At 34.9% G+C, this 70,440-nt stretch overlaps 5 protein-coding genes, 2 long non-coding RNA genes and 1 other non-coding gene across 14 annotated transcripts; 3 read left to right on the top strand and 5 right to left on the bottom strand.

Annotated features, from left to right (window-relative positions):
* The first annotated feature begins 10,444 nt into the window (after positions 1–10,444).
* LOC125468394 (protein MAK16 homolog) lies at positions 10,445–13,400 on the top strand. Of its 2 annotated transcripts, none has more exons than XM_048564063.1 (9): positions 10,445–10,626; positions 10,724–10,833; positions 10,976–11,094; positions 11,200–11,297; positions 11,512–11,599; positions 11,692–11,832; positions 11,974–12,082; positions 12,289–12,419; positions 12,934–13,400. In XM_048564063.1, exons 1-9 carry the CDS (start codon positions 10,565–10,567, stop codon positions 12,976–12,978), a joined length of 903 nt encoding a protein of 300 aa, XP_048420020.1. In that variant the 5' UTR covers positions 10,445–10,564; the 3' UTR covers positions 12,979–13,400. The 2 variants fall into 2 exon arrangements, with proteins under 2 accessions (XP_048420020.1, XP_048420019.1); XM_048564062.1 differs by having other exon boundaries at positions 11,971–12,082.
* Positions 13,401–14,678: 1,278 nt separating this feature from the next.
* LOC125468448 (rab3 GTPase-activating protein catalytic subunit-like) lies at positions 14,679–21,316 on the bottom strand. Of its 3 annotated transcripts, none has more exons than XM_048564212.1 (14): positions 21,059–21,316; positions 20,787–20,863; positions 20,305–20,529; positions 19,747–19,841; positions 18,414–18,604; positions 18,109–18,287; positions 17,338–17,679; positions 17,186–17,250; positions 16,953–17,001; positions 16,708–16,864; positions 15,898–15,982; positions 15,727–15,796; positions 15,473–15,613; positions 14,679–15,222 (listed from the first exon to the last, which is right to left on the bottom strand). In XM_048564212.1, exons 1-14 carry the CDS (start codon positions 21,153–21,155, stop codon positions 14,899–14,901), a joined length of 2,097 nt encoding a protein of 698 aa, XP_048420169.1. In that variant the 5' UTR covers positions 21,156–21,316; the 3' UTR covers positions 14,679–14,898. The 3 variants fall into 3 exon arrangements, with proteins under 3 accessions (XP_048420169.1, XP_048420170.1, XP_048420171.1); XM_048564213.1 differs by having other exon boundaries at positions 20,305–20,505; positions 21,059–21,314; XM_048564214.1 differs by lacking the exon at positions 21,059–21,316 and having other exon boundaries at positions 20,305–20,545; positions 20,787–20,851.
* A 6,070-nt stretch (positions 21,317–27,386) lies between these two features.
* Positions 27,387–27,510, bottom strand: LOC125468482. The gene has a single exon (XR_007250868.1). It is a non-coding gene; the product is annotated as a small nucleolar RNA snoR86 (small nucleolar RNA).
* Positions 27,511–29,769: 2,259 nt separating this feature from the next.
* Positions 29,770–40,351, top strand: LOC125468378 (DNA mismatch repair protein MSH5). Its single transcript, XM_048564023.1, has 34 exons — positions 29,770–29,882; positions 30,308–30,339; positions 30,506–30,600; positions 30,792–30,872; positions 30,945–31,017; positions 31,603–31,666; positions 31,928–32,082; positions 32,209–32,310; positions 32,376–32,403; positions 32,490–32,521; positions 32,618–32,675; positions 32,896–32,982; positions 33,403–33,459; positions 34,444–34,545; positions 34,651–34,695; positions 35,269–35,346; positions 35,624–35,674; positions 35,783–35,864; positions 36,062–36,135; positions 36,208–36,307; positions 36,476–36,572; positions 36,697–36,786; positions 36,885–36,949; positions 37,053–37,111; positions 37,639–37,715; positions 37,814–37,900; positions 38,292–38,353; positions 38,447–38,508; positions 38,611–38,664; positions 38,751–38,833; positions 39,316–39,347; positions 39,671–39,694; positions 39,942–40,057; positions 40,252–40,351. Exons 1-34 carry the CDS (start codon positions 29,844–29,846, stop codon positions 40,336–40,338), a joined length of 2,430 nt encoding a protein of 809 aa, XP_048419980.1. The 5' UTR covers positions 29,770–29,843; the 3' UTR covers positions 40,339–40,351.
* Positions 40,352–40,634: 283 nt separating this feature from the next.
* Positions 40,635–42,893, bottom strand: LOC125468379 (GDSL esterase/lipase At5g55050-like). Its single transcript, XM_048564024.1, has 5 exons — positions 42,544–42,893; positions 42,296–42,435; positions 41,581–41,814; positions 41,242–41,485; positions 40,635–41,043 (listed from the first exon to the last, which is right to left on the bottom strand). Exons 1-5 carry the CDS (start codon positions 42,809–42,811, stop codon positions 40,823–40,825), a joined length of 1,107 nt encoding a protein of 368 aa, XP_048419981.1. The 5' UTR covers positions 42,812–42,893; the 3' UTR covers positions 40,635–40,822.
* An 8,457-nt stretch (positions 42,894–51,350) lies between these two features.
* On the bottom strand, positions 51,351–52,266 carry LOC125468431. Its single transcript, XR_007250807.1, has 2 exons — positions 52,070–52,266; positions 51,351–51,859 (listed from the first exon to the last, which is right to left on the bottom strand). It is a non-coding gene; the product is annotated as an uncharacterized LOC125468431 (long non-coding RNA).
* Positions 52,267–52,843: 577 nt separating this feature from the next.
* Positions 52,844–54,997, top strand: LOC125468430. 3 transcript variants are annotated; one of them, XR_007250806.1, is made up of 5 exons: positions 52,847–52,987; positions 53,344–53,385; positions 53,485–53,571; positions 54,124–54,155; positions 54,461–54,997. It is a non-coding gene; the product is annotated as an uncharacterized LOC125468430 (long non-coding RNA). The 3 variants fall into 3 exon arrangements; XR_007250805.1 differs by having other exon boundaries at positions 52,844–52,987; positions 53,318–53,385; positions 54,124–54,997; XR_007250804.1 differs by having other exon boundaries at positions 54,124–54,997.
* Positions 54,998–57,802: 2,805 nt separating this feature from the next.
* On the bottom strand, positions 57,803–60,140 carry LOC125468467 (GDSL esterase/lipase At5g55050-like). 2 transcript variants are annotated; one of them, XM_048564246.1, is made up of 5 exons: positions 59,656–60,140; positions 59,406–59,545; positions 58,724–58,957; positions 58,385–58,628; positions 57,803–58,187 (listed from the first exon to the last, which is right to left on the bottom strand). In XM_048564246.1, exons 1-5 carry the CDS (start codon positions 60,002–60,004, stop codon positions 57,967–57,969), a joined length of 1,188 nt encoding a protein of 395 aa, XP_048420203.1. In that variant the 5' UTR covers positions 60,005–60,140; the 3' UTR covers positions 57,803–57,966. The 2 variants fall into 2 exon arrangements, with proteins under 2 accessions (XP_048420203.1, XP_048420204.1); XM_048564247.1 differs by lacking the exon at positions 58,724–58,957.
* Positions 60,141–70,440: the final 10,300 nt, after the last annotated feature.

Below are 70,440 nucleotides of genomic sequence, written 5' to 3'. Positions count from 1 at the left end.
AAATAAAATTATTGAAGAAAATAGAACACAAATCCGTTGTAGCAAAACTAAAATTGGCTAATTTGTTCATCCAAGTTCGACTCCTGGCAGCGGAAAATACTTTTAGGTTATTTTTTTTGTATTTTTCGTTTTTTATATCTGTTTCGCTCCCTAATCACCCACCAAGCTATAAATAAAATTACTGAAAACAATAAAACACAAATCTGCTGTAAGAAAACTAAACTTGGCTAATTTGTTTGTTTAGGTTCAACTCCTGGCAGCGGAAAATACTTTTGGGTTTTTTTTTTCTTTTTTTATATCTTTTACACTAACTAATCACACATCAAGATATAAATAAATTTACCAAAGAAAATCGAACTCAAATGCGCTGTAGCAAAACTAATCTATGTTAATTTGTTTGTCCAGATTTGACTGCTGGTAGCGAAAAAGTACTTTTTGGTTTTTTTCTTCTTTTTAATTTTAATATCTATTTCACCCACTACTCACCCATAAAGATATAAATAAATTTACTGTAGAATGCGAAACACAAATCTGCTGTAGCAAAGCTAATCTTGGCTAATTTGTTCTTCCAGGTTCAACTCTTGGTAGCGGAAAATAGTTTTTGGTTTTTTTTTCTTTTTGATTTTGATATCTATTCCACTCACCAATCACTTATAAAGATATAAATATAATTGTAGAAGGAAACAACACGCATATACGTTGTAACAATCCATTATTCGCTAATTTGTTCAGCCAGGTTTGATACCTAACATTGCAAATACTTTTTGGCCTATTTTCTTTTCAATTTTGATATCAACTCACTCACTAATCACCAATAAAGTTATAAATAAACTTACTGAAGAAAATAGAACATAAGTTTGTTGTAGCAAAACTTAACTTGGCTAATTTGTTCTTCTAGATTCGACTCTTGGTAGTGGAAAATACTTTTTGCCTTTTTTTTTTTTTTCAATTTTGATATCTATTCTATTATTAATCACCCATAAATATATAAATAACATTGTTGAAGATAATAAAATACAAATTCGCTGTGGTAAAACTAAACTTGTTTAATTTGTTATCCTAGATTCGACAACTGGTAGCTGAAAATACTTTTGGGGTTTTTTTGTATTTTTGATTTTTAGCTAATCTTGGCTAATTTGTTCTTCCAAGTTCGACAATCATTTTTAAACTTTTTTTTCTTTCCAATTTTGATATCTAGTCCACTCACTAATCACCCATAGAGATATAAATAAAATTATTGAACAAAATAGAACACATATCTGCTGTAGCAAAACTAAACTTGGCTAATTTGTTCATCCAGGTTCGACTCCTGGTAGCGGAAAATACTTTTAGGTTTTTTTTTTTTTTTCGTTTTTTATATCTGTTTCGCTCCCTAATCACCCATCAAGCTATAAATAAAATTACTGAAAACAATAAAACACAAATCCGCTATAGCAAAACTAAACTTGGCTAATTTGTTTGTCTAGGTTCGACTCCTGGTAGCAGAAAATACTTTTGCGTTTTCTTTTTTTTTTTTTCGTTTTTTACATCTGTTTCACTCACTAATCATACATCAAGACATAAATAAATTTACCAAAGAAAATCGAACTCAAATGCGCTGTTGCTAAACTAATCACCCATAAATTTATAAATAACATTTTTGAAGAAAATAAAATACAAATTTGCTGTGGTAAAATGAAACTTATCTAATTTGTTATCCTAGATTCGACTCAAGGTAGCTGAAAATACTTTTGGGGTTTTTTTTTGTATTTTCGATTTTTATATCTATTTAACTCAAAAATCACCCATAAAGATATAAATGAATTTGCCGGAGCAAATCGAACTCAAATTCGTTATAGCAAAACTAAGCTTGGCTAATTTGTTCTTCCGGGTTCGAAAATCGTTTTTAAACTTTTTTTTCTTTCCAATTTTGATATCTAGTCCACTCACTAATCACCCATAAAGATATAAATAAAATTAATGAAGAAAATAGAACACAAATCTGCTGTAGCAAAACTAAACTTGGTTAATTTGTTCATCCAGGTTCGACTCCTGGCAGCGGAAAATACTTTTAGGTTATTTTTGTTGTATTTTTCGTTTTTTATAACAGTTTTTCTCACTAATCACCCATCAAGCTATAAATAAATTTACTGAAAATAATAAAACACAAATCTGTTGTAGGAAAACTAAACTTGGCTAATTTGTTTGTCCAGGTTCAACTCCTAGCAGTGGAAAATATTTTTGGGTTTTTCTTTTTTTCGTTTTTTGTATTTGTTTCGCTTACTAATCACCCATCAACCTATAAAAAAAATTACTGAAAACAATAAAACACAAATCCGCTATAGCAAAACTAAACTTGGCTAATTTGTTCGTCCAGGTTCGACTCTTTGCAGCAGAAAATACTTTGGGGTTTTTTTTTTTTTTCATTTTTTATATCTGTTTCACTCACTAATCACACATCAAGATATAAATAAATTTACCTAAGAAAATTGAACTCAAATGCGGTGTAGCAAAACTAATCTATGCTAATTTATTCGTCCAAATTTAACTCCTGGCAGCGGAAAAGTACATTTTGGTTTTTTTTTCTTCTTTTTAGTTTTAATATCTATCTCACTCACTAATCACCCATAAATATATAAATAAATTTACTGTAGAAAGCAGAACACAAATCTGGTGTAGCAAAGCTAATCTTGGCTAATATGTTCTTCCAAGTTCAACTCTTGCTAGCCGAAAATAGTTTTTGGTTTTTTATTTTTCTTTTCAATTTTGATATCTATTCCACTCACCAATCATTTATAAAGATATAAACATAATTGTAGAAGGAAACAACACGCATATACGTTGTAACAGTCTATTATTGGCTAATTTGTTCCGCCAGGTTTGATACCTAACATTGCAAATACTTTTTGGCCTTTTTTCTTTTCGATTTTGATATCAACTCACTCTCTAATCACCAATAAAGTTATAAATAAACGTACTGAAGAAAATAGAACATAAATTTGTTGTAGCAAAACTTAACTTGGCTAATTTGTTCTTCTACATTCCATTCTTGGTAGTGGAAAATACTTTTTGCCTTTTTTTTTTTTTTCAATTTTGATATCTATTCACTTATTAATCACCCATAAATTTATAAATAACATTTTTGAAGAAAATAAGATACAAATTTGCTGTAGTAAAATGAAACTTGTCTAATTTGTTATCCTAGATTCGACTTCTGGTAGCTGAAAATACTTTTAGGGTTTTTTTTTTCTATTTTCGATTTTTATATCTATTTCACTCAAAAATCGCCCATAAAGATATAAATGAATTTGCCGAAGCAAATCGAACTCAAATTCGCTATAGCAAAACTAAGCTTGGCTGATTTGTTCTTCCAAGTTCGAAAATCATTTTTAAACTTTTTTTTCTTTCCAATTTTGATATCTAGTCCACTCACTAAACGCCCATAGAGATATAAATAAAATTATTGAAGAAAATAGAACACAAATCCGCTGTAGCAAAACTAAAATTGGCTAATTTGTTCATCCAGGTTTGACTCCTGGCAACGGAAAATACTTTTGGGTTATTTTTTTTGTATTTTTCGTTTTTTATATCTGTTTCGCTCACTAATCACCCATCAAGCTATAAATAAAATTACTGAAAACAATAAAACACAAATCCGCTGTAGCAAAACTAAACTTGGCTAATTTGTTTGTCCAGGTTCGACTCCTGGCAGCGGAAAATACTTTTGTGTTTTTTTTTTTCTTTTCGTTTTTTATATCTGTTACACTCACTAATCACACATCAAGATATAAATAAATTTACCAAAGAGAATCGAACTCAAATGCGCTGTAGCAAAACTAATCACCCATAAATTTAAAAATAACATTTTTGAAGAAAATAAACTACAAATTTGCTGTAGTAAAATGAAACTTGTCTAATTTGTTATCCTAGATTCGACTCCTGGTAGCTGAAAATACATTTGGGATTCTTTTTTTGTATTTTCGATTTTTATATCTATTGCAATCAGAAATCGCCTATAAAGATATAAATGAATTTGCCGAAGCAAATTGAACTCAAATTTGCTATAGCAAAACTAAGCTTGGCTAATTTGTTCTTCCAGGTTCGAAAATCGTTTTTAAACTTTTTTTTCTTTCCAATTTTGATATCTAGTCCACTCACTAATCACCCATAAAGATATAAATAAAATTATTGAACAAAATAGAACACAAATCCGCTGTAGCAAAACTAAAATTGGCTAATTTGTTCATCCAGGTTTGACTCCTGGCAGCGGAAAATACTTTTAGGTTTTTTTTTTTGTATTTTTCGTTTTTGATATCTGTTTCGCTCCCTAATCACCCGTCAAGCTATAAATAAAATTAATGAAAACAATAAAACACAAATATGCTGTAAGAAAACTAAACTTGGCTAATTTGTTTGTCCAGGTTCAACTCCTGGCAGCGGAAAATACTTTTGTGTTTTTTTTTCTTTTCGTTTTTTATATCTGTTTCACTCACTAATCACACATCAAGATATAAATAAATTTACCAAAGAGAATCGAACTCAAATGCGCTGTAGCAAAACTAATCACCCATAAATTTAAAAATAACATTTTTGAAGAAAATAAACTACAAATTTGCTGTAGTAAAATGAAACTTGTCTAATTTGTTATCCTAGATTCGACTCCTGGTAGCTGAAAATACATTTGGGGTTTTTTTTTTGTATTTTCGATTTTTATATCTATTGCAATCAGAAATCGCCTATAAAGATATAAATGAATTTGCCGAAGCAAATTGAACTCAAATTTGCTATAGCAAAACTAAGCTTGGCTAATTTGTTCTTCCAGGTTCGACAATCGTTTTTAATTTTTTTCTTTCCAATTTTGATATCTAGTCCACTCACTAATCACCCATAAAGATATAAATAAAATTATTGAACAAAATAGAACACAAATCCGCTATAGCAAAACTAAAATTGGCTAATTTGTTCATCCAGGTTCGACTCCTGGCAGCGGAAAATACTTTTAGGTTATTTTTTTTGTATTTTTCGTTTTTGATATCTATTTCGCTCCCTAATCACCCATCAAGCTATAAATAAAATTAATGAAAACAATAAAACACAAATATGCTGTAAGAAAACCAAACTTGGCTAATTTGTTTGTCTAGGTTTGACTCCTGGCAGCGGAAAATACTTTTGGGTTTTTTTTTTTTTCGTTTTTTATATCCTTTACACTCACTAATCACACATCAAGATATAAATAAATTTACCAAGAAAATCGAACTCAAATGCGTTGTAGCAAAACTAATCTATGCTAATTTGTTCGTCCAGATTTGACTCCTGGTAGCGAAAAAGTACTTTTTGGTTTTTTTCTTTTTTTTTAATTTTATATCTATTTCACTCGCTACTCACCCATAAAGATATAAATAAATTTACTGTAGAAAGCAGAACACAAATCTGCTGTAGTAAAGCTAATCTTGGCTAATATGTTCTTCTAGGTTCAACTCTTGGTAGTAGAAAATAGTTTTTGGTTTTTTTTTTCTTTTCGATTTTGATATCTATTACACTTGCCAATCACTTATAAAGATATAAATATAATTGTAGAAGGAAACAACACGCATATACGTTGTAACATTCTATTATTGGCTAATTTGTTCAGCCAGGTTTGATACCTAACATCGCAAATACTTTTTGGCCTTTTTTCTTGTCGATTTTGATATCAACTCACTCACTAATCACCAATAAAGTTATAAACAAACTTACTGAAGAAAATAGAACATAAATTTGTTTTAGCAAAACTTAACTTGGCTAATTTGTTCTTCTGGATTCGACCCTTGGTAGTGGAAAATACTTTTTGCCTTTTTTTTGTTTTTCAATTTTTATATCTATTCACTTATTAATCACCCATAAATATATAAATAAAATTTTTGAAGAAAATAAAATACAAATTTGCTGTTGTAAAACTAAACTTGTCTAATTTGTTATCCTAGATTCGACTCCTGGTAGCTAAAAATACTTTTGGGGTTTTTTTGTATTTTCGATTTTTAGATCTATTTCACTCAGAAATCGCCCATAAAGAGATAAATGAATTTGCCGGAGCAAATCGAACTCAAATTCGCTATTGCAAAACTAAGCTTGTCTAATTTGTTCTTCCAGGTTCGAAAATCGTTTTTAAACTTTTTTTTCTTTCCAATTTTGATTTCTAGTCCACTCACTAATCAGCCATAAAGATATAAATAAAATTATTGAAGAAAATAGAACACAAATCCGTTGTAGCAAAACTAAACTTGGCTAATTTGTTCATCCAGGTTCGACTCCTGGCAGCGGAAAATAATTTTTGGGTTATTTGTTTTTGTATTTTTCTTTTTTTTTATATCTGTTTCGCTCACTAATCACCCATCAAGCTATAAATAAAATTACTGAAAAACAATAAAACACAAATCCGTTGTAGCAAAACTAAACTTGGCTAATTTGTTCGTCCAGTTTCGACTCCTGGTAGCGGAAAATATTTTTGGGTTTTTTTTTTTTCATTTTTTATATATGTTTCACTCACTAATCACACATCAAGATATAAATAAATTTGCCGAAGAAAATCGAACTCAAATGCGTTGTAGCAAAACTAATCTATGCTAATTTGTTCGTCAAGATTTGACTTTTGGCAGCGGAAAAGTACTTTTTGGTTTTTTTCTTCTTTTCAATTTTAATATCTATTTCACTCACTAATCACCCACAAAGATATAAATAAATTTACTGTAGAAAGCAGAACACAAATCTGCTGTAGCAAATCTAATCTTGGCTAATTTGTTCATCCATGTTAGTTGGTAATGATCCTAAACATCATGGTATATCCTGGATGACCCAAACGATGATGCCTAAGCATGTAAACTTTTAAATCAAAGAACTTCTAGTTCATGACAGTATGTGATTCAACTGTCTTTATGTATGTATAATACAATCAACTCGTCAAACCATGCAACTTCTTCAATATACGCTTCTGGGTATCATTGGAGGTAATGCATTGATACTCCACATTTTCTGCACTTTTCGTTTCAATGTGGTATCCATTTAAACGTATGTCTTTAAAACTCAACAAATTTTGAGTAGATCGAGTAGCGTACAACACATTCTGTTTGGACAATATTGTTCCATTTGGTAACATAATCTGGCCTTTCCTTGAGCCTTCAATTACATCTGATTGACCTGATATTGTTGTTACCCTTACTTTTGTAAGCATTAATCTTGAGAAATACTTTCGATCTCGAAGTATTGTATGCATGGTTGCGTTGTCTACAAGACAAAAATCTTCGCCATTGCTCTTGTTTTGAGAATGACCATAGTGTTTATCCGTGCTTTCTGAGTAAAGGAATCCTAGTTAAAAGCAATTTATAATAGGAAATTTAAATGTCACTTTTATTGAATTTGAAATGCTAGTTTCAAACTACAGTTCAGTATATTAAACATAAATGATTCAGTCGGACCGATACACTTCATTCCCCCTTTCCACAATGAAATCCGAGACATCTAGGTGGGTTGTGTTCAACTGCCTTGATAAGTCGCACACTGGATCAGGTATATCTATTGGTTTAACATGGTCGAGAAAATTGGTCTCAACACCTTTCTCCTTAATGGACGCTTGATATAGATCCACCAGATATTTTGGGGTACAACAAGTACACGCCCAGTTCCCATTGCCACCATACCTATGGCAGGCTCCTTCAGAATTTCTGGGATCATTATTCATGTGAGCTTTGCCTTTGTGGCAATTCACATTTTTGAAGCTCAAACCTAAATTATACCTTGGAACCTGGTTGTGAAACTGAACACCATGATTCTTGCCTTTCCCATTCCACCATCCTCACATGTGGCTACGTCATCGTTTATGATTATTACCACCAGAGGATATGGCGTTCACTTCGAGGGAAGCAACATTAACTTGTGGGAATGGTGCAAATCCAGTGGGTCAGGACTGATAATTTTTCATTAGGAGCTCATTATTTTGTTCAACTACCAGGAACACAGATATTAGCTGGTTATATCCAATGAAACCTCGCTCTCTATACTGCTGCTGTAGGAGCACGTTTGAGGTATGAAAGGTGCTGAAAGTCTTTTCCAGCATATCCTCCTCAGTGATGGTTTCCCTATAGAGTTTCATCTGGAAACCAATTCTGAACATCGCATAATTATACTCAGCCATTGACTTGAATTCCTAGATCATTAAGTGAGTCCACTCATAACGAGCTCTTGGAAGAATCACTGTTTTCTGGTGATTGTATCTGTTTCTCAATGCCTTCCAGAGAGCTAACGGATCTTCAACTATTAGGTACTCGCTTTTTAGTCCTTCATCAAGGTGGCAACAGATAAAGATCATAGCATTCGTCCGATCTTGAGAAGATGCAATGTTCTCTTCCTTGATTGTTTCTCCAAGATTCCCTACCTCCAAACGGATCTTGGTATCCACTACCCAGGTAAGGTAGTTATTCCCAGTAATGTCCAGGGCACCAAAATCAAGTTTTGCCAAGTTCACCATTTTCTTTTCTGAAAGAAAACTAAGTTGTGTAAGAACTTGCAATAATATATATTCTGGAGGTATGTAGTGTTTGAACTTCTGGTTCTTACAAATTTTTCATTTTGATCTTTAGGCCAAAATGATAAGCATTCAAAACTTCAGGCTTGAGATTTTCAAGATGAATGAGGAGGGCGATTGTACCGCATCATTCTCATTGAAATAACATAATATAGGATAGGCGATTATTCCGCAGCACTCAAGTAACAGGAAAATTTAAATACGCAGAGAAGGGTGGGCGAGTATACCGCACCATCTAAAATTGCAATGAAATTAAATAGCAGGCAAATTTAAATACGCAGGATAGGGTGGGCGATTATACCACTCCACCTAAAATTTGTAGTAAAATTAGATCTGCAGTCCAAAATAGACAATGATACCGCACCATCTTGGATTGCAGTAAGATCAACATAAATAAACACTGGGTTAGTAATCAATATCTACACCAAACAAGAAATTAAAGATATATATAATCGTTAGGTTGAGAACTAGAAACAGGCATGGTACAAACAGTTCTTCGCAAGGGTATATCCAGCAGTTAAGGCAGATGAAGAAGATGAACAGTAAAATCCTTAGAGGAAACTTTTTTTTTCTTTCAACGAAGAGAAATGGGAAATGATTAGAGAGTTGTGTTGATAACGTGTCATAAATAGGTAAAACTTAGAGAGATAACCTTTACTAGTGACAGGAATGAAGTAGGTGTAAAATATCATACTGTAACTATAACACAAAGGGATGACAAACAAAAGAGGGACGGATAGATACTGATGTTATTTATCTTTCCTTTTCTTTGTATTTTGATAATACATGGAGCGCTCTATTTATAGAGTAACTCCAGCACACATCTTTTGAAAATACGATCTCCTTCATTTCCAAAGTCCACATTACTGTGTGGGTATTGAAAATCTATGTGGGCATTCATTAATTTGCCAAATATTTTCAACACTTCCAATGTTTTCAACACAAAACACATTATTATAATAAGAAGATTGAAGAGTGAGATAACAAGTCTCCAAATATAGTGAGTGAAGCAATGTCATAAATTTGATGAGTGAGTTTGTCAACTTTGTTGGAACAAATAAATTCTAAGTAACACTTCAAATTTAACAAAATAAACATTTGTAGACTCTTTTGAAAATGCTTTTAATGAATGAATATTATAAGGGCATCTCCAAATGAAACATCAAATTTCAATTTAATGGATGACTTGGCAATTTGACGTATTGTCAATATTTTCTTTTCACACGATATGCCAAAATGTATTGCTTCATTTATGTTTTTTCTAAACAAAAATAATAAAAGTTGAGTTGTTGTTGATTTAAAAATAATAAAATAATACTTAAATATTCTAGCATTTAGGGTAAGATAAGTGGAATGCCTTTGGAAATAACAAAAATCAAATTTGAAGGTAGCTTCAAATTTGACATATCTTTGTCCATGTCATCTTAGTCTTCTTTTCCATGTCATTTTTGACATTTCAATTGGAATAAATGATACGTTGTTGTTACTATTATATATCTATGTGACATTTTTTATATTTCCTTTGAAAATGGTCCACGGACTTCATTTCTTTAGGAAGAATAGGTTGCCTTCCACGTACCTAGTTTTCCAATCCTTTTGTACCATGCACACCTTTATGCTAAAACTAGAGGTGTGAAAAAAAAAAAAAACAATGAACCGGTCAAACCCGGACCAGCAATTGAACCGAACTGCTCGGCTCACGGTGTTCGATTTCAAAAATCCAGTTCAGACCAAACCGACCAAATATGTTAATTAATTAATTAATTTTCAATAGTTCGGCCTTGATTCCAGGCGCCCAACAGCCATTTACCCCACCATTCTGCTGGGCCCAACTCAAAACCCAAATGTTTTCCCTATTTCTCTATAAGCCCAACAGCCCAAATACTAAACCCCATTTCTTCATTCAATCTCTTTCTTGCTCTGTCATGGACCTAAAACCCTAACCAGCTGAGCTCCCCCTTTTCCCCTTCCTTCCGTCCCCTCTGAGTCCCTGACCTCCTCCTCTGCAACCAACAAAATCGATTAAAGATGCAGCATGACGAGGTGATATGGCAGGTTATCCGGCACAAGCATTGCAGCTACATGTCAAAGTATGTGCCTTTTTCTTCCTTTTTTCTTCCCTTAAATTTTGAGCATTTTTACTTGCGTTTTTGTATTATTTCTTAATTTTTTCGTTTCTTTTGGCAGAATTGAAACTGGGATTTTCTGTAGAAACCCCTATAACGTTACCGGGATTTGTAACCGGAGCTCCTGCCCTCTCGCTAATAGTCGATACGCCACCATTCGCGACCATGACGGTACTTTTTTGCTTATTTTTTCAAGCAATTCTGATCGTTTTAGCCGATTTTCCAAATTTCTCGTTATGTTGATGTCAACAAATTCGCCCCTACGCTGGCGGAATTTATAATTACTTGTATATGTTATGTTTGGTTCCTGCAGGAGTCTTCTATCTTTATATGAAAACTATCGAGAGAGCTCATATGCCGAACAAATTATGGGAAAGAGTGAAGTTGCCGCGGAATTATGAGAAAGCACTTGAAATCATTGACAAGCATCTGGTATTTGAAAACCCTGGACCCTCTTTTAACTGTTTATTACCTCACTTGTATATGTTATTAGCTTTCTAGAAGTCGTTAATCACATTGACCTTTCTGAGTTGGCAGCTGTATTGGCCTAAGTTTCTCGTGCACAAAACAAAGCAACGGCTAACTAAAATGACTCAGATGCGGATACGCATGAGGAAGCTTGCTTTGAAAACAAGGTTGGTATCTTCTAAATCTGTATCGCTTTTCTTTTTATTTTATTTTTTATTTTTGTTCTGTGCGGTGAATGTTCACTCCTCTCGTAATTATTGTTCTTTAAAAAAATTGTCTGGAAAGTGGCTTCAGATAACGGTTTCATTACTTTCCTAATGTCCATATCAAGGATGCTATGTTGAACTGTTGTATCATGACAATTTATCGTGTTTTTATCAGGGAGAAAATAATGACAACACCAAGGAAACAGATAAAGAGAGAGGCTAGAAGAGAGGAAAAGGCTGAAAAAGCTGCACTGTTGGACCAGGTTATAACTTATGCTGCTGCCATACGCTATAAATGCACCGGAGTTATCGGTTATGCATCCTGATCTCATAATGGTTTACTATTCTTTTGCAGAGCATTGAGAAAGAACTATTAGAACGCCTTAACAAAAATGTTTATGGTGATATATACAACTATCCATTTAAACAATACCAAAAAGTTCTTGATGGGGCAGAGGTGGAGACTGCAAGAGAAGAAGAGGAGGAGGAGGAGGAGGTATTCTTGTACAATCTTATCATTTCCCTGTTTTTGCAAGTATCTCAATTAGCTGTATAGAAATCTAAAATATTTAATTTTAGGTTTATTTGAAATTACATTTTCTCACAATGTAAATACTTTTGTGGTTGGAATAAGCAGGAACCTGAGATTGAATATGTTGAAGGCTATGATGAACTTGAAGAGGAAGATGATATTGAAGATTTTGCTGGTCTTGCAATGGACAATTCACATGCAGATGACGATAATGGTACAGCCATATTCTAGTATCTTAACATACGAAATGGGTGCATACATACTGTAGTTTTATTTCATAAGTCTAGTATTCATACTCTATGTTTGTACTCTGTCGTGATTTTAAAGGAAAAAAAGTTCACCAGGCATTGTTCTAACTTTAACTGGTGAAGAAAAGTTTGTGTGTATCAAATGGACTTAAGAACGGATCTTAATGTGCAGTTGGAATCGATGAAGAGGCAGAAGTAGTTGCTCGCAAGAGAGGGCGAAAGGAATCTGCCTTTACTTCTAGAAAGTTTGAGAAGGATGAACCTGCTGTCAAATCGAAGAAAAAGCCGAGGGTGCTTGTTGAGGTAATTCTAGTTACATTGTAAATTCCTGCAGTCTCACTACGTTGTTAATTATGCTCTAATATAACTTTAATCATTTCAGTGATTATGAGATCAGAAAATGGGTGATTATATTTTTAATAGCTTATAAGCCACTATTTTGAAGAGGTCCAAATTTACTGGAGCTCTGCAGTTGGTTTCAGTATAGTCCTGTCACTCATTAGTTGAAATTAGTGATAATATCACTTGAAGTAAAACTAGTAGCACTGTCACCTTAGACCGTTAAACAAAGCCTATTTCCTATTATGGGGATAGACTAAATGATCCCAGGTTGGATTTAGATCTTTTCATATGTTAAAACTAAGGTTTTTCAGTAATTGGTCAGTAGAGCAGCGCCCTTCGTACAAATAATAGCTTTTTTTGTTAAATGGGAAAGTCACTATAAATAACTTGCTATGTCCCCTGTATCCACGTCTCTTGTGATGACTGATGTGCACGACTCTTTCTCCCAATATGAATCTATTCCTTATTTTATCAGGTGGAGCATGAAGATACTGGTGCTAGGCAAAAAACAGTCCAGTGAGGGCTACTGCTTATTTCATCATTTGACCTGTAAAAGACATGGTTGCAATGCTCTTCTGCTTGTTCAGTTGGTTGTCGGTTCTTCACAAAGCTTGTGGCGCAAAGAAGAAACTTTCTGAAGGAGACCAAGTTTCAAAGATTTTGATAGCTCAGCATGTGCTATTCACACCTTTTTTTTACTTTCCGCACACCCTTGTTAATTTTGTTCATTCATCTTCTTCAATTCATTTGATCCGATGTCCGGAAATTGAAAGAGGTGTGTGAGAGGTAAAAATGGGGGTGTGCATCCTGCATAGCACCACCGTTTTGATTATCGTAGAAAGACAATTTGTTGTTTTTGTTAATACAAAAAACCAAGGTACCCAGCCTATTGTTATGGTTTACGTTGCCTGACGAATCTATAAATCTCACAGATTGTACTGCGAGTTTTGTGTCTCATGTCTTTTGAGTGAGGATCTGGTTAGAGTTTGGAGGCAGCTTTTTGGTTTGTACTTCGGTCTTCTGGGTTGTGAACGTCTTCCGTAACGAAGCAAGACAATTTTCTTTTTATTCCAAAGGATATCCCGGCTTTTTGGTAGGCAATTTACTTTTCTTATGTGTTCGGATTTTGTCTTGTTTATGAATTATTTTACTCTATTTGGATTGCTTTCTTGTGAATCCTTCTGAACATTCTCGTTATTTATTTCACGACAATGCTCTTTAAAATGTAACGGGGTTGTAGTTAAAGTGGTTAAAAGTGTGTACGCTAAAGGAAACTGCAGACGAATTAAACGGTTGAATACATATCATCAAAACAAAGGAAATTAGAAGCCCTCTTCGGCCAAATGAATCACTTATTCTTATTAATTTAGGTTGTCAACTTGTCATCGGCAGCAGACAGCAAGCGGCGCTCTTGGAAAAACCGGCTTTTGTCCAACCACTCGACAATGCAACCCACATGGTAAAGATGCGAGCATGGCATAAGAAATGCTTCCGGACCAACCTAATCTCCACAACGCAAATCGAACACGCTGCGGATACACTATCCACTCTCGTCTTCTCCTGCTTCTCAATCGACCACTTGCAGTCACAAACTTAGGGCCATCTGTGTCCAAGCCCCTAAACCAGACCAAACCCAGCCACCATATATGTTAACAAATACAAGTACACGTATTTGCCTCAGGTTTCGGCAGACGTTAAGGGACGTGCTAAGAGTACGTCCCGTAACAAAATTGGTCGTTACTATTTGGTTTTGGGTGAGTGCTCATCTTATTCTAATGGGATTTGTCGCTAAATTGATTAATATCCCTATGCTGTTGTGCCTATTGGCTAAGAGGGGATGTACTCCCCTATGAATTTGAGTTTGAACATCCTTTCTGCAACTTAGATTAGTTTAAAATAGTATACTGCATGCTTGTATAAAAAAGAAACTGAATAGAAAAGACCATCCTTGTCGATGTTGCCAAATTAACCATTGTTCCAGTGATTTTTTCTAATTACGATTGTATTTACTTAGAGTACAAGTTATTCATTTCCTCTTAATTTACTATAAATAAAAGCGCTAGTATATAAAGAATCACACCTTCTCTCTTCCTCAGATAAAATAGGCTACAATATAACGTTGTTTGATGGGATAAAAAGCAAGAGTTCTGTCGGACATTACCAATTTCAAGATAAAAATAAACGAAAAAAAAGGACAAAAGATGACCATGTAGAACAAAATAAGAACAAGACTAATGCATTTGTTATCTTTACATTCACCAAGAAAGAAATTCAATTTTTTCAATTCAAGCCAATCAAATCATTTAAATTGTGGATAATGGTAACCCCCATTACCTCGTTTTGCTTAAAACAATTTACAATTACCAGCAAAATTAAGCCTGTTTTTAACCAAAAAAAAGAAAGAAAAAGAAAAAGAAAACAAAGGAACAAAATATAATATTTAAACAACTGTCCAATCATTTTCAACTGTATTCGAAGGTTTTTCGACAGGAGATGTATTTTCCGGCTTGGGAGGCTTTTTGGAAAATAATGATGACTTGTTGTCGAAGAAACTCGAAAACTGTTGGTTACCGGGGCTAGTTGAGCTTTTCGGGTCCTTTGATGCTGTTTTTCTCAACTGCTTGTCTTTGCCACCAAAGTTGAGGGTAAGCCTCCTAAACCGCCGTTTTGGTTCGCCAGAAGGGGTTGTTGATTCGTCTGGCTGATTCATTGCTCTTAATGCTTCCTCTGGATTGAGTAACATAGTCTCCACTGTTTCATATACCTGTACCAAGCGTTGTCCAAGTAAAATATCAAACTCAAATTCGGGTATCAACAAATTTCATTGCCTGATAATATTCCACGAACAAAGTTTACTAATTAACTTTCCATATTTTGAAGCATCCATTCTACGAGTGAATGACACCTTCGACAGATATCTCTGATCGGGCATCCATGACTACCTTAATCACAGAAGTTTGACATAAACTTGTAGCAATCAACCTTTTGGTTTAGCAAATATGGATCCATCTTACCTGGCAAAGCTCTTCAACCTTCTCAGTCCAGGTGCTGCTTTGACAAGAGGAAACAACATATTCCTTGCATTCATAAAACAGCTTCGAAAAATCACTGCTCGTGGACAGTTTAGCCTCAGCAATTACAAATCCTAAACCAAGCTGAATGTTGCAGAACGGGCATTATTAGAACAGTACAAGAGCAGTGGTAATGTACCACCTATTAGGTGATATTAAAAACAACCAAGCATGAGAAACACAAAAAATGATCTTACCAAAGAAACAAACAGCTGCTGAAAAAGCTCGGAAGGTGATATGTCCTCTAAACCATCCAGGATACCTTCCCTACAGGATTAACACAATGCTATTAATGTGATGTTAGACAGAAGTATTTGCTAAAACCAAAAACAGAAGTGATAAATTGAGCATTAGTTCTTCCTACTTACACTGCTAAATCCTCATCAAAGAGGGGTGCTTGTTTAACTGCTGGAACTGGTTTGGATGTATCCCAAAACTCACGCCACAAATTGCCTAACATCAAAGCATAACCCTATGAAATTCCATATATCAGATTTAAATATATGGTGGTAGTTGCAACTTCTAGATGCCTAAATAAGCACCCATTTTCTAGAATGAATGCTATACATCATTGCTATACACACAAACAAGGCTCCCTGCTTTGTGAGGGTGGGGGGAAGTCTATCTTACGCAGCCTTACCCTTGCTTTGCAAAGAGGCTGTTTCCATGACTCGAACCTATGAACTTATATTTCATTACTATTAAAAAAATAAAAAAAAATAAAAAAAAACTCATTGGAACTTACTACAAGAATGATCTTATATTCACAAAAGCCCAGGTTATGATAGTTGGATTACTGTTTGTTAAAACATGCAAAAAAAACCTTTTTAATACGTAGAGAAACTCAAGTCACCCATGCGATTGCAATAAAGCACAAAGCGCCCAAGCTCATTGTCCAATTATACATCTAATTTTCACTAGAGCACATTATATATCCCATCTATTGCAATACTATGATAGATTGGTCACCTAAGCAATTTCCCCATGTATACTAAGAGCAAGAGTTTTAACAGTAAAATACCTGACAGACAAGGTGCACTAACTAAAGTATTATTTTAAGCAAAGTAATTTTGTCTGTTTTATGCATTCTATATCCTCTTATAACTGTTAACTTGGATATACATAGCTGTTATGTGACATAAACTATATAGAAATGGAAAGACAGGAAGAGGTGGCACCTTCTTTTTGCATTCGGCTACTGAGATAGCCTCTTGTGGACAATATGTCAATACCAACAAAAGAGTCATTTTCCTCATCACTTGGCTCAGTCTCTGTCCAGTCAGGAGGGGAGTGCCATCTCACAAAGTCTTCCAAAATACAACCAGGATTTGCAGCCTACATATGATAATTAGCAGAACTTAGTTAACCAGAGAAGTCAACACATAGCATTCAGTGCATCTATAAGACTTTCATTAGTGTTGACCTTGAAAGCCTGCATGTCAGAGAGGAGTTGAGAACATCCAGCACCAACACTGACCATAAAAGATAAGGCAAATTGTCAAAAAAATATCTAGATTAATAAGAATAAAAATATGCATGTTCACTGTGATGTATATGTATATGTTCAGAGAACTAGGAAAAATAGACTCGCTTTAAGCAAAATACAAATGTTCCTTGAAATTCAAAAAATGACTAACAATTAACTCAAATACAGACCTTCCTGTTCGAAGCACAAACTCCTCATTTTCTTTGATAAGATCTTCAGTAAGCAAAGGTCCTTCCTACATGTAATAATGCTATATGATATATCTCATTTTATGGATGCAAGTTAAAATAGTAGTCCTTGAAGGACAGCTATTAAAACATACCTGGGTCACAGGGGAGTACACAGGTTCACCAGTTTCCAACATTGTTAGGTCGCCGGATGGGCTACTAGCACCTAGTCGGAGGGCAAGTTCCCCAGTGCTTAATCTAGCATACAAAATAGGGCCTGCAGGATTGTCTTTGGAAAGAGCGGATTCTTCTGCATGTAGACTAGCTTCCCTTATTACAAGGTCTAATTTTTCAGTGGCGATATCATGACGCCTTTTCCTAGAAACACAACAGTTCATCACTTGCAACCGCTGGTACAAAAGACAGGAATTCAGATCTGGAATCTCATCCAAGGGGATGCTAGGCACATATTGTTCTTCAGACCAAAGTCTTCTCAGCTGCATGGGAAGGAAATTCAAATCAACAAAACAATGATGATAAAACAGTGTTTTATGTATATTTAGAGCAAGTATAGCATAACAAAGCCATAAACTTTAAGAGGATGGAAAACTTTCTGGCTAGAATTCTACTCAGCAAAATAATATTGTACCTGATACTGAACCCAGTTTCTTCTTTTTCAATTTAAGATAATAAGTTTATACTCAAGATCACAAAACATTTTGCTCAAAAAAAAAAAAAAATCACAAAATACTCAAGCCTATACACAAACACTTATTCAAAGAGAAGCGTACTTCCAGAAAATATATAATGTGTTATGATTGCAATACAGGAAGCAAGAAGCGTGAGATCATATTTCTCTTTTTCTTTTCACTGTAAGTCATTGGAAAAATCTCAAAGAACTCATATTTCTTGTATACAGAACTTACTTCAACAACAACTCTGCACCAAAACAGAGTCATTTTCTTGAGGGTTCTGAAGCTCCCAATGACTTCAGCTAACTTAACAACAAGACTTTCAGGAGGAGCACCATGAATATCTCTAGGCAAAGATGCTGGGGTAACTGCCTCTGAACCAGGATCAATCTTCCATCTCAGAAAATTCCCCTCTGCGAATATCTTGCAAATATTACAACATAGGTGAAAGATCATAACACGATAATTAAAAAAAAAAAATTAGGAATAAGAAAATACCAACAGGAACTGTCATGAGGCCACCTAACTTATGAATCTACCTGCATCAAATAGAGACCGAATCAACGCTAGGACCTTCTCGTTATTACAAAAATCAGATGGCTTTTCATCCTTTTCACGAAGCATTAATGACTTCACTGCAGATAGACTCAGACCCGCTCTCTCCCTGACAGGTGAGGAACTCCCTGATGACGCCGAAAAATCTTTCAATGACTTGGACTTCTTTCCAGCCCTGGATTAAGTTTCCAAAATATTTAGGGCAGAAAGTTAGGATATCATGTACAAACTGAAAATCTATATTGATAGTGTTTTAAAAAACTAGTTTCAAGACTCGACTAGGTGGTTGTTGGGGCAAGGCTATGAAGAAAATGCCTAAGCCCATAACGTGTGGGTTCAAACTAGCCTTAACGCCTAGGCTATCATCTCAAGCGCCTAGGCGCCCTGGGGATTTGAATTTTGTTATAAAAAATTAAATAAAATAAAATATAAAATAAAAAAAACCCAAACCCAAACTACGTCATTTTGGGCAGGGTCTTTATAAAACTCATACTAATTTTATGTTTCTAACTTAGTTTCTATTAGTTTATTATGACTTTATTATATGAATTAGAGAAATAATAATAATAGTCAAATATTTGATTGCTTGGCGTGCTTGCTTGATTGTTTTACAAAGTATTATACTACATAGATACATACATATATATACATATATATATACATATATATATATATATATACTATAATAATTTGAGGCACCGTGAGGCCTGAGGCTATCACCTAGACGAGGCTATCCATGAAACGCATTGGCTTCGCCTTCACCTTTTAAACATATTTGATATGTAGGACCATTCTAAAACTAAGTGCATATCTTGTGCCACATTGATTACATTTTATAGCAAGAGACTTTAACGTTATAGAAAAGAACATTCACATCCCATGATAAACTAATATTCGTTTAACATAGGCCCCTTAAGGAAGAGGATCCCCCTTTATACAAGAAATGGGGACTAGTTCCAAGGGTCACTCCACATTCTTTTACAACGATTCCAACCGTCTACTATTTAAATCTCCATTCAATTTTCCTTACAAAAAATCAGTTCGGTCCGAAACTTTTTACCCATTAGATTCTCATGAAGAAATTTCAACATCTCTTAGAACATCATGCTCATCAATTTCTTTGCGCACAACCGATTTGGCTAATATTTTGCAAGGGTTATCTTTGAAATTTTAAAAAAGACAGTTCGGATCGTTAAATTTTAATGTGGAGTAGGGCCCACAAGTAGTCCCCATATCTTACAAGAAAATTCAGATCCCTTTCCTTAAGATACCTGTTGTTTAACATATAAACATATTCACAATGTTGAATAGACTTACTCAACGGCTATAGCCAATTGTCTCATAACAGATAACGGAGGAATCAGAATGTTGTCTGAGACTAAGCTTTCAACTGATGGAATCATCTCTGCCCCCTTGTGAAATATCAAATCCCAATTTATCATCAAAGAAAAAACAATAAATTGAAACAAAAGGGCTAATAAATCAGTAAATGTAGTTATCAATCACAAACTTCCAGGATAGGCATCACATAAATTGGATGATAATCGTGTTTTTTTTCCTGGTTATCTATCAGCATAGTACAATTGAAGGGTGCTTTTCCATCGTTATCGGTTACATTAGTTACTCAGTGTGTATCACTACATTTTCTCAATATGTACAGTAACAAACACCTGATTTAAAACTTCAGTTGCCTTTCCTAAGACAAGAACAAAACCAGTCCGCCAGGTTCAGGGGAAAGGTCAAATAGTTTACCTTTTAATTCGGGAATATTATGTGATTATGTATTGATGATCTAAAAATAAAACCAAAATCTTAGAAAAAAAACCATTATAATGTGTGGAGACGGAAGTAAAAGGTATAAAGAGGCAAACTTACCTTTGCTTCAGTATCGTTTTTCATGTTCAGCAAATACAAATTTTCATCATAAAACGGGACTGCCATGGAAGAATACTCAGCCTTCTCAGTATCTTCACCTCCTTTCTTCCCTAGTCCAATGTTCCTAAATCTATCCTGCCAATCTTGCTTTGTCCCTATGTTCGGTGGTCTCCACCCAAGATGCTTCGATTCTTTCATGCCCTGTATTATTTCATTCCCAAGCAACTGAAATCAAACATACCTATCAAATCGTAAATAATCAAAAAACTTTTACTCAATTAAGCCGGATTTAACAATGTAGCTTCTTTTCTGTATTTTCTCAGCAACCAAACAGAGAATGATCCAAACTGCTCCTAATTCCTAAACCAAACACCAAAAAGAGAAATCCTACAAAACTTAAAGCGATTGATCCTACATTTCCAATCCAAAACAATTAATTCAAAGCAAATTTGAAATTCCAAAAAAAATAACAACAAACTGACCTTGGCCTCTCCCTCCTCCCCCGGCGATTCGTAACCTGCGTAATCGATCGAATTCCTCGGCGATTCCTTGTCAGAATCTTCACCGATTCAACACCAAATTACCAAAAAAGTTAAACAACATTTATAATCCGAAAATAAGAAATGAAATCCCGAAAAACAAAAACAAAAACAAAAATAGCATTTGGGAAAAATCAAAAGGAAGTCGGGGCAGTAAAAAATAGTAAACGGAGAAAATTACGGCTTTAGTGAATGAGATTAAAAATAAGATTGACCTCGATCGGGCTTTAAGTCAGAGAGAACTCGCTCCGCTTTAGCCGCCGCGGAATGGAAGGCGGTCCTCGCTTTGGATACAAAGGAGGGCGGCTCCATATCCTGCGCTGGGGGTGCGCAGGTTAAGAACTCACTGTGTGACTACTATTGCTGCGCCAAGGGAGGAGTCCATGTCTGTAGCAGCCGAGAGATGTGGGGAAGAAAATGGCATTTGTGTACAGAGTGAGACTTTCTCAAACTCGGATGGTTTTTATATTTTTTGGGTTTTGAAATTTTTTATTTTTTTCTTAAGATTTTATATTTGTTAATTTTTAAATTTAATGAGATACGAAATTTGACGAGAAAATCATTATGGATATTTTACCCGGCCACGCGGTCTGCCGAAGGGAATAAGACCATCTCCAACCGAAGAATCCGGAGGATTAGAAGATCGAAAATAGCACGAAAATCGTCTTCAATCGAGGGCTTGGCCAGAGGGTTCGTAGACCTCACGGAATCTGAAATGACCAAAGGGCCATGTAGCCAGACTGGTGCTGGCCAGAAATTCCAGCAATCCCGTCAAATATAACCAACACGAATATATATATCCGACATGAATGCTTAAACAAAAATTTGAATCCAACGGTTAGCTGACATCAGTTACTGTTGGATTCAAAATTTTTGGGCCTTTTTTTTTTTTTTTGGCCTTTTTTTTTTAATTCTTAAAAATTCTAATTTTTTTTTCTTATAAATACCTAAACCATTCATTCACCATTCCTAACCATTTCAATTCTCATATTTTGTAGTTTTAAATTTAATTTATCGTTTTTTAAATTTAAGTTGTAGTTTTTAAATATAAGTTGTAGTTTTTAAATTTAAGTTGTTGTTTTAAAATTTAAGTTGTTGTAGTTTTTAAATTTAAATAATAAATTATGTTTAGTCTTCGATTGGAGACGGTTTTTTTTGACAAGACTAAAACAAGCCCTTTAGCCCTCGGTTGAAGATGGAGGCAAATATGTCCATGTACTGTTCATTAAAATATTAATATCTTGGAGGGCCAGAGGGCTAAAACGAGCCATCTGGCCAGCCCATCAGTTGGAGATGACCTAACACGAGGTGGACTTAGTTTTCACATTCCGTGTTTTGTTCAATAATACTAGCATATAGGCACACACAAAGTGTGTGAGAAAATTTTTTATTTTTGTTTTTTGAAATAGAATGAAAGAGGAAGAGAGTGATAGAGAATGTGAGAATGAGATTTTTTTTTTTTTTTTTAAATTAAAGATATGTTAGAATTACATGTAGGTGAGACTTTGAGAAAAAAATAGAAAATTTGGTTGTGTGAAATTATATTTCTACCCCATATTTCTTATTCATGTTCTTTTTTAATTAGAGGGTTAAATTGGTAATTTCATAGGATTTTGGTTGACAATGAGTGTTTTATTAATTAGTAGAGATATTGTTATTTATAAATAAAAAATTAGATAAAATTGTAGCAATACTTCTTCAATTTTAATCTAATTGGAGCAATGATTCTTCAATTAAAAATTCATGACTATTGGTCTCTTAACTCATCAAAATATGCAGGTATTGTCTTTTTCGTCAACTTTGTCAAAATTTCTTCAAAATGACTGATGTTGAAGTACAATTGCTACAATTGTGACAACAATAAAACAGGATCATTGCTACAATTGGATTAAAGTTGAGGGACTGTTGCTACAATTGGGTTAAATTTGAAAGATTGTTTCTCCAATTGGGTTAAAGTTGGGGAGCCATTACTACAGTTTTTTTAATTCCTTTTTCATATTTACCCCTTGATTCAACCTATTTGCGTGGCACGTGACTTATTTTGACAGAAGATTTAACGGAATTGAGGGAAAAGATTATAGTTGCGTGTTTTGATGAGTTAAGGGACAAATAGTCAAGGATTTTTTTTTTTGAACAAACGATATTATCTAAACTAAGGGTCTCTCGCTTACAATTGCTCTAATTGGATTAAAGTTGAGGGATCATTACTACAATTTTTTTTTATTGCATAACAATGTATTGTCACGTAATGATAAACTCGTTTATGTAAGTTAGTATCCGGTCAGCCTAGTCAGTGTTTTCTCTTTTGTCTATAGAGTATACATTATATGACTCTAATGAAGACGCGACTTTGAGTGCTTAAAAATGTGTTTCATTAATGTCTATATAGCATTGTTGTAATCATATTAAATTTCTTTTTTTTAGCTCTTTTAGTACACATGATTTAATTTAATTGAAATGGAGAACTCTCGAATTTAAAGGTATATTGAAGGTGGAAATGAAATGAGTGGGTTTTTTTATTTGGAAGGGATTAGAATAGGATTAGCCATGAATGGTAGCATTAAAATCAATGAATTTCTTTTATAAGTAATCTATCTTTTATTCTTAGGAAAACTAATGAAAATGATTTGAAAACTTTGAGTTTTAACGAAAATGACAAAATAAAAGGTAAAGTAAATAGTACCAGGATTAATTTTTCAGAGTAAAAATGTGATTTTTCATTAAAATAAACAGTACCGGGAGTTTTTCGTTAAAATTCACCTTATTCTTTAGGTGATCATACTTATATAATTTCTCCCTTCAACATACTTAACTTAGTAAGTTATCCTATTTAATCCAATCATATGTGTCATACGAGACATTTGTGTTAGTTGAGACTTGAGTGAATGCAAAGTTGGGAATGGTTATAAACATGTGCGTTGTTTACACCTCCAAGCTCATCTCCTTCTCCAAAATAGAGATTAATTCAGCTGCTCTTCTCTGGCATTGTCATCTTCCTCTTCTTAGTCGGCCATGTCTACCTCACCGCGCTCTGGCACTTGGCTTGCTTGGTGTCTGTCCTCGAGCGCATCTAGGGGTTCACCACCACGAAGAACAATTATGTGCTACTCAAGGGGAGGGTTGGGATAGCCTTCGTGCTCTTTTTGGGATTATAATTAGTTGTGGTGCACATCGAGGAGTATTACGGGTGTTTTTTAGGATTATGCTTGGTGGTTGTTTTTCGGTGATTGTGAATTTAGTTGGATTGCAATTGCAGTGTGTGTTTTACTACGTCTCCAAAAATAGAGATTAATTCCTTAAATTGACTCATGATCCTCATTTTAATTTTGCTTTTTGGTTCTTTTGGAAAAATCTAATTTTAAAGGTATATTAGTATTTTGGTTATAATTATCACAAACTTAACAGTTTGACTACAATTTTATATGATATCCAAAATTTGATTATTATTCCTAATCCTCCGTTGTTTACTTGATGTAAGCATGATGAATTGTGTTGGCTGCGAGGTACTTGAGTGTGTTAGTGCTTGAGATTGCACTTGATGTTTTGCAACCAGCAGAATTCTCTCCGAATCCTTTTGGTGAGGATCTTAAAAATTCGTAAATCGTGTTCGTTCATCGTATATCGTGTGGTTATTTTTTGTCAAATACTGTTTATGTTTAATTTTAAATAAAAATATTTAAAATGATTTCTGACCGCACAATGTACGATTAACGAACACGATTCACGGATTCGTAAGATCCTTACAAAGAGGATCCGAATTTGTTTTGCACAAACAATTGGAGCTGATGTGGCAGACATCATTGGTAAGCGTCCTAGTGAGCTTTTGATAGTTTAGTTGATGAGGTTGAGCACGTAATCTATCCTATTTCATAGGGGTGGTTTGGGACTAACCCAAGCTGAAATTTCGGTATTTCTAATTTTCAAGATATTCAAATATATTTTTGGTATTTTGCGATGGTTCGTTATTTTCAAATTTCATAAAAATTAAAATACCAATCATTCATACCGAGTCAAATTAACATGTAACCAAAATAAAATAAATAACAAACCTAAAAGCAAACAGTAAGTTAAAAACCTAATATGTTTGGAAACTAAAATTACAATTTTTTGATTTCATGTTGAAGAAATAGAAATATTTGATTGATAAGCAACAATGTAGGGTAAGTGTGTGTGGGATGTTCATACCAGATGTGGTGATAAAGTGCTATTGTAGACCAAATGATAGAGTTAAAATTTTGGAAATTCAAGAGTTGGATGGCAGTGTTAAACAAATGAAGCAAAGGGCTATCAGTATGTCATCCCCAAAATTTTGGGATTTTGGTTTGGAATCAGGATTTTTAGAAATTTTTTAAAGCCCTACTCTTTCATTCACCAACCTCTGCATTTCGATTACGAACAAAAATAAAATGAACAACTTAGAGCATTTTCAAAGAGGAGTCAAAATGTCTATATCAATAATAACAGTAAAAAGATAGGTTTAATGTTCTCCAACCTAAATGTCAATTCCTATGATGTATGACGTGGATTAACATCAAAGGTGGTTGCTGACAAATTTGATAACAACTTCAAATCTATTCATACTGATTAATAAATGTTTTCTACAATTATTATTTTTTGTCCTAGAGTTCCTTATTACAATTATAAAAAATAATAATCCACAAATAATAATTTAAATTTGACATATTAGGTAGAAAAAAAAAATTAAAAAAAAAATCAAAGTGTCATATAAGATTATCTTAAAATGAGATGTCAAATTTTAAACGTAAAATTTAAATTTGAAGGCGTATTGGCACATTGATATATTTTTAAATTTTTTCTCCAACTAATATGTAACATCCCATATAGACCAACGGAAGGGACGATGTGCCTTATATGTACATGTCCATCTCCATATGGTACAAGGCCTTTTGGGAACTCATTGGCTTCAGATTTCATCGGAATTCCGAAGTTAAGCAAGTTTAAGCAAGAGCATTCCTAGGATGGATGACCTACCGAGAAGTTCTCGTCTGAGTTCCAAAAAACAAAACTGTGAGGGTGTGGCTGGGGCCTAAAACAAACAATATCATGCTACAGCAGAGTTGGGATTGAGATGTGACATAATGGTATCAGAACCACTCTACCGTGTGGTGTGAGTGTGCCGACGAGGACGTCGGGCCCCTAAAGGGGATGAATTATAACATTCCACATCGACCAACGAAGAGGGCTGATATGCTTTATATGTACATGCCCACCTCCCTATAGCACGAGACCTTTTAGAAACTCTCTGGTTTTGGATTCCATCGAAATTCCGATTTTGTCAGGTGACCCACTTGAAAGTTCTCGTTTGAGTTCTAAGAAACAAAACCGTGAGGGTGTGCCCGAAACTCAAAGAGGACAAATATCATGCTACGACAGAATCGGGATTAGGTTGTGACAAATATGTCAAATTTAAACTATTATTTATTACTTTATTTTTTTAATAAGAAAATAAATATATTAAAAGGAGAATTTTCTGGAACAACCAAAACCAATATAATTAAAGTTAAAAGCTTGTAAGGACAAAAGGGGGGGAGACGGTGATTCTAAAAGTGGGGATTCGCAATTGAAACCCCTGCATCAGCCAACTTATCAATCACAAAATTGGCTTCCTTAAAAACATGCCTCTAACAAATAGAGTGAAAACTAGCAGCCAGCCATTTAATGTCTTAGATAGTAGAATGAAGATAAGTATAAAAATTATGAAATAAATTTGAAGCTGTTGTCAAATTTAACAGCAAATTTTTTTGCTATTTTTTCATGTTATGCCACATATAAATTAACATTTCAATTGTAAAACACTATTAAAATCATTTTTATTTGAGGTTCGCACATATATAGGAAATTTGAGTTCAATCAAATTAAAAGTAAAATATCAATCTAATTTACATATTAATATAACATCAATTGTCAACCAAACTCTATAAATTTTCATCATAACCCTCAAATTAAAACTGAACATAAATAAATAAAATTGAAGAGTAATGTATTTTAATACAACTAAAATTTTGCTCTTTTATAAACTTCACCGTTTTTTAACATATCTTTAATTAAAAAATAAAAAAGAAACCTCATTTGCTTTCTCCACACTTTTATGTTATTTCACTTTCCCCCTCCTTTTATTTTAAAAACAAAAATAAAAAATATTTACATCACTACAAGCAAAAAATGTGTGTAAATATTTTTTATTTTTGTTTTTAAAATAAACAGAACAAAGAGAATGTGAGTGAGAGAGGGTTTTTATTTTTATTTTTTAATATTATATATGTTAGAATTACGTATAAATAAGGCTTGAGAAAAAAAACAGTAAAATTTGATGTATGAAATTGTTTTTTTTTTTTTTGACAAATTATTGACCATGTTTTTAGAAGGAATATAATGGTAATTTATAGAATTTTGATTGACATTAGCATGTAATCAACAAAAATATAAGAGACGATCAAATTAATTTTATATCCGAAACGACTTCAGTGATTAATTAAAACCAAGGAATTATCAAGAAAAGAAAAGAAGAGAGCGGGTGTAATAAATGTTGCGACTTGTTCGAGGCCAAAATCAAAACCAAAAATTTGACAGGCACGGAGAATCACTTTTTATTATCGCCAACCTTCAATGCAATTTGCGCCATTGTTTTAATTGGACGCCCTTGCTCTGCAAATTGGCTTCTACTTCCACAGAAAGCACTTCTCGAATACAAATTTAAACAAAACTATTCGAAATAAACAAACACAAAACGATCTGAGACGAAAGAAAAACTCTAGGAGATTTTAACTGAGAGAATAGCAGCAAAATCTGTAGGAAAAAAAAAAAAAACGGCAGAAGGTGAAGGAGAGGCGTCGAAATTTGTTCGATGAAGAGAGGTTTGCTGTAGTCATATTTATAGGAGCGGAGGGTGAAACCCTAGACTGCTCAACTCTCTGTGAGAATGAAGGAAATGACGAGTCTGCCTATCAAAAGTTGGGGTTTGGGCTGGTGGGCTTTCACATTAGTTTGTGCATGTCATCGGCGTGGATGCTCTCTCAATTGAACTAAATCACATTCACGTGTGTCGTATGTTAATACAAATCTTGTGGTTATAAAACTCTAATATTTTTTATTTTTTTTAAAGAAATCAGCTAGTGACTTCGTTACATAGTCCGGTAGTTTACTTTTCGGATTTCGAGAAGATTCATATAAATATTTTAGCTTATTCTGATTACCAACGTGTAATTCATCAATGTCTCGTGTGCAATACGAGCTTGGAATTCATCGCCAATTATCAGGTCATCCCATGACAGTTTTCTTATAATTAGTTTAGACGGAAAAGAAAAACTCATATAATTAGTAGTATTATTAGGCTACATTTGTTGTACCTATTTAGAGGGGACTAACTTATGTAGGATTTAGTGTCTCATAACTTTAGAATTAGTGTCGCATATTTAGTGGAGTAAGGATTAACATTAAATTAGACAAGGTGGGACTTACCTAGACTAGGAACTTCACTAACAGGGTGTTAGCAATCCCGTGCTTTTGGGTGGGATTGCTAAGAATCCCGCAAATCTTGCCTTCTCCTTCATCTCTACTCTTTAGCCACCAAATGACACAATGTCGATCTCCACCATTCCGTAACAAACGGGACATTGTGGTTAAACATGCTATCATTCTTGGTCTAAATTCAACTTTTCCTCTTAGTTTTGGCCAAATCTATCCATGTATGTCTCATGTGTAAAGGTGAAAGTGTATTGATACCTTTTTTTTTTTGGTTGGAGCCTATTTGATATTTAAGTCATGTTTGAAACATTTTCTTTTCATCCTTTAACACGAAGTGTATATAAATAAAATTTAGATGGGAACTAGGAAGATCACGGCTGGTTTTGAAGTACAACTCTACAAAGTGTTTTCTGTCAATAGGCCTACATGTAATCGGGCTGTTAGAATACAAATAATTGTTGGTGTGTATTCTGATAAATCACGATTCTTCATGATCAACAGTAAATCAATAAACTTTATCTTGCGCATGCGTGCAAACACACCGTAGATATCACTTATCTCTTATCCCCCAGATAAATAGTTTCTCTGTTTCATGTAAGAGGTGGCATATCTTTTGACCCTTGAATTTAGTTTAACGATTCAGATTGAATAAAAAAGGTACTAGAAGGCATCGAAATAGGAAGGAAGATAATTCAGCTTTATTTAGTAAGCTAATGTCAAATACTTTAGCACCGATGTATTTTTGCTCATTACTTTCAAATGATGGTATTTTGTATGAGAATGTGAATATCTCAAGCCAAATACGTGGGCAATATGTATTTTTGCTCACTACTTTCAAGTGGTGGTATTGCCTATGAGAATGTGAATATCTCAAGCTAAATACGTGGACAATACAAATTAGGTGACGTGAAGCACGTGTGACCGTTGAACTTCAGATGCAAGACAATCTAGCTCTGTTACCATGAAGAAGTTGGAGTTTCACCATAAACTAATTTGTAATACCTCTTATAGCCCCTTGCAAGGTTTTTTGTCTCAATGATGTGTGACTCTCTTTTGTTTTTACATCTTCACATTGCTCACCACCCTACTTGATACCATTAGATGAATTTAAAAATTTGAGATTTATTTCTATCCAGTACACTAATATTAAAATTTAAACTAATTCAATGATGATAGATAAGGTGGTGAGCATCACCATCATTTGGGATGTTAAAAAAAAAGTATTCCTTAGGAATAGAGACAATTCCTTCTAAAAAAGAAAATATCTTTGCTCATCTCATTCAAGTGATGATAACAAATCTCAAAATTTAAACTGTTATCAAGAAAAAAGACAACCAAAATAACGCAATTGGGACTCAGTTGACACGTGCCGCTTTACGTCCATGAATGCCTTATATAAACGAGTCACTACTTCTCCCGCCCATAATTCCTGACTGTCCGAGTCAGACTGAGCTAGCTCGCTCGCTCGCTCGACCTTTTTGCCCTCTGTCAACCTGTGCGCGGTTCGATTCCGAAATGGAGGAGGAGATGGACGAAACCGATGCTCAACCTCAGGTCCATCTCGACTACTCTACCTCGCATATTTTCTTTTCTCACTTTCCGTTTGGTTGCCGAGAAAATGGAGGAAAACAAGAAGATTTAATTGAGTTTTTGTTTGTTGTTCGGGTTCCGTTGATTTTATAACGAAGTAAACGGAAATCATACAGAATTCGCTACTCACTGGAAGAAAAAATGACGCAAGTTGCTTTGTTAGGTTAAATTTGAGTTAAGTTGGACTCAAAAGTTTGATTTCCTCCGTTTGGCCGCCCAGAAAATCAAGAAATGTAGACTGAACTGTTCACCTATTTTGTTTCATTTTTTGTTGAATTATGGATAAATGCGCTAAATTCTATCTAGTACTAGCTAAGCAAGCTTGACCGGCAGTAATTGATCTGTTTCTTTCTTGTTTTTTGTTTTGTTGTTTTGGGGTTCAAATGCAGGTGTATATGGCGTGCATTCGACATGGCCATCGGTGAGTCCTTAGTTATTACCTTACCTAATGTTTGGTATCAGTCTGTATATGGTTAATGTGGTTACTCATTGTATATTCCATATATTATATTAATATTTACATTCCATTCTTAATCAAGTAGTAGAATGCATTTGAAATTGATGACTTTGCAACTCCTTCATTCCAGTGTTGGAGTTTCTTATTACGATTCTAGCATTCGCCAACTTCACGTGCTGGAAGTTTGGGAAGATGGCAGCTCAGACTTCCCCCTAATTGATTTGGGTATGATTTTGATGTCTCATTAGGCAGACAATTTCCTTTACCCTGCTGGTTTAGTACTGGACTTTCTGATTCGGATGATTTGATGGGTTTCCTTCTCACTCAACTTCTACTTGTGTCTGATACCTTCACTTTTATTTCAGTTTCAGTTTAGTGAGCGTAATAAAATGTATCTTATGTGTTTTTATATGCAGTAAAATATCAAGCCAAGCCGCTTATCATTTACACAAGCACTAAAAGTGAAGAATCATTCTTGTCCGCTTTACAGCGAAGTGGTATGTTGCTGTTAATTGGTAGGTTCTGAATTTCAGCATGAGGACAGCTGTTTACTTTCTAAAGTATTGCAGATGGAATGACTGAGGCTTTTACAGTAAAGCTTGTGAAAAGTTCAATATTTAGCTATGAGCAAGCATGGCACAGGTAAAAGAATCAGATATGCATGCTCTGAAGATTTTGTTAAACATAACTGAAGTTTTAAATTTGGCCGAGTGTAGTAGGCTGAAAACAATTAGTTTCGTGAGCATATTTAACATTTTTTTTCTCCAAAAGCTCACATGGTTGTAATTTTCAGAGTGTCTTCTTAAGTACGTTTGTGCAATTTCCTTCACATGGTTTTTCGGTAGCGAAATTCAAAATCTAAAACTTCATCTATGTTCAACCTTTGGATGGCAAACCTTCTTTGCATCTTTTTAATGTAAGTTTATGTCTTCCCATGAAATCATTGATCAGCATTTCCATTCTATCATATCCATGTTTATCCAACATTATATCATATGCTGATAAACTACAATTTTATGTGTTATTGGTGGTGTCATAAAAAAGTTTATGTGACAGATAAGTCACCCCTCCCACTTCGCTCTCTCTCTCTCTCTCTCTCATTCTTATTGTTACTATTACAACTACTATTATTATGATTAATACAGGCACTGTGTTTCATTCTTATTCCCATTCTCACTTTTCATCTTTATCATCATCATGTTGTTAATTTTGTTGCTCAATTTACAGATTGATATACCTTCGAGTAACAGGGATGGATGACGGATTAAACATCAAGGAGAGAATTTGCTATGTACGTTAGATAGCTGTATATTTATATTTCATAGCTTATAAATCCTTTTGTATTGTGGTCCAATTGGTGTTTTTAACCCCAGGATATTACACTTAGCTTATTCATGCCTCCTAGGTAATGGATGTGCTCTGTGTGCGCGCATGATCTATAATATGTGTATTTTGTGTTCTATACATATCTATCTTCCTTTTGTCTTAAACAACGATGGATGTCTTTATCCTGTATTGACAATGAATATCTTTCTTTGTTTGTCAACTGTAGTTGAGTTCTATGATGGACATGGGAAGTGATGTTCAAGTTCGTAGTAGTGGTGGCCTTCTTGCCATATTAGAGAATGAAAGGGTTGTAGATACGCTTGGACAAATGGAAAGTGGGAACCCATCCATTGCAATTGATTCTGTTATAGAAGTGTCACTGTATCTTTTTGTGTTGTTTACAATGTTTAGATTCCTTTATTTCATTTTACTCTTGTTGGTGGGGGTTGGTTAATTCATTCAGGGATGATACTTGCAACAAAATGTACTCCTTCACTACCAAAATAGAAATAATTTCCTTAAACTGGATGCAGCGGCTCATGAGGCACTGCAGATATTCCTAACAGATAAGCATCCAAGCCATATGGGGATTGGTAGAGCAAAAGAAGGGTAATTTCTGAATAGTTTTCTGGATAGTTTCCTTTGAAAACTATTCTGATGTGTTTTAATTGCAGGTTCTCTGTATTTGGTATGATGAATAAGGTCAGTAGATCTTTCACATTTTTCTCTCTTGGTTGACTGGGTTTCCCACCTTTATATCAAGCTAATTTACTCATATTTAAATTCAGTGTGTGACGCCAATGGGGAGACGTCTCTTGAGGTAGACTTTGTGAAAGAGAACTGTGTGATGCCACTGCCTTGGATGTTATCTCTAACCCAAAGTCCTTTTAACAAATGTTAATTTTTCTCATACCAGAAGCTGGTTCTTGAGGCCAATACTTGACCTTGAAGTTTTGAACAACCGTCTCAATGCCGTATCCTTTCATTGTTAAACTACACTACTGCTTAAATATGACTTGTATCTGGTAGCCAAGAAGATTAATAATAGTTTGAATCATGTTAGTTAATTGATTTCAAATTGAGATCAGTGCATTAAGAGCAAATATTGCCTCTCACAGCATTTGAATGAAATGTTTTATAATACAGAATTGACTTCGAATCATTAGCATAAAGCTATTTTCTTTGACAATAAAGATATCATTCTTTCTTTCTTCTGAAGAATTGATAAATTCTTTACATGGAACTCTGAAATCTGTAAAGGACATTCCTCACATACTCAAGGTACCATTCACTATACTAATTCTTCTCCTTCTGCTGCTTTGTGTCTGGATTTCTTTCCAAAAGTAAATGTTATGGTTGGTAGATTTGTAGCTACAACTGGAGTCTGGTTAAAACTAGAGCTCTTTCTGCGCAACTAAATATCAGTTATCCCTGTTTGCTCAATTGGTTTATTACTTATGTTAAAACTTTCCATACTCATTGTTTCTGTTTTGAAAACAAGGAATGTTTGATTATAGTGTGCCATCTAGTTTTTAAACACAGTTGTGGCTTTTATGCCAAATATTGACCAGCGTAGCGATAACTATATTTTCCTATTTGTTATCTTTCTACTATAGGAATGGCTGTGTAGATCTGGCAATGTCTGTTTTGCGAATGTTGTGTGTAATTTTTAAGTTGAAGCTTACATATTTTTTTTTGAAGAAATTCAACTCTCCGAGCTCGATATGTACCAGCAGTGATTGGACAGCTTTTTTAAAGGTATGTTTTTAGCTATGCTATGCACCTTTAACCCTTTTTCCTGATTGTTAAATGTCTTCTATCCATCAGGCAAATGAGTTCAAGATACACTAGGTTACTGGATGGTGTTACGATTCATTTTTACCTCTAGATGTGCTTGTGTTTAGAACTTAGTAAAACCTTAACGATCAAACATTAATGTCATGTTCACTATGATATACCATACTTCCTCTAATTCTCTTCGCTGATTAGTTTCCTGTGTGGCACTTGTCGAACTCCTAGTAAGACAAACACCAAGCTCCTTATGAAGAATAGAATGAGTTGTGCATTTTTGTTCATGAATGTCGCCATGATTTCATGTCCACTTCAAATGAGTTGTGCATTTTTGTTCATGAAACGTGCCATGATTTCACGTCAACCTCAACTATCTTATAAACTTTGATTCTTAGATCATGTATGGCATCATACCTCTTTCCTAGCTTTAAGTTAGGTGACATAGAAAATATCTTTTTTTTTTAGCTTTTACTGGGATGAAGTTTTCAAATCAGCAACCAAAGTTCAACTCTTAATGGTAAACATGCTAACATTGTGTAAGAAAATAAATTTATGCATGACTTTTAGAATTAGATTCTCAGTCTTTGAGAGTCTTTCTTTGCTATTATGTAAGAAAATAAATTTATGCATGACTTTTAGAATTAGATTCTCATATTCTTTGAGAGACTTTCTTTGCTTGTGTCGAAACATTTCAGAGATATTGCTTCTAGTTGAATTTATCTCAATTTGGGGTGGGGGTAAACAAATTGTAGTATGTGTTTTCATTTGAGGGAGCTTGTCCTACTTAGTTGTATTTTTCTTCCATATTTGTTAGTAAGGTTTTTGTCTCTTACAAAGAAGGGCTAATTGAACCTGAGCAGAATTTATAAAGAGTGGTATAACAGTGTTGCGCAATGTTCAGAGAAAGCTTTCCTCTTTTGACTAAAAGAATTCTTTATGATTTTCTTGTAGAGTGTTTGTTCACTCTTGCATGTAAACAAGATATTTGAAGTAGGTGTTTCAGAGAGTCTTCAAGAGCATGCAAAGTACTTCAGTTTGGACATTGTTGAGAAGGTATGATGATATTTATTTTGTTGCATATTCTGTTTGTTCTACCTTCTCTTTCTGTTATTCTTATATACTATTTTGTTTCTTGGTCTGTTGTCTGAATTTATGCAGGCTGCTTCATGCATTACAACTGAGCTGGCTTATGTATATGAATTGGTAAGTTTATGAAGCATTCTTCATTTTTTACAGCTGTTCTTGCAACATCAAAATGAAATTTGATAAGTGTAAATCCCATAAGAAGAAGGGACTAATCTTTAGTTGAACAAAACCATGTCTAAAACCCTACAGTCCGCACCTCATGTGGTAAAACAACTCTAGAGAGAATTTCATTTGATTTTTCCTTAAGTTTCCCTAATAAGATTGAGAATGGTTTCTGAGATTTTTTATTCAGTTCCCCGTAAATCGTTTGCATCCCAGGTTGGTGAGAAGGTGTGTCATACCTGGTTTAGCCTTCGGTGGTTGTGGAACTTATTTCCATTTCCTCTTTGGTGAGAAGGTGTGTCATACCTGGTTTAGCCTTCGGTGGTTGTGGAACTTATTTCCATTTCCTCTTACGCCCAGGATTCTCTGAATGACATATGTATAATTGGAAAGTGAAGAATCTTTTGTCTTCATTTAGTTATGCTTCAAGCCAACATAACAAATGTTTGCTACTCTTATTGGTTTTAATCTTCAAAATTGTTTCCCTTTAATGCGTTATTATCGTAATATCAACAATGTCTTTTGTAGGTAATTGGTGTTCTAGATGTAAGTAGAAGTAAAGAGAAGGGATATGAGACGATTGTGAAAGATGACTTCTGTGACGAGGTTAGGCATAAGTCCCAAATTCCCATTCTTAATTGTTCAATCAGATTGCATATTCACCTTATGCGTCATCTACCCATTGTTGTTTTTAGTTTTATATTTACATTTTGTTTATGAGGTTAGTTTCATGTAGCGTTTCTGTTAGTTCAATATTGAAAGGGTATAATTTATGTGTTCAACTTTTATGTGTCTTGATATATCTGTAGTCTGTACTGCTGGGTTTGGCTGAATTTGAATTATTTGTAATGCTAACAAGTAATTCCCTTATCTTCTTTTATAGTTAGATGAGCTGAGGCAAATATATGAGGAATTGCCTGAATTTTTAGAACAGGTAACTGTTATACAGTTCTTTTATAGATCTAATTAGAAAGTGGATTGAAGTCTGACTTACTTACTAGTTACTAAATAAGATTCTTTTGATCTTACAATTGCCTTGCAGGTGTCTCAAATGGAACTTGAAAGACTTCCTCAGCTGTACAAAGACAAGCTTGCTCCTTGTATTGTTTATATACATCAGATAGGTTGGTTTTAATTTTGTACCATCTTAAAAAGAATTTTGTTGGGTGAGATGCATTTTATTTAGATTCTCCTCAGAAAGATTGCCCCTTATTTGTCAGACAACCTGTACATGATGAAATTTCAAAAATGACTTTTATGTTTTATTGTGGTATTTCCCTGCACACTTTCTAAATGCCTTTTATTTACTGTTGATTTTTAGGATACTTGATGTGCATTTTCGAAGAAAAATTTGATGAAGCTACCCTGGAGAAGGTTCAAGATTTCGAATTTGCTGTGAGTTGAAATATAGTTTAGTCTCTATAACTAATATGCATTTTTATGAGGTAATATAGCTATCAAAATTAGTTCTCTGATGCAGAAGGAGAAACAAAAAGGTTCTTTTATTATACACCAAAGACACGAGAGCTGGATAATTTGCTGGGAGATATCTATCATAAAATACTAGGTAATGCATGATAGTCTGAACATCAATATTGTGTTATAGCAGCCTAGTAAGCCCATAACTTAAATTTAATACTATTTAATTAATGAGACAGTCAGAATTTTCATGCTGGTTTTAATTTTTATTATCTTTTCTCTACAAATGTTTCATTCATCAAATTTATTGATAAAGATATGGAGAGGGCAATCACTCGAGATTTGGTGTCGCATATACTTCTATTTTCAGAACACCTGCTTAAGGCTGTAAATTTTGCAGCTGAACTTGATTGGTGAGAATCATTTCAGTATCAGTGCTCCGGCCTAGTCCCTTCCCTTCCCGCATCTCATTCTTTTTTTTCGTCTTAGTATATTTGTCTTACTAAGAAATACTTATATCTTCATGCGGACATTTAGCTTTTTGTCATTGGCACTGGTTGCTCGTCAAAACAATTATGTGAGGCCGACGCTGACTATGGATTGCTTGATTGATATACAAAACGGAAGGTGAGACACGCATGATATATTTGCATTATTTGATGGACAATACTTCTAGTGGTTATTTATTTACGTAGGTATAGTAACAAGAGTTTTTCAATTTCCAGACATGTTTTGCAGGAAATGACTGTAGACACATTTGTTCCAAATGACACAAAGATCGAAAATGATGGTAATGGAATTATACATTTAATTGCCATATTTAATTATGGTTTGGCTCAGTTCAGGAATATAACAATTCCCATCTTTGGTTTCCAATGCTTCTTTCTTTCCAGGAAGAATTAATATCATCACTGGTCCTAACTATTCAGGGAAAAGCATCTACATAAAGCAGGTCAGTAAGGCTGTCTCTGTCTCCCTCCCTCTGTCCCCCCAACCCACCACCAACATCACCACCCCCCTTCTCTTGCCCACCCCGTGGGCGCACGTGTCCTTTTTAATATGTGTTTGGTTTGTGGGGCTGTGTTTCTATCATTCATCATTCATTTAAGTTCTACAAGTCCACAATATTTTATCTGGATATGAAATATTGGAACTTCTTTCCAAGCATCTAATCTCTTGGTTCAGGTGGTTGTGACTTGTGACAAATCAATGATTCAGATAGGCAGGGGTAATGAAGCTAATGACAATTTATGTAACAAGGACATTCTCTTTTAGGATCTTTGTGCCATGTCAGAAATATTTGAATGTTTTTGTGCAAATACCATGCTGAATGTTGATGTTGGTATTGAACTTAATTTCGTTCTATGGTAGTCCTCTTGCTGATTTTTGGTGTCTCTTTCACATAGATGGGCATTAGCTATGCCTCTAGCATAGAAATTTTTGCAGATCTACACATATTGACAAAAATTCCTTTTTCAGGTAGCTTTAATTGTTTTCCTGTCCCACATAGGAAGTTTTGTACCAGCGGATTCTGCAACCGTTGGCTTGACTGATAGGTTTGATCCACATACCGACAGCTTTCTTATGTACAGTGTTATGCTTGTATGATATTGGTCAAAAGTACAATAACCATAGTTTCTATTTCTATTTACAGAATATTTTGCGCAATGGGAAGCAAGTTTATGAGTGCCGAAAAGTCAACATTTATGATTGATTTGCATCAAGTAGGGATGATGCTAAGGTATACTCGTTAGGCTTCCCTGTGCTAAATTGTAATCATATTATGTGTGATAAACCTGAACTTGCGTCTTTTTAGTATTATAGGCATAACTCTATGTGCTCCAGTTATAAGATTATCTTATTGGCATGTGCAAGAGTATTTTTGAAAGGCATAGTACTTGTTAAGAATGAAAAATCATTTGCATTTTCTGATACTACTAACTAATTATGGTAGCACAATATCATTGTGTTAAAGAAATGTGACTTTTGTTCAATAACAAATGACTTGGATAATTACATTGAACAGATATGATTACTAATTATTGGTTGCCTCCTTTCTGGTTATATCCATGCACAGTATTAACATAAGTATTCCATTTGATTCGCATGCATTCATTTGAGAAAATTAACAGGCAGGCGACTTCAAGGTCTTTGTGCCTCGTTGATGAATTTGGTAAAGGTACTCTTACAGAAGGTTAGTTTTCCACACTCCCTCGCAAACAAGAAAAAATTCTTGGTCTGAGTTTAGCAGTTGCATTATTGCGTAATGTTCTCATGGTTGTTTCAGATGGTGTTGGTTTGCTCGGTGGAACTATAAACTACTTGGTTTCATATGATGACCCCCCAAAGGTTTCAGGCTCCTCTTCATACCATGAGGATCGTGTTACAAGTACCATCTATTTCTTCCAATTAAAGGTCATTTTGTATTGAGCTTTGCAATTTATTTTGTAGGTTCTGGTGTGCACTCATCTGACTGAGTTATTCAGTGAGAGTTGTTTACCTAAAGTAAGTAAAGCTTGAGTTACTATACAATACTTCCATACTTGAATTGCGTAAGAATGAAGGGTAATATCTTTTTGTTCTTATTTCAGTCCAAGAATATCAAATTTTACACTATGAGTGTGCTGAGGCCTGAGAACTCTACAGATATTGAGGATATTGTATTCCTATATAGGTAAACTTTCATTACCTCTATACGTTGCATTGCTGCAAAGGAAATGTGGCATTCTGTCAGTAACAAATTAGATGGAATTCCGTACGAGGTTTATGCCTATGGTGGTTTGGATCACAGCGTTCATGCTTAAAACATGTTCTTTAATCTTAGCATATTCAGTCTGCATTAATTCTGTATCATCTGACCACTAGGCATGTATCTATATCATGCTAACTTGTTTTCTTGTGTGAGATAATTGTGTCAGTGGATGGCACTCTAGTTGCTTCAATTACAGAACCAGTAGGCGATTATAATTCCTGGGTCAAAACAGTTTTAACTGCGTCTTAGACTCAAATTATCAGATATAGCTTTATGAAGTGTGCAGTCATTATTAGCAACCTCTCTGATTCCAAGCTCATGGATATGTTGATTTTCTATGTTTCACTGCTGGTCAATGCAATTTTTCTATTTAATGTATGTAATTTCACCTTCATTTCTTGCAGGCTAGTTCCTGGGCAGGCACTTCTTAGCTACGGTGAGTATTGTGATAGAGCTTGACCAAATATATACATGTCTATTGTGTGTACTTGTATGTGTATGTGTGTGAGATATATATATATATATATATAGAGAGAGAGAGAGAGAGAGAGAGAGAGAGAGAGAGAATGTGAATGCTAAGGTTTTAATAAGAACTTGCTTGGTTCAACTGTGTAAAAGATAAAACATGATAAGTGCCGTATTGAAATACTGATCAGAAAGTGTTTTAGCACCTGTATATATGTATATTAATGCAACAACTAAGTTGGGAATGCCGATTTGGATAATGTTATTTGTAATCAGTCTCTTTACATCCTGCAGGTCTGCATTGTGCTCTACTTGCTGGTACTTTTCCAAAGCTTAAAACTTGTGTTCGCGATTTTCAGAAACAGGGGAAAAAGTTCCATTGAGTTTTCCTTGTGTCACACACACACATCCATGGGCGAGCGCACACATGCATATGTGCGCATGCATATACATATGCAAATTCATGAAATGAGTCTGGGTTATTTCCTTCTTGTGAATAAAATCTTTATGGACTCTTGGTGGCTGCTCTAATTTTCCAGTAGAACTAATTGTACTGGTTATGCAGGTGTCCCCGAGGAAGTTATTCAAAGAGCATCATTTATATTGGACGCTCTTGGAAACAATAAACACGTTGAGCGATTGTGCAATGAGAACGTATCAGCTATGGATCAGCAATACCAGGTTTCAATCCCAAAACTGAATCTGTGATTCAGAATTGAAAACATGACGTTAGTAACACTTGCCCTGCAAAACCATGAGATGGAATGTCGCAATCCTACAATACGACGGAATAACATTTGTCAATCATATATTTCTGTTTTAATTGTACAAGTTTCTATATCTTTATGATTTTTTTTCCCTTAATTCAATTGCAGAATGTAGTGGACAAGATGCTGGCATTTGATTTTTGCAAAGGCGATGTAGGCTCGTTTTTTCAGGATTTATTTCCAACTGAGCCTTAAAAAATTACTAAAGGTAATTAAACCCCAAAGTTATTACTTTATCTTCTATTTTTCCAGGAAACTTTATGAGCTTTCCAGATAATTTTCCCACAATTGTGAATGCAGAAAGATAAAAAGTTGTATCTGGTTGGCAATTTATGAGGACTGAAGCATTGTCTCTACCGTCAATGGATGACAACGATATCTTCCTGTCTCCATCCAAGAGAAAGGTTGAATCATTGGGCCAGATAATTCTTCTATCGTTTTTTCTCCTAGGTATAAGTAGCTCAAATTTTGATGTCATACGAAGCGCATGATGCTGGAATATAATCGTTTCCTTTGCATTTCAAAATCTGTCATGATGCTTTGTTTGTTTTGTAATGGTACACATGTAAACTCATTCATTCACTCTTTACTGCACATGAACTTAGCCCAAGTATAACCTCCTAACAAAGCCATATCATATCGAGATTGCGTCTTTCGTTTGGAGTCTGGCCCGAGCATTTTAAAGAGCGATTAACTCCTTCACAGTCATTGGGGATGCGTATTTTGAAGGGCCATCGAAAAAATTTTCCACTATGATGCCATGAGTTGCCTGTGTAGGATGGTAAAAATCCCAGAAGACATGGTCCCTTCTGTTGGAGCACAAGGATGCAACTGGCAGGCAAGGACCCTGGGCCTTAAGCTTCCCAATCCCACAGCATGCAGCTTTAGCCTCTGTAAATCCTGAAATCGAATGCGAAATTTTTGGTTTGTCAGTCGAGTTAACTTAAAATTCTTCCTCTAGTTTCCTACAAGGGCGGCTAAATATCGGTTATCATGATTGATATGTATTCAAATTGATGGTTTAACTACACAACATGCTTGATGGAATTGTACATAGATTATTTCTGCTTATGAAGAAGGAAAAGAACATATGAGTACCGTAAGAAGCTGCGTTTTGCACGATGTTAGTCAAGACAGTGTAAGTGTTCAAGAGGGTGTAGCTTATGCCCAACGCCGGTTTCAATTGCTGCAACATGGACTTAAGGGCTTCATTGTACATGACAGACAATGAGTTTGCGCCATCATTGCACTCTTCTGTATCTAAATCCCTTTGCGCCGGACAGCATCCAACCGGCCCAGTCCCGACAACTACAAATTTTTGGGCGCCGAGAGCATGTATTCTCTGCCAAACAATGAAGAAAGAAACACATCAAGCATTGAAGTGCAACTGAAGATTCACTATGCAAACATGGAGCTAAGCCAATGTGTTCTCGTTACCTGTAATTGTTCCTTTAGATTTGACGCCATCAAAACCGCGTACTGCTGCGGCGTGTATTCGCTTTGGAGCTTGGAGTTTTTAATGTAGCCGAAGATGTCATTGCTTCCAATCACGATCAAAAACAGAGATTTTGAAAGATGGACTTTGGCGCCCTCGGATCCTAACTGTAGCCCAATGTTTTGATGTACTTCTGAGTAGTAGTTTACTTGGTATGACAAAGGTATTGACTGACGCTGTGACAGCAAGAGCAAAATAGGCAAAGCATTAGTTGTTGGACAGAGATTCGATTTTCCCTTCATAGGCCAAGTCACGTGATGAGCGTTATATTCAGGATAGAGAAGAGTGTATCTTTAGTGACGCATCAGATTTCAGGTTCGCTCATTATAATTTGTAAAATGATAACGTCACATGACAGTGGTCCCACTACAAAAGATTTCTCTTTATAAGAAGGTGCTAAATTGACAAAAAAAAAAAAAAAAAGAAGGTGCTAAAGAATAACACCCAACTTTTCTTGTGAAAGCTTTTTCACCAACTTTCATAAGTAGGGTTACAAGGATCCTACCCAGCTCATGTAAAAAACGAATTGGATTCTAAAGCATTTTTAGCGGAATATATTAACATGTGCTAAACCAAGGATGATATTTTTCTTTTTCTTTTCTTGGGTCTGTAGCGTTATTTTATTTTTTGAAAGAGTGTTGAATTCATTGCACTTACAAATTGTTTATCTGAACCATTGAAGATTCCAGCTCCTCCGGAGGCGAAGCTAACTCCATTGACGAATGACTCCTTTTGCTTGTTGAACTTGGATACAAGTGACAGGTATGGTGGTGACGGTGGTAATCCTACTTTCTCGGCTGCCAAACAAAAGATAACAAGATTATACATACTACGTACCCTCTCATTCTCTCAACATGCATAGTTGTCACTAGTCATGATTTATTAACTGATGATATTAAACCTACCAAGAAAATCTGCAGAATTCTTGCCATTACCAAACCTCCCCGTGGCTACTTTGCCAGGATAATCAATCCCGTTATGAGGAAAATTTGCCTTGGCAAGAGAAATTTTTAGGTAATTGTTGTTACCGACGTCCACTAACGAGTCTCCGAACACGTAAATGGCTGGAACCATCTGAGCTTCCGAAAGAGGGATGATGAAACTAGAAGTGAAGAGAGAGAAGACGATGACGAAGGAAGCCATTGGCAAACCATCAGTGTGATATTTAGCCATGGTTATGAACGAACCGTGTCTAAAGCTCCCTCAAACTTTCGTATGTAATGTTTCTGTGTGATGGTTTGAGGGACATGAACAAGTGGAAGCCCTCTTATAGAGGGAGATAAGTTGATGAGTTCACAAATTTCGAGTATGAAAAGTATAGGTTTTACCCGTGTGGGCTCAAGCAGTAGCAGCAGCACTCATCTGAAAGACTGAAACCTCTCATTCTGACAGTAAATTGTCATTACGTATTAGATATTTTATAATTTGTTCCACTCTTTGTTTTCTCTTCCCAAAATATCTATCTTTTGTCATTGGAATTACTTTTCTTTTTAAATACAAGTGTTTCTTGAATTACTTCTTTTTTTTTCTTCATTTAATTGTAAAGAGCTATCCTGATATATCAATTTCATTAATCATGCTTCGATCATTTTCGTGAAAAATATTGAAGTTTTACTATAAAAATAATTAGTAATATAGGAGTTATTCAATCTTTTATAAGTTCGTGCAAAGTTTCTTCTTTCACTGATGTGAAACTCTTTTACCTACACATTCTTACACGTTCCCTCACGTGTAACGAATTTTCAAGTCAAACATATGAACACTAAGAATTGGGTGACATGGAGAACTTATGGCTGTTGGGTTTCACACATGAGCAAATATACTCTGATATCATGAAAAAAGTTGAGGTTTCACCATAAAACCAATTAACAATATGACAGTAACCCAACATTTTATAAGCTTTTGTAAAATTTCATTTTTCACCGACGTTAAACTCTTTTACCTTCACATCATCACACTTTGTCTATCTCCATTGATCATGCTCATCATTCCTTAATTGTTCTTTTGGTTAATAACTAACTTCTCTGTTGATATATTGGTTGGTTTTGCTAGTTTACCTTTCTTAGTTACATTACCATTGCATAAATATTGCCCAATGAATAAACATTGAATTTCCAAATTATTCTCGACTATAATTGTTATTTGAAACAACTATATATTTATAACGGGTAGAGAGTAAGTTAGTGACAAACTCGCTATTAGGAAGATTCAAATTTTATTGAATTATTCTCGCGTATAATTTAGCATCATTAGAATTAACATTAATCACATATTTTGTATATAACTAATTGGTTTTTGTTGCTACAATTACATTTTTCTCTTTCCCGTTTCAAAGAACAAAGGGAAGGAATAAAATCATAGGTCTGAACACAAAATGGAAAAAGGATACGGAGAAGAAGAAAGAGACATCATGGGTTGAAGTGGGGTTCCATCAGTGTGTTAAAAGTAGGCCAGTGATCTAACATTGGAAATGGGTTGCAGACTTGCAGTGGCCAGTCTGGAAAGTCAGTCTCTTTTTTTTTTTTTTTTTTTTAATTTTTCAATTTTTAATCTCATATGATGCCCATGTAGATATTCTCTTGCAACCATTTAACGACAGGGCAAGTTTTTGTTAAGGTCAAATTTTTTTGTGATCTTTGTGGTAACACGTCATTTTCGATGTGATATTTGTGGTGAAAAAGTTTTTAATTAAACCTTTGTGGTGAGCCTTGTTAGCAATTGAGGTCCAAATCCAAATTTTCGTTAGTCTTCTGTTAAATAAACTTACGTGACTATCACATGAAAGGTGAAATTCCTCATTTCAATCCAAATTACATCTTATTCAATGGACATCTAGTATAATTTAGGGTTTAATTGAAATTAGATTTTACAAAAAAAACTTGAATGCAAAGACTAAAACTAAACTTGTAAAACTACGTCAATAGCTTGGAGAAGAGGTGAAGGTGAAGGTGAAGTTGCGCCTAATTTCTTAGGTATGGTTTAATTTCATTTGGAATCCTAATAATTCTAATTTACCATTTTTTTTTCAATGCCAACACGTCTTTGATCATAAGTTAGAGTCTTAGTACCAATTTGATATCGCTTAACTTTTTTAAAAAGCAGGTATGAAAAAAAGCACCCAGTTTTTTTGTGTTTGGTAAACTTTCAAAATCAACTTTTTTTCTTTCATAGTTTTGGATGAAAAAAGCTAAAAAGGCAAAGTAGCAAACCTAGCTTTGGAAAACCAGCTTTTTATCACAATATACGGGTAAACCGTGCCATTAAGTGATTTTTTTCAAAATGGCAACCTTACCTTCTCTTTCTCCTTCATCCCAATTCTGGACTCCACCCCCTTTCTCCAGTCGCTCTCTGGCACCGTACTAACTAGATTCACCACCCCATCCCCTCCATCTCTTCTTACTCCCCAGATTCACCACCCCTTCTCTCTCCCAATCCCCACCAAATACACCCATCGCCACCTCGCAAACCATGATCCCAACCCACTCCCTGCTAGATGATAACCCAGATCCCACCCACCCATCCACCAATGCACCTTCCAAAACATGTAATGCCCTGGAAATCGAAATGCAGGAAATATAAATGGGAGTGAGGACGAAGGTTCTAGATCATCGGAACTGAAAGAGAAATGCGAAGGGACGAAGGTGGGTGAGGACTTCGAAATTTCAAGAGGGATCATTGATGAAAAATGGAAGAAAAGCCAGAAACATTTAGGCCAAACGAAATATAAAGAAAGAAGAATGAAAAAGCTAGAAAGACAGGGAAACAAAGAAAAGGAAAAAGGAAACAATCATGAACTTTTTGGCAGAAAGAAAAAGAAAGAAAGAAAAGAAAGGAAGAAAAGCCCATACTGCTTTATTTTACAGTTGCTTATTCTTATAGCACAACAGAATCAGTTTTTTTTTTTTCAAAGCACATCAATACCAAACTAACCCTTAGTCTTACTTGAATTTTCATTCTTGTATCAATTTGTACTAGTTTGAATGCATAAATGCCTTTCAGTTTTGTCTTTAATTGGTAATGTGGTTTTATGTAGGCCCTAGTCGGCCAGTACACATGCCACATCCCGGCCTAGGCCCCCACCACATCCTGGGCTCAACTCCATCGTAGCACGATATTGTCCACTTTGGGCCCCGACCACACACTCATGGTTTTGTTTCTGGGAACTCACATGAGAACTTCCCAGGATGGGTCCAACACGCCTTGATTTTGGTTGGGGTGTGTCAACACAACCTTTCAATTTTTTCTTAATCTTCTTTAAATTTTAATTCTTTAACTTTCTTACGCTCTTGAAGTTCATATGCGGAGGCAGACCTGAAGATTAAATTTTCTGCATTGCCTTTCACCCATTGTCTTTAATTCTACAATGCCTTTCACCCATCTGAATGCATATATACTGCATTTCACCCATTGTCTTTAACTCTTTAAGTTATTCTTGTGCATATGTGATTTTTCTGCATTATATAGGTTGAGGTACATGTGCTATCAAATTGGGGTGATGATTATGGTGGTGGAGGAGGTCCACTAGTGGCTATGGCAGTGGTTGGGAGCCTGAGATGAGATATGGGAACTACTGGGTTTTTTTATCTTTACAAGTTTCTTTTATTTGTAATTTTATTTTAATTCAATCATGTTTTTGTCTTTTCATTTTCCAAAATAAATAAACTTAATTTTGACCAATCTACATGTGATAGTCACATGATTTTATTTAACGGAAGACTAACGGAACTTTGGATTTGAATCTCAATTGCTAACAGGGCTTACCACTAGAGTTTAATTAATATCTTGTTCACCACAAATGTCACATTGAAAGTGACTTGTCACCACAGGGACCACAAAAAAATATAGGTGGTTCACTTTATAAACACATAGTAAGTAATGATGGTCAAGTAACGCCACTAATTGTAAGAGAGAATTTCTCCAATTTAGGAGTGGGGTGCTCTCATTTTAGCCTAAATAAATATTTTTACAATTTGATTTACACTCATAGGTAAAACAAGAGTAGAAGATTTATAATTGATCTTAAACTTAAGAGAAAGAGAGATTATATTCACACATTTTAAATTATTTTTTCCACACCTTTTTAATTTTTTAATATTTTTCTAACTAGTGTTAATGGTGTTTCAAAAAATATTAAAAAATTAAAAATATGTGAGAGAAGTTATTTGAAGTGTGTGAATATAATTTGTCAAGAAAAATTGATTTGAATTAGAAATCAAATATAAATGGTTGAACTGATCAAAATCGAATATTCGTGATATATCATTTAAGCGACACATCAATCTCATACTAAAAAACTGGTATTTAAAAAATAATCATTTTGATCAATTTTCTTAAACATAAACACGTATCGTCTATTATTAGGGGTGGGCATCGGTGGGGTTGGGCGGGGTTAAGTGTCAACCCGCAGGCTAATCTTACCGTGTCGGGTTACCGTTTAATGGAACCACCGCCGTCCGTACAACAAGGAAGACCGACCCACCCGACCCATTTATTTTCGGTTCGATTGGGCGGGTTTTGCGGTTGAAGATGAACTGGGACTGCCTACTGGTAGCTTAGAAGATATTGCCACCTCAAGTCGCCAACGCGATGATATTATGATAAGAAAGATGGTTATGGCCTGTGGGTTCAGTGGTGACAAAGTATCCATGGTTCGCTAAACTCTAAAAAGTGAAGGCAAAGATTATATAAGGAGAATATAGGAAGGAATCCTTCATAAGGCTAGTACTTAGAAGCTGGAGCAACGATCGGAGGAATCGTTGTGTCTTGGTGCGGCGGGCCAGCGGCAATTCCAGCAAGGGTAAAAGAGATAGTGGGCCATTACGATATGACGAGTAATGGTAGAGAAATTAAATTTGTAAATTAAATAATATGTCATCAATAGAAAAATGACACGTTTATCAATATTTAAGTAATAATCCACTCATTAATTTTCATATCATTTAGTTTACAAAATTTAGTTTCTTTAACGTTATTTGGGTTATTACTTATTGAATGGAAGATTATCATTTGTTAAAGCCAATTTGATCATGACACATGTAAAGAAAAAAATATGTTTCTGATGGCTAATGGACGGGTTGGGTTTTTAACGGGTTACAACTTTTGTGCACCAAACACTAATCTCTAGGTGGGTCGGCGGGCGGGTGGGTTATAACCCTCTAGTCAAAATTTAACCTTTTAAAACCGACCTAAGGCAGGCAGTCATAGGTCGGTCGGGTGGGTTGACCGGTTTCTTCAAATAAGTGCCCACCCCTATCCCTATCGTTTATCAAGTGAAAAATGTAATACACTAATTTTTCTGGAGCCGAAGTCTCATCTGCTGATTGCTGCGTGGATGCACCGTCCTGACTCCCACAATCCACACTCCACACTCCACGCACCATCAAACTTTGCTTCTTCTTTCTATATTCTTCCATATTGGAACGCTTGTTTGTATTTTTGTGCATTTTTAATCTTATTTGATGACACAAAACAATTGTTTACAGATTTCTCATATGTTGCAATCTTGCATCTTTGTCGTTCTGACTTTTATAATTGATAGAGATTTTTGCACCTGAATTATAAAATACAAAATGTTATTATTGTTAAAATATATGAATGCATATAGTAATCGAAAACAATAAGTACTTCAAACCAATGATGGATTAAAATTTTAATCTTGGGTCCTAGTGCAAAAGAAAATAGTTAACATGCGTAGAGCGTAAATGTTTTTTTAGTTGGGCATTTCACTGAGCACTGATAAGCATGTTGTCCTTTGCCAAGCTACGTTGCTCGTAGGATGACATAAGTAAAAAACTGATGAGTGCTATCAAGTGATCCTAGTGACTTTGGCCAAGACCCTTGCCGAATAATGTCGACACATTCTGTTGAGTGTTATCAAGATATGTCAAACATGCATTTCATCAAGCACTTGATGAGAACAAAAGAGCCGTACCAGACATTCAAAAGATCACAAGAGAACTATCACCAACTGTTTCTTTGACCTCTGGACGGTCCTTGTGGACCCACACCTGCTAACTAATATTAGTAAGGATAATACTTGCACTCTCTTATAGGGGAATGTACATATTTCACCTTTTATGAATAATGTCTGTTCATCATATACATTTTATAATCAGAACAATCCAATTTTTAATCCTCTTTAAAGATCATATGCATTAAAAAAAAAAAATTCAAATTGAAGATTGTTTATGCATTGAAATTAATGCAAGTATTACCTATTGATAATAATACTTGAGGAGTAAATCAACACATTATTCTAGTGGAAATGCACACAATAATTTACAGTGTTGAGCTAGGAATGTCATCTCTAGTTCCTCATTAATAAAATCATCTAACTCATCTGTACAAATGATATTACGTTTCTTTTAAGGCCACTGGGATTAGCTCAGTGGTGTGGGTAGTGGATGGGGATGGCTACAATTGAAAATTTGGTGTGTGTGACACAAATTGCCTTCCCACACAAAATGAGTTAACTGTGGAATAGTCGATATTTGGTGTGGACAATATGTCAATATCACACTTTGTTTCGTTCGGAATGGGGGTATATATTTTTAAGCGGGAAATGACAAACACATATTTTAGTCTTTTACGCTAATGTATTTGTTGTTTTCGTTTAATTTATTTAATCTGATGACGAAAAATAAAGAGGAATATGTGAGATGCAAAAAAAGTGTGTGACAATCACTTCCCTCAAACAAAACCATCACCACCACAAAATGGGGAGCATTTTTCTTCAAACGGACTTCAGTTCCACATGGTCACATACATAGCATCCTAATCTATTAATATGTCATGTAAAAGGAAAATTACCTACACATTGTATTATGAAACGAAAATGTCACAATAATGATAAACCGGTTCTATATAGTTCCTTCACAAAATAAGTAAACTGTGAGATAGTCGATTCTGCGGTCAAAGTGTCAATATCACAATCTTTGTTCCCGTGGGAATGGGTTTACCATTTTCTGGTGCGTGGGAACATCGATCTGTGATAGTGAGATATGGATTTACAGCTCGGCAAAATACATTGCAGATGATATTTATCCAAACAAAACAATTATTATAAATATGTGAGGAGGACAACGAATGGTTGCCAATTGGAATAGTAAGTGTCGAAATTCAAACCCCTCAAGAGTCAAAGTATATGTATATATTGGACTATAATCCTGTCGACACGTCGGTCCAACGATTTGGATTCCACAAGAAGATTTTCCACTAACCCATTTTTGGAAGGGAAGCATCTAGGTCAAGGGGGCAACAGATGATTGATTGATTCTGCAGGACATATGCATGAGTTGTCTTGTGTGTTCCGTTTTGTTGATTTTTTGGGATGTTGATTTTCAGTTTCACAACTATGTTGTCAATCGATATTTTGTTTATTTCAAAATTGTTAAAATAGGGTAGGTTGATGCGAGAGGTACGTCGGTGTTGCACATGAATACATCTCGTCTATCTCAGAGTTGGCCTTGGCATGGAGTTGTTGGATTTCCGGACAGGATCCTCAATCGAACGGCCTCGAAAAAAATGTGGCAAATTATGTGTATGGGCGAACTCATTCTTTTTCTCTTGATGTTCATATAATGTGAACGTTTGATCGAATCCAAAGCTTGGCTAGTCGGTTAGGCCTCTTCTTAATATATCTAGTGTTGTGTTTGAAACGCACACTTGTTATTTTGGCTTTTAGTTTGGGCGAGAAAACGGCTTTTTTTACAATTGAAAATGGCCATTAATTGTATTTACAACGTAATCCTTATAGTTTCTTTTTGTGATAGGACAATCCTAATACTGAATAATTTTGAGGTTATATCATAAAATTAATTGACAGTGCAGAGAATAGTCTAATTATTTGTAAATCCTTGCATGATTTAGTCAATCACTAATTTGGAAATTTGTCGTTCGCATTCGCACAAATACAATCAAGAGATTCAAACTTTATATTTTATTTGAAAATAAAATTAGACACAATAAAGACTATATTTTCATTAATTATGTGGTAATTCAACTTGAATACTCAATTTCTTCCCTATGCTTTCATATATTCATATAACTATTTTATCTACAAGTTATTCTATATAGTTTCATACAAAAATACATTATTCACTGAGCAGAAAAAATAAAATCCAAAAGTTAGTCGAAGAGACCATCAACTCAAAGTATGAGTTGCTAAAATCTAGGTACGATCCTAAGGTTCAGTCTTTCGCCTTTGCATATAGGTTTAAGGTTCCCTAGATAAAGTGTTTGGTTGGGTAAATTCCTAATCGGTAAGCTTTTGTAACTAAGTTTTCTCGAAGTCGAAAGAGTCGTTCGATATGATGCAAGGATAATTTGTGTAGTACAAGAAACTGGATTAATGGTTTATTCAACTTCCTGCTTCAGTGGTATCCCAGGTAAAATTTTGAGAAATGACGCCAGGGATATAGGTCTTCGAAACATACCATACTACTTCCTTTCACTACGCCACGTGCTAAAAGGCCTTCATAACTTTCTCAATACTAAATTCGCTCTTACATCATAAATTTAACTCGTGCTTCAAATCTAATATTTGTCAGTGGATGTGACCACAAGAATGACTGGTCGAGAATGTTCAGGTTACCTAACCGGGTAATATGGTTAACACAACTATGAGTCAAGGTTTGCTCCTAAATTTCCATGATTTTAATTTCTTCGGCTCAGGTAGTCACTGTTAATTAGTCTATCAATCGCACCGCTAATTAATGCATATATGATATTTTGATATTATTCATTATCCTGAAACTGTGAACCGGCGTTCTGGCACAAAGGTATCACTGCCAGATACTAGTACATGTGTATATTTTGGAAACTATACTTATTTTACAGAGAGAGGTTATATTACATTTTCGAAAAGGTTTTATAAAGCTTTATTTTTAGGCCCACTCACCCTTATTTTTCGCTCCTCCAACTTTAGTAGATGAGCTTTCGTGTCAACGAGGATTTCTGGCAAAACGTTGCTATGGGGATATTCCCGATGGTATAATTCCTCTTTTACCTTTACTGTACTTTAATTATGCTCTAACATTACGTGTGAAACAGGTTCATTCCCGCTCCCAAGCGCACTCTTACATTTAGGCACTTTTAGGTTTAAATTTACTCACATTTTCCACATCACTACACTTTATGGCTTCGTCACTTTCCTAATGTCAGCCATCACAGCTTGATTCGAAGTCCAGATGAACATTCCGGATCGGGGTGTGTCACATCCTCCTGAATCAAATGATATTAGTGGTGAGGATTAAATTTTACTTAGGCTTGATAATGATCACAAAATGATATTAAGATCACTGAATATAAGTGGGCCTTACCATAGTATGTGAGACTCACTTATATTAGAGATAGTTTTATAAATAAAATTAAAAAATTGTTAATAGATAAAACTAAAATGTGAATAGAAGAGTGATGAAAGTTAATATATACCTCTTATAAATCATGGATGCGATTATTTAGAACTACATATGGTTCAAGCTCTTTAGAACTATCACCATATTCCGCTTCATCTTGACCATCAAATGTCTCAAAACTCTGCATCATTTTCTCTACATGAATCATAATCTAAAGCATATAGATTAAGATATGTCTTATTCATAAACACGTACAAAGCAAACAAGCCTTGGGCCCATTTTATAGAAGAAGAGGAAAGATCTAGAATAACGTTTTTGAAAATATAGTGAGCATAAATATGTGTGTGGCATTGAGTTTTGATACAAAGTATCTGATTTTGTTTTATATGCCTGTTTGGCAATGATTCATCCTTATCTTTATATTAATGACTAGACATTGAAAGAAAAACTTTACAAATTAATCTCTACACGCATTCAATGTATGAAAATATAAGACAAATTAAAAATAATGAAACATGACTAATTTTTAATTAATATATACACCCTGGTACAAGTGAATAAAGGCCAAAGATTCTTCTCGGGACTACAGAAAATCAAGAGAAAAAACCCTAGTTGCCAACCCTTGCGTTTGGTGTTGTGTTCGGGCAATACTTCTTGATTTTTTTTTTTCGTCTTTGTTTCTAGTTGCAGTCATTCTCTCGCGATGTTGAGGAGAGTCCTTAGTTCGTGTTTATGGTCACTCTCTTGTTTTGTCGAGAGAGATTTTGTGGTTGTGTATGGCCGTGATTTGTTCAATCTCGAATTTTAGATCGGCGATTGTTGTTCAAATCTGAAGTGGTGGTGTTTATGATTTGTGCACCCAACAAATTACAATGAGAAGGAAACTCGACGTTTGCTGCAAGGGCTTATAGCAGGGTTTCTTTGCCAAACGATTGCAAAATCATCAGAGGTTGGTGTGGTCCTTTCCTTGTGGAGCCTCTATAATAGTTCTCAGGTTTGTAACGTTTTAGTCCTAGTGACTAGTTTTTAGGGTTTAGGACTAGGGGTTCTCCATGATTGAAGAATCGTGTTGTATTTTTGATGTGTTTGTAATTGTAGGGTTGTGATGCTTTTGACATGTGTAGTCTCTTGACTTGTTCTAAGAGACATGTTTAACATGTCTACCGTATGAATGGTTGTGACTATTTTTAATGGCATTGAATTGGTTCTATGGTAGCCCTCTTGCTGATTTTTGGTGTCTCTTTCACATAGATGGCCATTGGCTATGCCTCTGGTGTAGAATTTTTTGCAGATCTACACATATTGACAAAAATTTCTTTTTCAGATAGCTTTTAATTGTTTTCCTGATAGGTTTGTTCCAGCAGATTCTGCAACTGTTGGCTTGACTGATAGGTTTGATCTACATACCGACAGCTTTCTTACGTACAGTGTTATGCTTGCATGACATGGGTAAAGAAAAACAATGACCATAGTTTCTATTTCTATTTACAGAATATTTTGCGCAATGGGAAGCAAGTTTATGAGTGCCGAAAAGTCGACATTTATGATTGATTTGCATCAAGTAGGGATAATCGTAAGGTATACTCAAACAGCTTCCCTGTGCTAAATTGTAATTATAATGTGTGAGATAAAACTGAACTTGCATCTTTTTAGCAGTATAGGCATAACTCTCAGTGATCCAGTCATAAGATTTATCCCATTGGCATGTGTACGAGTATTTTTAAACGGCAGAGTACTTCTTAAGAATGAAAAATCATTCGCATTTCTGAGACTACTAACTAATATGAATCCTAAGGTTTGTATCTCAGGGTTCATGCTTAAAACATGTTCCTTAATCTTAACACATTTAATCTACATTAATTCTGTGTCATCTGACCACTAGGCATGTATCTATATCTTGCTAACTTGTTTTCTTGTGTGAGATAATTGCGTCAGTAGGCGATTATAATTCCCGGGTCTAAACAGTTTAATTGTCTTAGACTCAAAATATCAGATATAGCTTTGTGAAGTGTAGTCAGTATTAGCAACCTCTGATTCCAAGCTCATGCATGTGTTGATTTCTATGTTTCACTGCTGTTCAATGCAATTTTTCTATTTAATGCTTGTAGTTTCACTTTTCATTTCTTGCAGGCTAGTTCCTGGGCATGCACGTCTTATCTATGGTGAGTAGATCACATATATTTTGTGTGCAATTGTATGTACTATATATAAAAGTTATTTTATATATATATATATATATAGAGAGAGAGAGAGAGAGAGAGAGAGAGAGAGAGAGAGAGAGAGAGAGAGAGAGAGGATAAGTATATATGCTAATTTTTAATAAAGAACTTGCTTGGTTCAACTGCGTAAAAGATGATAAGTGCCTTACTGAAATACTGACCAGAAAATGTCTTAGCACCTGTATATACGTATATTAATGTACAAAGTTGGGAATGCCAACTTGGATATTGTTATTTACTTCCTGCAGGTCTGCATTGTGATCTACTTGCTGGTACTTTTCCAGAGCTTAAAACTTGTGTTCGCTATTTTCAGAAACAGGGGAAAAAGATCTTTTGGGTTTTCCTTGTGTCACCCACAAACATCCATGCCCGCTCATGCATATACACATGCACATTCATGAAATGAGCGTTTGGGTTCATATACATGTATTTCCTTCTCGTGAAAAAATCGTTACGCACTCTTGGTGGCTGCTATAATTTTCCAGTAGAACTAATTAATTGTACAGGTTGAATAGGTGTCCCAAGGAAGTTATTCAGAGAGCATCATTTATATTGGACGCTTTTGGAAACAATAAACCTGTTGCGCGATAGTGCAATGAAAATGTATCAGCTATGGATCAACAATACCAGGTTTTAATCCCAAAACAGAATCTGTGATTCAGAAATGTAAATATGACATATTATATAGAGTAACACTTCCCCTGCAAAACCAAAACCATGAGATTGAATGTAGCAATTCTATAGTACGCCGGAATAACATTTTTCAATCATATATTTCTGTTTAATTGTTTAAGTTTCTATATTTTTAGGGTTTTTATCACAAATGGTCCCTAAAATTGACCTTCATCATCAAGATGGTTCCTGAAATTGAAAATCCATCAATGTAGTTCCTGAAAATAAGTGTGGCAAATCAATGTGGTCATTCCATCGCAATTCTATTAAAAATTCTGTTAAGTACTGATATGACACATAAATGCGTCCCATAAGTCCTTTTTTCTCACAAATGATCATTGAAATTGACACGTGACATCAAAATGGTCCCTGAAATTGAAGATTGATCAATGTAGTCTTTTCATCACAATTTTGTTAAAAATTATATTATATGCTGATGTGACACATAAATAGATCACACAAGTCTAATTAAATTAAAAAAAATTACAAATAGGCTTAATAATTTAATAGTTAATAAAAAAATTGTCAACCCAAAAGGTATTCAGACCATTTTTTAATTAATTATTAAACCTACATTAGCATATAACAATTTTTTTTTTTTTTACATAATTGTGGTAGAAGGATTATATTGATTTGTGACACCTACTTTCAAGGACTACATTGATCAATTTTCTATTTCATGGATAATCCTGATGGTGCAGGTCAATTTTAGAGACCATATGGATGTTGTGAGTCAATTTCAGGGACCATTTGTGATACAAACTCGTAAATCTTGTAGGGTCCATTTATGTGCTACATCAGTACTTAACAGAATTTTTAACAGAATTGTGACTGAATGATTATATTGATTTGCGACACCTATTTTCAGGGACTACATTGATTGATTTTTAATTTTAAGGACCATCTTGATGGTGAGGGTTAATTTCAGAGACCATTTGTGATAAAAACTCATATCTTAATGATATGTATTTTCCTTAATCCAATTGTAGAATGTAGTGGACAAGATGCTGGCATTTGATTTTCGCAAAGGCGATATAGGCTTGTCTTTTTTTCAGGATTTATTTCTAACTGGAGCCGGATCTCTTCCACCAAGGCCACCGGATCAAGTGATCTGTGCCTTTAAAATTTCATTCAACGGCCAAAAAATATTGTAGCTTTTAAGGGGTCAAAACAGGTGGGCCATTTGATGAAATTTCAAAGGTTCACATCACTTGATCCGATGACCTTGGTGGAAGAGATCCTGAGATGATCTCTTCTCTTCCAACTGAGCCTTAAAACAATACTAAAGGTAAGTTTTTCTTCTTCTAATAAGATACAATTTTAAACGCTAAAGATATCACTTTATCTCCTTTCTTTTTTCTCTAGGAAACTTTATGCTTCTCATATAATTTTCCCAAGATTGTGAATGCAGAAAGATAAACAGCTGTTTCTGGACAATTTATGAGGACTGAAGCCTTCGATGGACGTCAACGATATCTTCGCGTCTCCGTCCAAGAGAAAGGTTGAATCATTAATTGGGCCAGATAATTCTTTTATGAGATACTTTGGATGCGATCCTTAGTCATCAATGGATCATTTTCCTGGCGATCCTAGGGATCCCGTGATCATAACCGTTCATCATACATCATATGGTCAAAGATCATTTCAAATTTTAAAATTTAAAATGAAATATAAATAATACCTAATGAAAACTGACTGCATGATGTATGATGAACGATCAAGATCACGAGATCCTTAGGATCCCCAGGAAAAGGATCCAGTCCCAATATTTTTTAACTGAAACCTTATTGATTTTTATATTTTGATCAAAGTCCTTTGACTTTGTACACATCATCATATTAGCATTGATATATTTTATATCAGTTAGTTTCTCTTTTAACTTAAAATTGTATTACACATATCTCACCATTTATGAAATTTAAAATCCCATAATTATCGGATTATAAATGGTAAAAATCTCAAGGATTATGAGACTAAACACAATGTACATAACAAACTATTGTGCACAAAGTTTTGCAAATTTTACTGTCTAGGGTGAAGCGAATGTACCCCGCAGTAAATTAATACTGCATGTCCCCATGAACTTGACAACAGCAAAAATGTACTCCTGCATGAACACAACACTGTATGTACCCAAATAAAAAGGGATAAGAAAAAAAAACTCATGGGTACATTTAAAACACAAGGAAAATAATGTACGTACCCATTAATTTTGGCTCAACAAAATATTAAAAAAATTCAAAGAGGGTACCCAAGGAAAAGAATATACACGTGTAAATATTGCCCTAATCAATGCTAAAACCTTTGTGTGTGTGTTTGCACCTTGAAAGAGAATGTACCCAACGAAAATAATGTACAAAAATTGTACAATTCACCAAGAAACACTCAACATCATTTGCACACTACCACCCAACTTAACACAATGTGCACCACAAGTGCACCGTTGAGACGTATGCATTAGGGAACACTATGCTCTGGGCTTGGAGGATCTATATGGGGAAATCGCAAGCGTAGGCAAAGATTTGAGGATGAGGCCATATACTAAAAGCAGTTGTGCCTACAATGGAGGTTGATTGACACTGCTAACCGTGAAGGTAATATAATTCATAAAAGTTTTTAAATTTCAAATGCCTAAAATTTAGGCCAACTAGGTCAACTTTTCCAAAACAATCCAACAAAATGATATGTGAAAATGAATAATAAAATTTTGAAAAGAAAAATCAATCAAAAAATGAAATGTGGACAAAGTCAAAGGACTTTGATCCAAAACTTAAAACCAATAAGGTTTCAATCAATACTATATAACAATTAGGGATGAGAATCTAATTTCTCATTTTTTATCGTTTTTTCTCCTACGTAACTCAAATTTTGATGTCATACTAAGCGCATGATGCTGGAATATGATCGTTTCCCTTGCATTTCAAAATCTATCAAGATGCTTTACTTCTTTTGTAATGGTACACATGTAAACTCATTCATTCACTCTTTACTGCACATGAACTTAGCCCAAGTATAACCTCCCAAGAAGGCCATATTCTATCTGAGATTCCGTCTTTCGTTTGGAGTTTGTGGCCCGAGCTTTTTATAGAGCAATTAACTCCTTCACAGTCATTGGGGATGAGTATTCTGAAGGGCCATCGAAAAGTTTATCCACTATGATGCCATGAGTTGCCTGTGTTGGATGGTAAAAATCCCAGAAGACATGGTCCCTTCTGTTGGAGCACAAGGATGCAACTGGAAGGCAAGGACCCTTGGCGTTAAGCTGCCCAATCCCACAGCAAGCAGTTTTAACCTCTGTAAATCCTGAAATCGAATACGAAATTTTGGTTTGTCAGTCGAGTTAACTGAAAATTCTTCCTCTAGTTTCTTACAAAGGCGGCAGAATATCAGTTGTCATGATCTGTATGTATTATAATTGACAATTTTACTACACAACATGCTAAACGGAATTGTTCTTAGATTATTTCTGCTTATGAAGAAGGAAAAGAATATATGAGTACCGTAAGAAGCTGCGTTTTGTACAATGTTAGTCAAGACACTGTAAGTGTCGAAGAGGGTGTAGCTTATGCCCAATGCCGGTTTCAATTGCTGCAACATGGACTTAAGGGCTTCATTGTACATGACAGACAATGAGTTTGCGCCATCATTGCACTCTTCAGTATTTGAATCCCTTTGCGACGGACAGCATCCAACCGGCCCAGTCCCAACAACTACAAATTTTTGGGCACCCAGAGCATGTATTCTCTGCCAAACAATGATGAAAGAAACACATTAAGCATTGAAGTGCAACTAAAGTTTCACTATGCTAACATGGAGCTAAGCCAATGTGTTCTTCTTACCTGTAATTGTTCCTTTAGATTCGACGCCATTAAATCCGCGTACTGATGAGGTGTGTATTCATTTTGGAGCTTGGATTTTTTAATGTAGTCGAAGATGTCATTGCTTCCAATCACAATAAGAAACAGAGATTTTGAAAGATGGTCTTTGGTGCCCTCGGATCCTAACTGTAACCCTATGTTTTGATGTACTTCTGAGTAGTAGTTTACTTGGTATGACAAAGGTATTGACTGACGCTGTGACGTAAAATAGGCAAAGCATTAGTTGTTGGACAAAGTTATTCGATTTCCCCTTCACCAGCTGTTACTTGATGGATGTCATATCTAAGGAGGAGATATATCTTTAGTGATACGTCAGATTTTAAGTTTACTTATTATAATTTGTAAAATAATAACGCCATGTGACATTGTTCTTGCTACTAAAAAATTTCTCTTTACAAGAAGGTTCTGCAGAATAACACCAAACATTACTTGTAAAAGCTTTATCACCGGCTTTTGTAATTAGGGTTACATGAATCCCACCCAGCTCATGTAAAAAACGAATTGGATTCAAAAAGCAATTTTAGTGGAACGGAATATATATTAACATGTGCTAAAGAAAGTGTGTTATTTTTCTTTTCCTTTTTGTGGGTATCTAGTGCTATATATTTTTCTTTTGAAAGAGTGTTGAAAACATTGCACTTACAAATTGTTCATCCGAGCCATTGAAGATTCCAGCTCCTCCGGAGGCGAAGCTAGCTCCATCGACAAAGGACACTTTTCGCCTGTTGGACTTGGATACAAGTGCCAGATATGGTGGCGACGGTGGTAACCCTACTTTCTCGGCTGCCAAACAAAAGAAAACAAGATTATATATACTACGTACCGTCTCATTCTCTCAACATGCATGGTTGTCACTAGTCATGATTTATTAACTGATGATATGTTAAACCTACCAAGAAAATCTGTAGAATTCTTGCCGTTACCAAACCTCCCCGTTGCTACTTTGTCAGGATAATCAACCCCATTATGAGGAAAATCTGCCTTGACTAGAGAAATTTTTAGGTAATTGTTGTTACCGACGTCCGCTAACGAGTCTCCGAACACGTAAATGGCCGGAACCATCTGACCTTCCGAGAGATCGACGATGAAACTAGTAGTGAAGAGAGAGAAGACGACGACAAAGGAAGCCATTGGCAAAACATCAGTGTGATGTTTAGCCATGGTTATGAATGAATCGTGTCTAAAAGCTCCCTCAAACTTAATTTGGCGTGTGATGTTTCTGTGTGATGGTTTGAGGGACATGAACAAGCGGATGTCCTCTTAAAGAGGGAGATAAGTTGATGAGTGTTCAAATTTCGTGTATGAAAACGATCGAGAGGTTTTAGCTGTGTGGGCTCGAGTAGTAGCAGTAGCACTCATCTAAAACCTCTTATTCTGACAGTAATATTGTCATTACGTTTAAATATTTTATAATTTGTTCTTCAACTCTTGCTTGTCTCTTCTCAAAATATCAATATTTTGTCATTGGAATTTACTTTTTTCATTTTTGTAAGTATTTTTTGATTAACTACTTTTTTTAATCATTTAATTGTTAAGAGTTATCCCGATATCAATTTCATTAATCACCATCCCATCATCTTCATAAACAAACATGAGATTCCACCATAAATCAATTGATAATATAGAAAGTAGTTCAACTTCTTATAAGCTCTTGCACTTCTTTCATTGATGTGAAATTCTTTTATCTTCACATCCTCACATACCCCCTCATGTGTGATGAATTTTCAAGTCAAATACATTGATAACACAAATTAGATGAAATGAAGCACATGTGGACTTTGGGCTTCACAAGTGGGCAAACATGTTCTGATACTATAAAGAAAGTTGAGGCTCCACCATAAATCTAACTGACAATATGGGGAGCAACCCAACCTTTTATAAGCCTTTGCAAGATTTATTCTTTTACAGATGTGGAACTCTTTTACCTTCATATCATCACACTTCGTCAATCACCATTGATCATGCTCATCATTCCTTAATTGTTCCTTTGGTTAATTACTAATTTCTCTGTTGATATATTTGTTTTGAGTATAACGATATATTTTGAGCAATGTTATTCATACCATATTTTTGTACCACATTTTGATACCATCTTAGGTGGCATCTGATGTGGACAGCCACATCATTTGAAAAATTTACAAAACCCAAGGAAAGGAAGAAGAAAGACTCATCGTATACCACAATCATCATTTAATTAACTAGTTTTTCTTAATTATTAGTTTATTAAATAATGAACTAAATTTAAAAATTTGATTAATTCAAATGATGTGACTGCCTACATTAAATGCCATATAAAGTTGTATGAAAATATAGTACAAAAACATAGTATGAATAACATTACTCATATATTTTACATTAAGGGAAGGGGGGGTTCGGTAAAGCCACACAATGGACAATCTAATTTGGTATTGAATTCACCATCCACGAGATTCGAATCTAAAATCTCTTACTTACAAGTGAAAATGAATATCAACAATGCTAGTGGCATCTATTGATAGATTTGTTGATTTTGCTAGTTTACCTTTTTAAGTGACATTATCATTGCATAAATATTGGCCAATGATAAACATCAAATTTCACCATATTAGTCTCAACTATTTTTTTTAAACAACTATACATTTATAAGGGATGCGAAATAAATTAGTTACAAACTCATCATCCATAAGATATGAATCTTATTAAATTGTTCTTGCTTATAATTTAGCACCCTTAGAATTAACATTTATCACATCTTTTGTATATCTAATTGGTTTTTTGTTGCTAAAGTTACATTTTTCTCTTTCCCGTTTCAAAGAACAAAAGAAGGAAGGAAAAATCATAGAATATGAACACAAAAACGAAAAAGGATATAGAGAAGAAGAAAGAGACATCATGGGCTTAAGTGGGGCTCCATACGTGTTAAAGTAGGCCAGTGATCTAACATTGGAAATGCGTTGCAGACTTGCAGTGGCCACTTTGGAAAGTCAGTGTCTTAGTTTTTTAATTGAGATATATGTCGATTTGCTCTCTGATTTGTGTTGAACTGCTCATTTCTTTTTTAAATTTTAATTTTAATAGATTACCTCTAAATTTTTATAATTAGCCAATTCCCTCATGAAATTTAACTTTAGCCGATTACTTCTTAAAATTTAATAAATTGCCAACTCCCCCCTTAGCGTTTTGGATTTTAAAATTTTTCATCCATCCAATTTTCCATTCATTTTACCCCCATATAGTTGTCATATATTTTCCACGTGATCAAAATAGGTGGAAAATTGGATGAAAATTTCTAAAAGTCTAGCGTTGGGGAAAATTGGTATTTTCAGGAGATAATTGGCTAAAATTAAATTTCAATGGGGAAATTGACTAATTATAAAAATTTAGCAGGATAATTGGCTAAAATTAGAATTCATATGAGAAATTGAAAGCTGAGGCAAATCAACAAATATGCCCTTTTAATTTTACAATTTTAATCTCTTATGATGCCCATGTATATTCCCTCGCAACCATTTAACCACATGGAAAGAATTTTTTTTTTTTTTAATACGTCGTTTACTTTATAAACACATAGCAAGTAATGATAGGCCGAGTAACACCACTTGTTGTAAGAGAGGACCTCCTCCTGTCTAGAGGTGAGATGCTCTCATCTTAGCCTAAAATAAATATTTTACAATTTAATTTACGCTCACCGCTAAAACAAGAGTAGAAAAATTGTAATCGACCTTAAATTTAAGAGAAATTGATCAAAATGATAAAAAATTAAATATAAATAGTTGAACTAGTAAAATTCGAATATTCATGACATATCAATTAAATTTCAACTGCACACCAATCAAACATCAATCTCATATTAAAAATTAGAATTAGAAAAATAATCATTTTGATCAATTTCTTTAAACATAAACACGTATCATCTATTAATTGAAAAATGTCATACACTAATTTTTCTGATGCCGGAGTCTAATCTACTGATTGCTGCGTGGATGCTCCTTCCCGATCTCCCACACTCCAGGCACCGTCAAACTTTACTTTTTCTTCTTCTTTCTCTATTCTTCCATATTTGAACACTTGTTTGTATTTTGTGCATATTTTTTTTTTTTTGATGACCCAAAACAATTGTTTACAGATTTCTTATAAGTTGCAATCTTGCATGTTTGCTGTTCTGACTTTTATAATTCGTAGAGATACTTGCACTTGAATTATAAAATACCGAATGTTATTTATTATTAAAGTATATGAATGCATACAGTAATCGGAAACAATCATTACTTCAAATCAGTGACGAATTTGAAAATTTTAATCTCGGGGTTCTAGGGCAAAAGAAAATAGCTAGCACGCGTAGTGTGTAAATGGTTTTTAGTTTTTTTTAGTTTTTTTATTTATTTATTTTCATTTATGACTATTTCGTCGAGTACTTGATATGTATGTCGTTCTTTGCCAAGCTATGTTGCTCACATGCTGACATATATCGACATCTGATGAGTGCTATCAAGTAACCTTGGTGACTTTTGTTGAGAATCCCTACTGAATAATTGTCGACAGGTTTTGCCATGAATTTCATCAAATACTTGATGGGAACAAAAGAGTATTCTACCAGACACTCGAAAGGTCACTAGAGAACCTCACCAACTATTTCTCTGAGACCTACTCTTGCTTCAAACTAATATTAGTAAGAGGTCTCTGTGGACCCGCTCTTGCTTCAAACTAATATTAGTAAGGATAATACTTGCATTCTCTTATAGGGGAATATACATATCTCACCCTTTATAAATAACATATGTTCATCATGTAAACTTTACAATCGGAACAATCCAATTTTTTAAGCCCCCTTGAAGATCATACGCATAAAAAATTATTCAAATTGATCTCGTTTATGGATCGAAATGTATCCAAGTATTAACCTATTGATAAAAATATTTGAGGAGCAAAACACATTCTTCCTAGTGGAAATTCAAAAAATAATTTACAGTATTGGTACCAAATTAATAAAATCATATAAATCATATGTGCAAATGATATTACGTTTCTTTGAAAGCCACTGGGATTAGCTCAGTGGTGTGGGTAGTGGATGGGGATGGGTACCATTGAAAAGTTGGTATGTGTGACACAAATTGCCTTCCCACACAATGAGTAAACAGTGGAATAGTCGATATTTGGTGGGGACAATATATATGTCAATATCACACATTGTTCCATTCGGAATGGGGGTGTATATTTTTAAGCGGGAAATGATAAAGCACATATTTAAGTCTTTTGTACAACTATTTTTGGTTTTTATTTATTTATTTATTTATTTAATTTATTCAATTTGATGATTAAAAATAAAGGGGATATATGAAAACTAAAACAAATGTGGGAAATTCACCTCCCTCAAACAAAACCTTCACAACCACAAAATGATGTTCATTTTTCTTTAAACGGATTTCATCTCCACATGGTCACATAACATCTTAGCCTATTAATATGTCGTGTAAGAGGAAAATTACCTACAACATTGTATTATGATCACAACAACTATGGACCCATTCTATATAATTCATTCACAAAATAAGTAAACTATGAGATGTCGATTGTGCGGCCAATGTGTCAATACCACAATCTTTGTTCCGGTGCGAATGGGTTTTACCATTTTCTGGTGCGTTGGGAACATCGATCTGTGATAGTGAGATATGGATTTACAGCTCGGCAAAATACATTGCAGATGATATTTATTCAAACAAAACAATTATTGTAAGGATAATGCTTGGAGGACAATGAATGGTTGATTACCAATTGGAATCTAAGTGTCCAAATTCAAACCTCTGGAGTCAAAACATATGTACACGTTGGACTATAGTCCTATCGACAAGTCGGTCCAATAATTTGGACTCCATAAGAAGATGAGGCCACTAACTCATTTTTGCAAGGGAAGCATCTAGCTAGGTCTAGGGAAGCCACGGATGCCCTTGTGTGTTCCATTTTGTTGATTTTTTGGATGTTGATTTTCACAACTATGCTGTTCCTCAACCGACATTTTATAAGAAAAGCTTATTACACTGTTGAGAGAGTTCAAGGTGTTGAACGACGCAGTGGGTTGGAAAAGACCCTAACCACTATGGACATTCACCATTTGCTTTGTCAATCAACATTTTGTTTATTTTAAATATGTCAAAATAGAGTAAGCTGATACAATAAGTTTTTCGGTGTTGCACATGAATACATTTCGTCTATCATCCCAGAGTTGGACCTGGCATTGAGTAGTTGGATTTCCAGACAGGATCCTGAACTCCAATGTCCTCGAAAAAATGTGGTAAATTATGTGAATACGAGAACTCATTCTTTTTCTCTTGATGTTCATATAATGTGGACATTTGGTCGAATCCAAAGTTCGGCTTGATGGTTAGGCCTCTTCTTAATATATCTAGTGTTGTGTTAGAAACCCATACTTGTTATTTCAGTTGTGGCTTTTATTTTGGGCTAGAAAACGGCTTTTTTTTTTACAATTGAAAATTGCCTTTAGTTGTAATTTACAACACAATCTTTATAGTTTCTTTTTGTGATAGGACACTCCTAATATTGAATAATTTTGAGGTTGTATCAAAAAATTAATTGACAATGTAGAGAATAGCCCAATTTGTAAGCCTATCATGATTTGGTCAATTACCAATTTGGGAATTTGTCATTCACATTCACACAAATCACTAATACAATAAAACACTTTACGCGACGAAACAAGTTTGTTGTTCAAAGTACAATTTCGTCACGCAAAACCTTGTGCTACGAAATCTTGGTTGCGCATGGTTCATCGTGCAAAGCTCGTGAAGATACGGAAAGCTTATGAAGATACGGTTTGCATGATGAAATATTTCATCGCGCAAAGATTTTTATTTTTAAAATTTTAAATTAAATTAATTTAATATTTTGTGCTACGAAATATTTTGTCGCTCAAGGTTTTTGACTTTTTGTTTTATTATTTCTTTTATATTAATTTAATTATATTAATTGTTTGCGCGATGAAATATTTGGTAGCGCAAGATTTTTTAAATTTTTACTTTTTGAATTTAATTTAATTGTATGATTTTATTTTTTTAATTACTTTAATTTAAATTGATGTGAAGACCCGTCCCTAAATTTCTATGTAATTTTCTCCCCAAGTGTGTAAATTGACATTTATACCCTAGTTGGCAAAGTGACGTGGACGTGGTTGTTTGACTTTTAATTATTTTCCTCGTTATCGTAATTAATTAGTACTCGTTGTTAAGATCGTGTGAGCACGAATTAGACCCAAATCAGAGTGGTAACGAAAAAGTTACGTTACATTAAAGTATGTAAACAGCGGGTAGGTTTGTGCACGTGTGTGTAAATTATCCAGTGGTACAAACATTATTTTTTATAAGGGGACATATTTCATGTAATCTGAAATGTGTAGCAAACCTTGTCATTTTCTTCTTTAAAAAAACTTGTCTGTGACTTGTTTCACCCACCAATCAAATCTCATCCTCACTTCTCTCCACCAATCTGACATATCTCTCTCTCTCTCTCTCTCTTTCTCCTTCTCAGCCAATCAAAAGACATTTCACTTTCTCTCTTATCTTCTTCCTCTCTCTCATCACCTGTCACTCTCTCTTCTCTGTAACTACAAGGACCTTCATCAAACACTCACATATCGAACTTAAAAATACCACCGTCCTGATCCTCTCCTCCTCACGAACCCAATCGTACAAACCGATTCTAAAATGGTTGAGTTTTGAATCGTCAACTTGGAAGCTCCTACTTGGACGAGGTTGCTCTGGCGTGATCCCAACCGAGTTACAAGTTTTTGAAGGTTGTGGAAGCACCTAGTTAACTCCCTGGAGTCCCTAGACTAAGTTTGGAGTGGAGTTGACACAAGAACACACGTTTTTTAGGAGTCAAAAAATAGGCCGAACCTTTTGAGGCTTTTTTAGGCCATTTATGTCGACCTTTTGGACTTTTAAGAGGTATAAACTTGTTCTCCTCTTCTCCAACTTCATTTCCATATAAAGATCGTTGAAAATGGTTGAGAAATGAGCAAGTTAGGCAATTTTGAAAATTTTCCATATAAAGATCCTCTTCTCCACCATTTATGTGTTAGTATAGATTGATTGAACCCCTGATTTTACTTATACTACTGTTGAGATATTGTGATGTGGCATACTTCTAGATTTACTATTGATTTGCATTTGATTTCATACCTATACGTAGTATGATTTTCTGGAAACTATACATGTTTTACAATTTTTTGGAAACTATATATGTTTTACAGCGAGGGGTTAGTATGTTCAGAAAATAAATGGTTTTTATAAACTTTTCTTTTTGCCTACTCACCCTTCTGTTTTTTGCCCCTTCAGGTCCTAGATAACTGAATTACTCGGTGGCGTACGATGATTAGCTGGCAATTTTGACATATCCCTGTTTAAGTGTAGGAACTTATCCCGTTGTGTATTAAGTACTTAACTAGTTTCAACTGCATCATTTTGTCATCTATACTCTAAATATTTGTATTTTATGGGTTCTACCCACTATTGCGCACTCACATTATTAGTTTAAATAAGTTCTAGTTTCGCTTTTAATTTGTTCACATTTTTACATCACTTACACTTTTGTTACGTCACATTCGGGTGACGGCCAATATGCCTCGACTCTGGTCAGGGTGTGTTAGTTTGGTATCAGAGCATAGGTTTAGGCAATCCTGCATTGCTCGTATGTGTTATAGGTCCTAATGATTTTTTTATTTCTTATGTCAGAATCATGCCACCTCGTAGAGAGCCACGTGCCCTTTATGAGACTAATTTTCCTGATTTTGGGCAATTCAGTGAGGTGATCGCCAGTGCCATTCAGTCCACACTTCGTCCTCCCCAGAGGACCACCCTAGAGATCGTATCCCACCTTTAGATAAATAATTTCTTTGGTAATAAGGGACCTGAGAAATTCGATGTTTGGATCGACCATGTTGAGAAGATTTTCCGAGTTATGCAACGATAGAGGAATCTTCCAGATAAGAGACAGGTCAAGACAACGACTTGGTTCTTATGTTTGGGAGATAGATCATGGTGTGCTCAGGAGTCACGCCCGTTGTCTACTCAAGATGCTACGAATTGGGATGTTTTCAGGCATCTATTTGTGGCTAGATTCACACCTTTGGAGTACAAGAATTGAAAGAGATAGGAATGCACAAACTTGAAGCAAGGAAAAATGTCAGTCACAAAGTACCATCGAAAGTTCACTAACTTATCGCATTATTGTCCCAAGATCGCTAGGAATCCTAGAAAGATGCTCTGTTATTTTCAAAAGGGGACTCGTAAGTGGCTACGTTCTTTGACGACTTCTACTCTATGCTCCACCTACCAAGAATTCTTTGAGGTTCTGCTTCGCGTTAAAGATTCCAAGAATGCTGCTGATGATGACGATGATGAAGAGGATAATAATAATAATGCTTAAAGGAATAATAACAGGGGGCATTCATCTTTGAGCCCTTGAAAGACTTAGAATTTCAAAAGAAGTGGTAATAGTTCTGGATCGTAGAGCAGTGGTTCAAATTCTAATACGCCGCGAAAGGGTGAAAAGTCCACGGGCAGTTCCCACTTTCAAAATCAAAGGAACCCTAGCAATTATGGTGCTCCTCTCTATCACAGATGCAATAATCGTCGTTTCGATGAGTGTAAAATGGGAAGTAATGGGTGCTATACTTATGGTAAAATAGGGCATAGAGCTAATCAGTGTTCGTAGAGTCAGCAAAATCAGCCTCCTACCCTACCACCTGTAGTTCGTCTACAACAGATTCAAGGCCCTAGTACCTACCCACATAGAGGTTATGGGGATGCTTACCACTACCAGAGTGACATAGCTTAGTATCTTAGATGAGCATATCAGTACCCACCTGATTCTTATTACCAGAGCGGTTATTCATAATATTAGAAGGCTATACGCCGTATCAAGGCAGCATATCGTAGTGGTATACCAGGGGATAGTCCTATAATCTTGATGTAGCTTTTAGCAGTAGCACATTGACCAAGCAATCTAATCTAACAAATCAAGGTCGAGGTAACCAAGGACGCAGCAACTAGGGAAACAAGGGTCGAGAAGGCCGACAACAGGCACATGGTCGAGTCAATTACATCACCTTGCAGGATGCTCAGGGTAACCCCGACTTGATTATGGGTACGTTGAACGTTCTTGGCCATTTTCCTAGAATATTAATTGACTATGGTGCTACTCATTCAGTTATTTCCCATACATTTACTCAAAAGACTCAACCTTACCATACTCCCCTCTGTTATGAGTTGAAGTTCTTGATGCCTATGAGTGAAGTTTGTTATGTTAGTTGGGAGTATCGAGGATGTCCTGTTCTCATCGAGGATGTCGTAATGCCAACTAATCTTGTTCCCTTGGACGTCATTGATTTCAATGTTATCTTAGGCATGGATTGGTTAGATTATAATCGTGCCATGTTGAATTGTCATCAGAAGATTGTTACCTTCCATCGACAGGGCATGCCTATGGTAACTTTTGTTGATGAACGTAGCGGTCTGAAACATGGAGTTATCTCTGTCATGAAGGCAAAGTGGATGATGAGGAAGGGTTGTCAAGGCTATTTAGCTCATGTAGTGATGATTGAGGAGACTCCTGCTCGTGTGGAAGACGTTCGAGTAGTCAAACATTTTCCTGATGTTTTTCCTTACAATTTACCTGGCCTACCACTGGATCGTGAAATGGAGTTCACCATCGACCTAATTCCAGGTACCAATCATATTTCTTTAACTCTTTATCGTATGGCTCTTGCGGAGTTAAAGGAATTAAAAACTCAATTGCAAGAACTTGTTGAAAAAGGGTTTATTCAGCCGAGCACTTCCCGATGGGGAACTCTAGTCTTGTTCGTGAGGAAGAAATATGGAACTTTGAGGCTATGTATCGATTACAAGCAGCTGAATCAGGTGACGATTAAAAATCGTTATCTGTTGCCTCGTATCAATGATCTTTTCGATCGACTTCGTGGTGCTTACGTTTTTTCGAAAATTGATATAAGGTCTGGCTATTATCAATTGAAAATCCGAAGTAATGAAGTTTTGAAAACAGCTTTCCGAACTCGATATGGTCATTATGAGTTTCTTGTTATGCCATTCGGGTTGACTAATGCTTCAGCAGCTTCTATGGACTTGATGAATCAGGTATTCTGTCTGTACCTAGATAGGTTTGTAATTGTATTCATTGATGGCATTCTGGTGTATTCTAAGAGTGAGATTGACCATGCTAGACTTCTATGTTTGGTTTTGAAGAAGCTAAGGGAGAATCAACTGTATGCTAAATTCAGCAAGTGTCAGTTTTGGCATTAGGTGTCTCTCTTGGGACACGTGATATCAGCCCAGGGCGTTCTTGTGGATCCCCACAAAGTAGCAGCAGTGGAAAACTGGGTGCAACCTCAAACTATTATTGAAGTAATGAGTTTTCTTGATCTTGCAGGCTATTGTTGACGCTTTGTGAAAGATTTCTCAGCCATAGCCCTACATGTGACAAGGTTGACCAAGAAATGAGTTAATTTTGAATGGATTGATGATTGTGAACAAAGTTTCCAGCAGTCGAAGTACTATCTCACTTATACGCCTATCTTGGCACTTAACAATGATAGTGGGAATTTCGAGATCTACAGTGATGCCTCTCTAAATAGTCTAGGTTGCGTGCTAATGCAGCATGGAAAGGTGATC

This window comes from the organism of the source record quoted next, unplaced genomic scaffold, assembly GCF_019419815.1.
Source record: "Pyrus x bretschneideri cultivar Hongxiangsu unplaced genomic scaffold, Pyrus_bretschneideri_v1 Contig38, whole genome shotgun sequence".
Lineage (NCBI taxonomy): Eukaryota > Viridiplantae > Streptophyta > Magnoliopsida > Rosales > Rosaceae > Pyrus > Pyrus x bretschneideri.
Note: the sequence above shows the minus strand (reverse complement) of the source record. Positions and strands in the feature narration are given on the sequence as shown.

Bases quoted from the DNA above. Each gene is read 5' to 3' on its own strand.
- LOC125468394 (XM_048564062.1), top strand. From the start codon at position 10,565: ATGCAGCATGACGAGGTGATATGGCAGGTTATCCGGCACAAGCATTGC. The intron at 10,834-10,975 runs GTACTTTTTTGC...TGGTTCCTGCAG, and splicing joins CACCATTCGCGACCATGACG to GAGTCTTCTATCTTTATATG. The intron at 11,833-11,970 runs GTATTCTTGTAC...GGTTGGAATAAG, and splicing joins AAGAGGAGGAGGAGGAGGAG to CAGGAACCTGAGATTGAATA.
- LOC125468448 (XM_048564212.1), bottom strand. From the start codon at position 21,155: ATGGAGCCGCCCTCCTTTGTATCCAAAGCGAGGACCGCCTTCCATTCC. The intron at 19,842-20,304 runs GTAAGTTTGCCT...ATATTTCACAAG, and splicing joins AAAACGATACTGAAGCAAAG to GGGGCAGAGATGATTCCATC. The intron at 18,605-19,746 runs GTAAGTCTATTC...AACTTAATCCAG, and splicing joins CAATTGGCTATAGCCGTTGA to GGCTGGAAAGAAGTCCAAGT.
- LOC125468378 (XM_048564023.1), top strand. From the start codon at position 29,844: ATGGAGGAGGAGATGGACGAAACCGATGCTCAACCTCAG. The intron at 32,676-32,895 runs GTATCCTTTCAT...TTGACAATAAAG, and splicing joins TGAACAACCGTCTCAATGCC to ATATCATTCTTTCTTTCTTC. The intron at 39,348-39,670 runs GTGAGTATTGTG...TACATCCTGCAG, and splicing joins GCAGGCACTTCTTAGCTACG to GTCTGCATTGTGCTCTACTT.
- LOC125468379 (XM_048564024.1), bottom strand. From the start codon at position 42,811: ATGGCTAAATATCACACTGATGGTTTGCCAATGGCTTCCTTCGTCATC. The intron at 41,486-41,580 runs GTAACGAGAACA...ATTGTTTGGCAG, and splicing joins ATCTAAAGGAACAATTACAG to AGAATACATGCTCTCGGCGC. The intron at 41,044-41,241 runs GTACTCATATGT...ATTCGATTTCAG, and splicing joins GCAAAACGCAGCTTCTTACG to GATTTACAGAGGCTAAAGCT.
- LOC125468467 (XM_048564246.1), bottom strand. From the start codon at position 60,004: ATGTCCCTCAAACCATCACACAGAAACATCACACGCCAAATTAAGTTT. The intron at 58,958-59,405 runs GTAAGTGCAATG...TTTACGTCACAG, and splicing joins ATGGCTCGGATGAACAATTT to CGTCAGTCAATACCTTTGTC. The intron at 58,629-58,723 runs GTAAGAAGAACA...ATTGTTTGGCAG, and splicing joins ATCTAAAGGAACAATTACAG to AGAATACATGCTCTGGGTGC.